We start from the raw sequence: 71,797 nt of genomic DNA, 5'->3' as shown, positions 1-71,797 counted from the left end.
AACAGTGAATAAGTGCTTCATACCACAAATGCATATTATCAATTATGTTGATAATATAATGGCAAAGCTGTTGAAAGGCTGATCTTGGATGATAGTTCATGTAGTATAACACCTGCTAGAGGTAAGCAGGGCTTATTTGTTTCACTTGATTTATAAAATGTCTGTTTGTAGCAACAAGCAGCTAAAATTACTGTAAAGTTCTGCTCCAATGGCTTAGCTTAAATAAATGTTGACAGGATTATTAAGTATTAATCTTATAACGCATGCCTTGCAGAGAGACCTGAATTATCATTTTAGTTGTGGTAAAGTTCTTTTTCTAAGTCTATTAAGACTGGTAGTGAAGTCTGTCTGACTATGTGAACTCTGGTTGTAAGATGGGAGTAACACCACAAATGGGACACACTCCTTTAGCCTGCTTTGCTTCTAGAATGAGAGCTAAGAAGTTATCCTGCTTATTCTCAAAGTATGGGGTTTTTGGATGGGAGGGAAAAGACCAGAGAGTCTGGATTACAAAATGATCTGACTCTGGTGCTCAGTGGTTTAAGGTAATTCCTAATTCATACAGATTTTACCTGGAATTGCATGCTATTTCAGGTGAAACAGAGGGATAGAGAAGAAAAACTAAGACTTGAATGTTTTGTGAAGTAAAAGATTTTAGTGTCCCACTCACTCTGCCTCCTGATTTCTTTAATCATTAAGTGGAAAAGTGGGTTGTAAATACTGACTTCCCCCCTCCCTGCCTTTTCAAGCCACTGTTTTTCAAACGTTGCATTTTCCTGTCGAGCTGCAGCAGCTGTTTCGGGCTGTGTAATTTAATCCTGCATGTAGAGGAGAAGCTGAGCTTTTCACATCATTTCCATATTAAACCTTTTCCCCAGTAGCTCTGTGTTAGTGAGGAAAGCCTTTCATTTACTGTCTTTACATACTCTGTGGATTTCAGAGTCACTTTAGAGTTGCAGTGAATCCATGAAAGGCCATGACAGAACTGATACGATTCAGGGATGGTTTAGTCTTCTAAACAAGTGTTTAGACTGGTTTATAAACTTGAGGTATTAATCCTGTCAGAGATGCAAGTTCTTACTTCATCTCATCTGTTCAGTGGTTCCAAAGCCTACTTTGGAAGAATGCTTTTATCACTTCTCTAAAGTCCACAGCACTGGTTATAATAATCATAATCCTCAGCTTGCCTAGAAAACCACTGCTGATACCAGGGTGAGGGGGACATCCTCCCTCCCCTCTTTCTTAAAGCCATTTCTTTTTAAAAACTATTTATAAATGTAAGTTTAAGTGACTTGATAACACTGATAGTTTTTTTGAATGCAGATAGTTACTACTTCCCAGCACAGCTTGTCTGTTTATCTAAAAGGGACTTATCTATCTCTAAATAGGCACGAGTGAATAATGAATGTATAGCTGGCATCTGATCTTGCATCCATTGTGTATTTTGGAAAGCTGACTGAATTCCAAGTTGATTTCTGCCTGCTGAAAAGCGTGTGGAGTTGAGGTACCCTTTGATGAACTGCTAGATAAATGTTTATAATTCGCTTTAAGAAGAGATCCTCTCCTCCTCTGGAGACTTTCCTTACTGATCCTGTGCACAGTGAGGAAAACTGAAAAAAGAGCAGGTGGAAATGCCATTACTTGGATACTTGCTGTTTCTAGACACAAAATAATATGACTGTTAAAAGGGATGTTACACCTCAGAGGCAGATAACTTATCATCAGGGCGGGATGATGATGGTGGGAGGGTGTCCCCTTCTGGGCAGTTCACTGTGGTTGTTATTTTGCTCCTTGGAATCAGGGCTTACTCCTCTTCTGTGTCCCGGGGAGTGAATTAATTCTTTGAGGACACAAGGGTGAGGATCCCTTGCTGAGCATGGGCAGGGCTCACACACGGGCTGTGGGCACTCTTGAGATTTTTCCTCCCACACGCCCGTGCATATGCCAGCTGCAGTCTGGCCCCATTAGCATTACCGTGTTTATTCTCTTCAATTCCCCATCACACAACTGGAAAGCTGAATAAACACAAATACATTGACTCCAATTTGCTTGGTATGGCCTTATAATTAGAAGCTGGAGCCAGCTTTCCCCGTTTGCCGTGCAACAGGGAGGCATTGTTCCTCCTCTTGGCTTTTGTTTTCCCAAGTACTGTCTCTTCGGGGCCATTCTTTCACAGACCACAGACTTATTTGGGTTTTTCTGTTAGTGTTTGACACATGTAAAGCTAATGGGCAGGTACACCAAGGCAGTGGAGATACTGTGCTGTTCTGGAGGGCTGGTTCAGTCTGTGTGCAGAGCAGAGCAGCTGCAGGCCGCCTGCAGATGTTGACCAGGCGGGCAGTTGCTCCTGAGTGATTCCATTATGTTTCCTCAGATCCTTCTTTGAGTCCTGTTGGGCAACTGCTCCTAACCTCTAATGGCTTCCTTATGTCCTTCCCCTGTCTTGTTGGGGCTGTGCAGCTGCTGGGCAGGCCAGCACGGTTTGCAGGCAGATGATGCCTGATGGGGTACAGACAGTGCAGGGGTTCTGCTTCCTCTGTAATAGGTGACAGCTGAGGGCTGGGTAACTGCTCTCCTACCCTCTCCAGAGTGGGTGGAGCAGACCTAAAGGACTTGGAGAAAAGGCTGTGCCTGCTGCTTTGGTGTGGGCAGCAGGTTAAAGCAAGTTACAACTGTTTCTGGATCCTGTTTAGTCCCAGGTTCCCTGTTGGTATCAACAAAGGCCCTTTTCTCATTGTGTTTGGGAGCTGTTTGATCACTCTCCTCTGGCCTTGCTCAAACAGCATTACAGCTGATTGTATAATAACTCAGTCTAGCATTCATGACATGCTTTGTAGGAGGCTCTGCCCAGAGGTTTTGATCAGCAGCTCCTAGTTCAGATGGAGTATGGAAGTGGAGACAGGATTTTGTAACTCTCTGGTCTTTACCAGAGCCTTGTGCTTCTTTATATCCAAGTGTGCAGGAATTGCTTCTGAGATCAGAGCTGTTTCTGAGCTCACATTGTGCCCTTGTGCATAGCTTGTGATGCTGTCACTCACCCTTCCAAAAGAGGTAAAGCTTGACAAAGCCACTACTTCTGTGCTGCACATAGTAGCTAAGTCTTTGTCATCATAATTAAATGAAACACCAAAATACCTCTGTCATTAAAAAAAAAAAAAATAAATCTTTGACAAGAGCTTTGAGGTGGGTCTGTCCAGACCTCTTCTCTCAAAGAGCTTTTAAACTCAACCCTCAGGTTTTCTTTGAACGAGGCCTACACCAGAGAAACTCTTGCAACAGAGACAAGAGAGAGGAAAGACAGACTAGACATGGGGAAGGGCTTATAAACAGATCCCCTGCTGCTTGCTTTGTCCTTGCTTCCAGCCTTGGTTTCAGTCAGCTCTGAGGCTTTTGGGGCTGAAGCAGCCAGCAAGTTCATTCTGGTCCCTAATGAACTTTTCCCATTGTCACTGGGGCTTGTTTTTGGTTTCTCCTGCTGCTCTTGGCCCTCTACTGAGCCTGATCTGTGTGCTTGTGTCTCCTTGCTCTTTGCTTCTCCCCACTTAAGCACACCCAGGAGCTCACAAATGAAGATACTTCATCTTTCCCCCTGCAGGGGGGCCCACTTGGCTCTGTCTCTCCCTTTAAAGGAAGATAATAAACTAAGAGAAACAAATAAATTGGATACTGTCTGTCCTAGCCCCTAACAGAGATATTTTTTTCTGGAAGAAGAAGGGTATGTTGTGGTAAATGTCAAATGTGCAGTATAAATATTTAGCTACTGTTAACTCATCTGTTAATGTTTCCTGGCTGTCTTTTGGAAGTCGTTTGTGTGCTTCTTTGTGTGATGTTTCCATCATACGATACTGTTCTCTTCCATCTCAAAATACAGCCGTTTTTTTGAGTTCCCATATAATGGAGAAAATGTGCAGTTACCCACAGCTCCAGTTTGTGCAAAGGTTAACTGGGTGATCTCTTTGACTGCCTTGTAGCTCAGCTGGAAGTTGTGTTTTCGAGTTGCTTTTCTTGTGGCCTAGGCCGCTTATTTCTGCTGGTTCAGGAGAAGTGCTCATAGTGAAGAGTGGAGGTTTGGTATTTGGTGTATTTTCTGCATGGCATGAATAATTTTGCTTACATTTTCCACTCTTGTCCACCTCCTGTGTGAATGCAAGTGCAGGTATCTGCTTGGCATAGGGGCTTCCCTTAAGAGGAAGGATCTGCTGGGTAGTGATTCAGTGATCCTGGGAACTGTAACAAACCTTCCTCTGCTAAAATAATGCAGCTCCCACACTGCTCTGCACAATGAACATGGTTCCTTTTTTCCTGCTCCAGCCTAAATCTTCCTAGTAAGTTCAGAGGAGTTGCTATGGTGGAAAAACCCATCCGTAAATTAACCAGCAGTGTAATGAAAAGTTATGCAAATCTATGACATCCAGCCAGTCCCCTGGCCCTCCAAGAGCAGGACACCCCACAATGCAGTGACAAACAATGATACTGAGGAGGAGGAACGGACGTGAAAGGAACAAACAATATTAACGAGAATAGAGGCACATTTTCATTAAATGAAAACATCTTAAACAATGACCTTTCTGACAAACCACAGAAATAGCAAACATGCAGCATTTTTAATAACTGTTCCATACTGGAGTTTTGCACACATACCCCCTGGAAGCTTAATGCAGTCCAAATGTCTATCCCTTGGACAAGGCCTGTGGGCATGTGCTCTTTGATGGCTGAAGGAACAGGTGACAGCTTGCAGGTTACTCAAACCTGCAGGAAATCCATGTTCCTGATTGTACCTCTCTCCATTTCAATGTGGATTTTTAACTATGAGGAAAACATCAAATGATTTTGTTGTTTTCATGGGCAGGAAGTGAGGGGAGAAAGGAAATGAAATTATTGGTAAATGATCTACCCTGAAAGGTATATTTAAGTCTACTAAAAACTACTTATCTTGAATTTAGTCCAAGCCAGCTCTAGTTCCTACTGATGTACACAACATCAATATCATATTGCATTTGAAATGGATAAATATCTTCATTTATGTGATCATGGGTTTTTTGGTTGCTGTGTCCCATTAGGCAGATGGTGTAAGCTGGACAGAGGGGACAAAATGCCGTGTGGAGTGATGCCAAAATTAATAGCTGTTATTTCCTGGACTTCTCAAAGCAGTAGATTGCTTATGAAGAAAGTATTTGATTTATTTTTAGATAATTGAAACCTTTTAAATTCTCATTTTTGACAGCTTTCATCAATGGGATGTATCAGGTGAAATAACTGTCTGGTTCTTAAATTAGGGGATATTATGTTAATTTAATCTTTTATTAAGAACAAATTTTTGAAAGCCAACTGAAGAGAATTAGAGAGTAATTGCATTCAACTAAATGTAGACTACTGAGTTAAAATACCTGTGATGGACAAATGCTTCACCTGTGTCTATTGTTTTGCTCCAAGCCTTTTATATTGTTCTTTATCCTCTGTCTTTTATCACAGTTCATTGTTAGTTCTTATGAATATTCTCCAGCCTTCAAAATTTCATTAGAAGTGATGGTTTTGCCTACAGCCTCCAAGTCTGTAAAGAGGTGAAACAAAGGAAAATAAACTACTGCCATTCTTCTTTGATGGTGTTTTATCAGAACTAAAGTACATGGTATGCAACGCAGTAACTCTCATTGCAGTTTGTAAACTAAATGGAAGTAATGCAGTGTCAAGAGCTATTGCACAAATGCTAAAATGCAGCAACTCGAAATAGCAAAAAGATGGTTTCTTTCTGAGAAATCACAGAGAAGAAGTGGAGACTCTCTGCTTCTGTTCTTTGCTGGGGGCTCTGTGTGTATGGATGTGCCTATGGGAGGAGCAGGTTGGTGGGTTCAGAGATCCCCTGGTTTGACAGGCAGGACAGTAACAGCAGCTGCATACTGAGTGCTCTGCATCCACTGTGCTTCCTTCCCTCCCAGTTTTCCCTAGGGCTCCCTTCATGCAGTGAGAATACCCTTACTTAGGCACAGGTCAGGCAAAACCACGTGAGTTGTGTTGTATCCTGTGACTGTGAGCAGGTTCTTGCGTTTCATGCCCGTTGACAGAGCAGTGAAGTGTGTGTGCTGTGCAGGGTGGTCACAGACATGCTGTACAAAGACTGATGTGGCTGCTCCTTGAGTGCAGACAGGGCTTCTCTCAGACTTTCTGGGGTGAGTTATTACAGTTCCGGCAGACTTTCCTATAGTTTCGAAAAGGGCATGTTAATGTCTTGTACCTCTTGGAAGACACACTTCTAAATAAGATGCAGCTGCACTGTGTTTTCGGGCCGTTCCCTTGGTGCTTTCTGAGAAGGGATGACTAACTCATTTATGGCAATCCTGGGCAGTCATAACTTTATGTGCCACCAGTGTCCAGATGCCTCGGGGCGCCTGGCAGGCTACGACTTAAAACCTAACTTAAAAAACACAATGGGACTGAGGGGGGGGGGGGAACACCAACCCTATTGTATGATAAATAGAACAGCTTCCCACAAACAGTCTCCAACCCAAACTCTGTGCAGCCTGACCCAGAGGGGTGCCACTGTGCCCTCTGAAATGGCAGAGCAGAGAGCAGCACGCGTGGAGGGAAGGCATTTCTGTAGGCAGGCTTTGCACAGGGCCAGAACCAGCTACAGCTTCAGGCTGAGCACAGGAGTTGCTAGTCTTGTTAACCTTCAGAAAGGAAGCAATGGCAGGCATCTTACAGATGTCTTTCTAGAGCTATTGCTTTTCTTCAAAAAGTGTGCTTTTCAGAGCCTCTTATAAACCTGTTCCATTGGTCCTTCCCTACTCATTTCAGGCAGCTACAGAACTCCTTGCTGACTTCAGTCTGCTCTCAAAATCAACTTCTGCCCTGGAATGTAGTTTTAACGGGCCTGTATCAAGAGTTTGTATCAGCTTCTGCTCCTAGTGAACAGTGAAAGTGGTTTGTGGGAGGGCACCAAGATTCCCTAGGTTCATGGTTTTCTGTGTTTTTATATAGGAGCATAACATGTGAGTGTACCAGAGGTCACCCCATGTCCAGTAGCAGTTTCCTTTAAAGTAGTTTTAATGTACTTGAAGACTGTTATTTCATATCCAGAGGTTTTCTGTTCTCTGGACTGAACACCTGAATGTCTTCAATAATTCTTCTGAGGCTGTATCTGTTAGACTTCTGTCTATGGTTGTCATCTGGACTTCACTTCTCCTTTATCTGTAAAGCCTGTAGCTCCTACAGATATACTCCTCATGATTTTTCTTAACAAAACCACATCATAACTCTGCTGTTGCAGTTTTTTTTTCTAGAAATGTGATGCCTCAAAATGAATCCAGTTCTCCAGCTGAGGCTGAGCCAACACTGAAGTTGATTTTTGTCTTGCAGTTTTTCATCCTGGGTGTATAAACAGGAGTACATGTTGTATTTTCACATCAAGAGAATAACTTTGACTCGGATTCAGCTTAAGACCCACTATTGCTTTGAGTAGTTTTTTCTCAAGAGTATTAGTCATGTAAAATTTTGTCTTTTTTTTCTTAAGCCTTAGTTTAGAACCTTCTCAATCAATAGGACTGAACACTTAATATGACATCAGCTTGGGAATGTAAATAAAAATGTATGTATTTTAGTATTTTCAAAGGGGAAGGAGAAAACTTTTAATTCTGAAATCCTGGCACCAACTTTAGGACTTCAAATCTGCGAAAGGAATTTTGACAGCAATTGCTCTGTACATGTAAGCAAAGAATGAGACATCAGTTTTATCTTAGAATTTACAGCTTTGCATGACCTTGAGTATCACAACACAAGAAGTCTGTATTAGTCTACAGAAAACCCAAAAAGCCAACTGTGCATAGATTAGAAGAGAGATTTGGTAGGGAAATAACTTTTTAGTTGCAATGTTTACTGAATTCAAAAAGCTTCAAAAGAATCAGTCTAGGAAAAAAAAAAAACAAGACACAAAAAACCCCAATCCACAAAAATAGCTCTGAAAGGAATTTTGCTCAGCACATCAAAGTGCATTAGGGAAAGAACAGCTTAAGTTTTTTAGATCACCAGAAAATACAGACAAAACAAACACTGTTAGAACTGGAAAAAAAACCCCACTGAGACACTGAGTAGATGGGACTTTTTGTCACATTTATTTCAGAAAGAAGATTGTTTTACACAAGAGATCGAGTTTTTAGCTGGTAATATGACATATGGTTTAAGGTGAGTCCATGTCAACACAGTTTGTTCCAGGTACTTAGTCCCTGAGCCTGGTGATGACTACTGGCAAGGGTGCCACTGTCCCCAGAGCAGGGCAGGCTTTAGAGGCCCACACAGCTCTTACTAAACTCTGGGAGTTCATTTGCTGCCTCTGTTTCCAAATCTTTCACTTGAGTGTGCTGCACTTCTTGGATTTGCCTTCAAAAACACTACAAGGGTCATCATGTCTGCATGTGCTGGCACTGTTGTGTGGGCTAAAGTTCCATAACCAGCTTGTCAAGGCAGGTTGGATGGAGCTCTGAGCGACCTGGTCTAGTGGAAGCTGTCCCTGCCCATGGCAGGGGATTGGAACTGGATGAGCTTTAAGTTCCCTTCCAATCCCCTCAGATTCTGCCATTAGACAAGCTGGAACCTTTGCTTCCTGAAAACTTCCAATGCAAAATGAGACAGTACAAAGCCCTGTTTCCATCCTGGTCCAGGTACTGCTCTGTAGAAGGTCTGGGGAGTCCTTCATGATGAAAACAGAACATTTGGGATCATTGAAGTTAAGGACTTTGTACCTCGTCAGAGAAATGGGCTTGGCAAATTCCAGGGAAATACCTGACTGAAACATTTGCAGAGCTAAACGTTATTTTCACACTAGAAATGTGCAGGCACACAGGAACTAAGGGGAAATAGTCTGGCAACACTGTACATGTCCTGCAAATAGGGTACGATCCAGATGAGATAAAGTTTGCTTTTAAAGGGCTGCTCCTGATCTTACCAGGTTATAGGGGCAAGTGGATAGGGTTGGAGAGGAGATTGGTAGATTCAGGAAGGAAGTTTTCAAAACACACTTGCAAACTTGATTAAACTGCAGTGCAGGAATTTTGTGTGGACCAGAGATGATACTACACCGTCTAAACAAGGGATTAGCTGTGAACAGCCATCCTTTCTTCTGCATAACACATTTTCCTTCTAAGCTGCTGGATGCTTCAGCAGCTGGCATGCTTATTTCTGGAATCTTGAAGACTATTTTGGTCTTATATCTTTTAATTTCCTAGAACGTGACATATTAAGTATGACACTTAATTAACTGTTCCTCAAGTGAAGGAGTAACATCCTGTGCTCCTGGTATGATGTTGCAATGAGTACTGTAACTCCAGACAAAACCCCTTCTAATTATTTTGTTTGTCACCACACGTGGATTCCTGCCATGGAATTTCATTTGGGCCATAGCAGCTTTCATGGCTACATAAGAGCTTCCTTCTGAAAATGCCTCTTTCTCTTTCCAAGGAAAGTTATGGAAATAATTCCTGACAGCATTAGGCTTCAAACCTGAAGGCTGCTGGATGTCCTTGTGTTTCTCCTTAGTGCTCTGTGTACTTCCAAACACGCAACCAGGGAGCGAAATGGAAACAGTGGGTCAACATGTTCAGCTTCTCTGTACTGGACTGCAAATGAGTTACAGCTTTAAGGTTAATGGCTGATTAATTTCAATTAAAAAGAAATAACAGGTGGACGAGCAGTTGTGAATATCTGATCCACGTCACAGCACCCTGTACACTATGGAAGGAGAGGCTGATGTCCCTTTTTTTCCAGTGCTACAGCATCTCTTCTAACTTTTTAAACTGAACAAGACACAGGTAACTGCTTTCCTTGTTGAGTAAATAATAGATGAAGTTTACAAAATAAAATAATTAGTCTTGTGTACCTAAAGAGCTTAAAACCAAGACTTACAAATGCATTGCAAGTTGTGCTGTATTATTACATTTAACTGCCTGTAAAAAGAAATCCTTTAAGGCTCAAAATGAAGGACCCCCAAGCTTTTGTCTTGTTTTGTTTTCATAAGAGAAAAATACTGAGGCCTTAATAAACTGTAAAATGATTTTAAAATATTCATAGTCTTTGGAAAAGGTCAAAGGGAAAATGATGCTAATGTTTTTATTTGATATTTATTAAGACAGACTGGAATCCACTCAAGAAAGTGTTCTGGTCTACAAAAATACTAACTATATTCAGTTATGCATATGGAAGCTTTGGAGCTGGATCTTAATTAAAAGAATAGTTAAATTTTGCTCTTACTCTTAAAACTGAAGCAGTTTCCTCAGGCAACCTATTTCTCCTCAGGTCAATTTATTTGTTTTTGAGATCTTAGAATTTTTACTTATGTAGATTTAGATGCCCCATTTTTATTCCTTTTTAATTACTAAATTAACAGTGAGTGTCCAGGCTCTCAATGAAGGTGTAAAACCTGTGTGTCTGGTTTTCATTCCCAAAATCGTTCTTTCAACCATGTTGTTGGAGTCTCTCTTCCTTTTGTTTTTCCTGTCAAAGTCTCTTCCTCACCTAATTTACCAGAGCATTTGCTCATATATTGAATACCATGCAGTACCACCTACATTTTTCTGTATATACCTGTGTGTTAGTGAGAATGTACGTTACCTTTGATAAAGATTTTTTTAATACGGCTTTATGATGCTAAACTATGACTCTGTGGATGCTAAATGCAAAATGGCATCATTTTGTGCAACATGTAAGGGAACAAAAAATAGGCAGTTTCATGTTCAGTTAGGCGTGCTTTTTTTATTTTATTTTTCCCTCAATATCTGCCTAAGGACTGGCAGAAATTCAACTGATCCAAAGCAATACATGCACTTTTGTGATGATCTGTTCGCTATCATGCGGTAAATAAAATTCTGGACATTTTTCATTCCTTCCTTCTTGGTGGAAACTAAGAGCTTTTAATACTCTCCTATTTATACATCTGTTGATGTCTCTGGAAGAATACTAAGAGGAAGAGGTTATTACGCTCCAGGGAGTGGCTTGATTATTATTATTATTAGCAGCACAATTTTAAAATATGTCTATAAATAGAGTTTTCCCCCCTTTTCCTTCTGCTTGCCTCAGGTGCCTTCGTACTTTGCAGTTTTGGCTGCATAATCAGATGTGACCTTTCCAGCTCCGGCACTACTTCAGTTTGGAGAGCAACACTATGTGTATGACGTGGACTGAAACCCCAATGCAAAATAATCAGCTTTCTATGGAAAAAGGTCAGTGTTGGATATTGCAGTTTTATTTCACAGAGGTGTTCATAGGGTGCTGGTGTGCGGCATCAGCAACCTGCTAGAGTGAAACTTTCCTCCCTGTTCAACTACACTGTGTGTGGTTTTAGCCAGAAACTGAGTCGCTGCAAGACAACCGCGCTGCGAGAATACATAGGGTGATAATTCTTAGAGGAAAAAAAACCGGTGATGCTTGCGTTCTTTTGAGGCCGCTCGGTTTCTGGCAGTCCCCTCAGAGACAGGCAATCCCCGAGAGTGAAGGATTAAGGAGTTTCGGAAAGCGAACCTTTAGATTTTATTTTAGATTTCTAAATTACAAAAAAAAAAAAAAAACAACAAAAAAACCCCACAAAAAACCAACAAAACAAAACAACAAAGCACCAAAACCCGAGGGTAAATCCGGGCCCGCCGCCCCGGCCCCTCGCGGCCCCTCGCGGCCCCTCGCGCCCCTCGCGGCCCCTCGCGGCCCCTCGCGCCCCCCCCGCGACCCCTCGCGCCCTCCCCGGGCGCGCGCGCCCCCTGCGGCCGCCCCGCCCCGCCCCGTCCCGCGCGCTGGCCCCTCCCCTCCCCTCAGGAGCCGGGTGAGCCCCGCATCCAGCCCCGTCTTCCTGCCGCCCGCTCGCTCTCTCTGTCTCGCGCGCGCTTCTCCCGGTGGGATGGAAGTCCCCCGGAGTCCTCCTCCTCCTCCTCCCCCGTAAGCAGGCGGCCGGGGCCCGAGTTCGGTGCAAAAATGCTGGGCATGTACGTGCCGGATAGGTTCGCCCTGAAGTCGTCCCGGGTGCAGGACGGGATGGGGCTCTACACGGCCCGCAGAGTGAAGAAGGTGGGTGATGGCGGGGGAACGGCCTGGCCCGGCCCGGCCCGGCGGGGAGCGGCTGCCACGTATCACCGGGGAGCGGGGCGGCTTCCCCCGCCCCTCTGCCCCGCTCCAAACTTCGCCTCAGCCGCGCCGTGCCCGCCCGGGCTCCGTCTCCTCACGGGAGGCACCGCCCGCCTTTTCCCCCTCCCCGGTACAAGGAGCCTCCCGGGGCGCTCCCCCCCTCAGGCGGGAAGGGGCGCGGGGGCCAACGGAGGCTTTGCTCTGAGGATTTTTGTTTCTTTATTTCTTTTCCTTCTTTTTTTTCTTTCTTTTTTTTTTTTTTTTTTTTTAGCTTGGTTGTGTTTCTGGCAGAGTTGTGAGGGCAGAGCTCCCCCGGGCGGCACCGCCTCCCTCACGGTCTGCGCTCTGAGGGGGTGCCCGCTTGCCTGCCCGCCCGTCCCGCCCCCCCCCCTCACGGCTCTTAGAGCTCGGTGGATGATTTAATTCCTCGTTTCGGGATAATTAACCCGGGCTTGTGAACGACGCGATGCAGCTGAGCCTCTGGTCTCTCGTGCCCCACCCAGGTGATGCCACTTCACACCTCGTTACGGAGGTGATCGTGATCACCTGAAATCTCAACCGTAAGGGTCCAAGGTGGCTCAGGGTCAGGACACATCAAGGCATACCCAAAGCTATAAGCCCTGCAGTAGCACACACTTTTATGTATTTTGCATGTTTTGCTTTCCATCTTTTGTTCTGGTTTTGGCTCTGGTTCCTTTGCCTGATTTTTCAGTGGTTTCATCAGCAAGCCTCAGACACCATGGGGTGGAGGTCTCTTATTTTTAAGGTGTCCCTGAGTGTTAAGGGGGAATGGAAGGGGAACATTTTTATGACATTTGGCTTAATTTTTTTTCCACTTAAATTCTGAACTTTCATTTGAAAGCTTTGGGGATTCACACGGGAAGGTCGTACACTACTAGCATCTGTTAATCCCTGGACTCTGGAACAGAGTGAAACTCGTGGAAATCAACATCCCTCCATGTACAGAATACATCTGTCAAGCATATACAAAATATCAATTGAAAATATCAGTTCAGAGGTCAAGGGCTAAGCCTCTTTACAGTGTTATTGAACCAATAAGAGGTGCATGCAGCGACAAGTAGAGCAATTTCTTATCTGAATTACTCCACATCACCTTAGAACTCTGTACAGGCAAAGTGTCTGTAGTCAGAGTTCTGCCTGCACAGCTCTGCCAGGCCATCCTGGAAATACTGCAGTGTTGCAAGTGTGACGTGTATGGCAGGTGGAATGCAGAAGGTAAAAGCAGGGGCAGTTGCAGGAAGGTCTGTTTGTATTAGGAGTGTCTGGTTTGTTACAGGCTTTGTCCTCTGGCAGTGAATCCGCTGTGCTGGGAGCACAGGCTGTTGGGATGTGCAAAGCCCTGATCAGGCAGACTTTGGGTTTTCATGAGCCGAGGAACCAGCTCTCGAGTTGTGAGGAGTGGTGAAAACAGATATTGCTAAAATTGGTTGGAGACCTAAGGCACGGCTGTTGGGAGAAGGGTGGGTGTGTGTTACTCTTTTCCGTGGAAAGAAAAATCACATCTGAAGCACTCTCAACACGTGATCCTGTCCAGTAATGAGGCACCAGTGCTACACTTGATGGCTGTGATACAGAGTGGCTTATAGCCATTAAATTCCCTGGAGGTTTGGGATTGGGAAGAGGTGTTGAATGTGACACTTAATTGTGAAGTAAAACCTGTGGTGCTGAGTGCACCGTTTTCTCTCTATTGCTGTCACACAACTGCGGTTGTCTGAACTGAAAGTAAAACACATTTCAGATGATCCTGTAACCAGTACCAGCTCTCTAAGTGCTAAGTAGGCCTCTGAAAATTCTGCTGTTAGCAAAGTTTTGGTAATAATGCATTCTGAACTGCTGTTGCCTGCCATCTGCTTGTGCACCTTCAGGTGTTATCCTGAGCTTTCAGGATTTTTGTTTGTAAGCATAAAAGGTGGAAGCTTTTTGTTTTGTTACCTTAACAAAGGTGTGATTCTTGTGTACCTTCTGTTTTCCAACTGCTGACCCTAAGATCCAGAGCCACCAGTTTCATGAGGCTCTTGGTCTATCCATCAGAGAGCCATTGCATTTCCCAGAGTTCTGCTGCCACTGGAACATTAGTCACTGCTGCTTTCTTGAAAGCAACTGTTGAGAATTGCTTTTTCAGCATTGGAATTATTTACCTTCATATATTCAATCATTTCTGTGACTGACTTGAGACTGTGTTGTGTGCCTTGCTTTTATTGATCAGAGAACAAGCTGAAGTCTTAAATATGTTTTTGGTTAATGTATATTGGCATATGACAACATGTTTGTTAACTAGGAATAATGTGTATATATATATATATATAAATATATATGAAGAAAATGGCCTAAAAGGCTAAATGAATAATTGCACTTTTCCCCATGGACCTTTGTGTTCCAAGACATCAGGTTTTGTTTTCCCTCTAAATTTGAGAAGCCATAAAAAGTGCTTAGGAATCTGAATCACCTACTGCTCATGTTACATTTACTCTGCATTCAGAGGTGGTCATGATGCCTTTTGCTATTGTTTTGAGCTTCTAGAAGGTCTTACACATACTGCAGTAGAGATTTCTTGTTTGGAGTGGCTGGGATGGGAATGATGTGTGGTGTTCCTTGTTCTTGAACTGCTGCTGTGCTTCATCCCGGGGGTGCTGTGGGCTTCAGGGATGGGTAAAATTAACATTTTAGGTGCTGTACACACAGACCTGTATTGACCTGTTTTCACCTTCCTTGCTGATGAGGTCAGAGAAGGAGGAAGTTTCAGTTTGAGTATTAAATCCCAGGATTTGAAAAGCTGGCCAAGGGAGGAACTCTGACATCATTTATTAGCAGAACAATGAAGGATGTTTTGGAAATCAGTGAGAAGGAAGGACAGGAAGCCCCATAGTACCAGTTCTTGCTGCCACTGCCCACGTCTGTGTCTGCTCTGGGCTCCAGCTGCTGGCTTGTGCTCTTCTTTTCACCTTCTGCTTTGCTGTTCCTTGCACTGAACTCTTTGTGCACATTTAAAAATACTGCCCTTCAGTTCTGTTGCCTTGTTCTTCTATGCCAATTTTATTTGCCTTTGTTATTACCTCTTCAGGTTTAATTTTAAATACAAGGTTTGTTGTTTTTTGGGGTTTTTTTTTAATTTGATTGGTTGTTTCCAAGAGGAATGAATCTGAAACTTTTCCATGCCCTTTTTTCTCTGTAGGCACTCTGTAAAAACTAAACAGGAGAGAAAACATGTAGCAGGCTGTTTCTGGGAACATGGAATGTGCCTGGGGGAAGGGATATGTGGACAAGATCAATACTTTTATTAACCAAATTTTTTTAAAAGAAACACCAAAGTTGCTTTTTAATATGTAGTTATAATCTCTAATGCTTAGAAGTATATAGAGCTTTTGGATCAGAATATGCCTAAGGGAACATGGCATCCTGGATTCCAGGTGGTAGGGCTTGTCACTGCAAATAAGGACAAGGCAGCATGTGTACTGTGATGTCTGTGAGGGACAGAACTCCAATACCAAATACTTTTGGGAGAACATATCAATGGATGCCTTCACAGCCAATGTTGTGACTACAGCAGGTGGTATAACATTTTAATTTTGTTTATGGAGGCTTGAATCAATTCATAGACACGTGCATACCCCCTAAATTTTTAAAGGAATCTCTCTGTATGATCAAACCTCAGTTCTTCAGTGTTTTGATTTGGGGCACTTCAAAAAGCAGCGTTGCAAATAATCTCAGGAATAAATCTAATGTAAACTTCGTGCTTGCCAAATACTGTGTTTTGGTTGGATGTCTGTTGCAAGGTGCTTCCTGAAAATCTTGTAAGAAATATAAGAAATTTGACTTGGAAATTTCAGCCTTCTTTAAGATAAAGCAAAATGCTGCTTCCCAGCGGGGAAATAAGCACGCAGAGGAAAGGTGTGGTTTTAGGAGACTCTCCAAGCTGTGAAAAGAATGGGAATGAGCTCGAAGTCGAACCCTCAAGGATGTGCACCTTCTTGGCATATAGTGGGACAATAAAGGAAAACTGTCCTCTTCTTCTGTTTGAAGCTAAAAATTATTCCTCTGCTGGAGTTTGGTAGTTCACCTGTTTGTTTTTGTCCCCTACTGATTCTTTTTGTTGTATAATTATTCCTCAGGGTGAAAAATTTGGCCCCTTTGCAGGGGAGAAGCGAATGCCGCAGGACCTGGATGAGAACACAGACTGCAGGCTCATGTGGGAAGTGAGTAGAGTGTCATCATCACACCTGGCAAAAAGTGTTCTCAGAATTAAGTTTTACTGTGACAAATACTCTTTTTTCTTTTTCTTTTTTATTTTTTCTCCTAGCTTAAAGATACTGTTGTGACATTTTGTACTTTTAAGTTATACTTTTTGGGCGGAGGGGGATTGACTTATTCAAAACTATAAAGAAATAGCAAATGATAGTTTCTAATCAATGAAGTGTGGAAAAATTATTTAAAAATATAAAAAGCAATACTAAAAAAAATAATTTCCACGGAGGATGCTGTAAATTACTGAGATGCTGATTTATGCTGATCAACAGGTGGCAGCTCATGGCTTCCTTCAACTGTTATAAAACATTTCCTGGTGTGACACTGGTGCTGGGTTTGGCACGTTGTATGAGTGAAGTTTTTAAATTGCAACAGCTTCTTATGCAGTGAGTAGTTGAGAGATCTTTAACAACATAAAAACCCGGTGCTGTGGGCAGATAGCTGAAGGCATAGTGAGTTTCAGGGCTCTTCTGTACTTTTTTATATGTATTAGTTGGGAACAGTAGTTTATACAGTAGTTCTTGTAGTTAGGTCCATAGCCCATCCCATAACAGTTCATGTTGTGCTCGTTTGCCTGAAGTCATAATCTGAGTTTACCACTGGAGGAGATTCCACTAACTGAGAAATACACAAAATAATGTTTCTAGCTTGTTATAAACACCTTTTTGGTGCTTCTGTTGTGTCTTTGTAATCTTTCTCTTTCTGCTGTAGTTCTTTGAGCAGAATTTCTTTTTTTTTTTTTTCTTCCCCAGCCAAGCGGTTTCCATCGAATACATATTCAGTCCCCTTTTACACTGAGGAGGGGACCCATTTCTTACTTTTTCACCTTTCTGTGGTTAGAGGTGGAAGAATGACTGTTATTTTTATGTTGTGTGGCACTGTACAGAAAAAGCTTATGTTTGACATCTGGCTTGAAGCACTCTCAGTGCATTTACCACAAAATACATATTTGTTTGAGAAATCTCTAGCATTAACATCTCTGAGCAGCTTATAAAGAGAGCACAGTACTGATACAGCCTTAGCAGATCTATAAACAGATTCTGTACACTGGAACCAGGAGCAGTGGGAGAATGCTAAAAGCCCATCTCATTAAACCCAAACTCAGTGTAAATACAGCAAGTGGCAAAATATTCCTGGATGAGTGTTAACTCCAGTCTGTGAATCCCTGTTTCCCCCCTTCCTTTTGTCTGTTTTAATGTAGGAGTCTGCCCCAAATACCCTTTTTGAGTAGAGGAAGAGAAGAGATGTGGACAATTTGTTCCCCTTTGGTCATGTACTCAGAGCAACTGTTTTCACCTTGTTTGTTCTCAGCTGAAAAAACCCAACACAATGTGGTTTTATCACAGACATTTGCTGAGGACAGAACGTGTTGATGTGTCCTGGCTCACTTGTCCCTTCCTGATGTTTCTGCATTTTATATTAAATCAGTAAAATACTGGAGCTAGAACAGGGTTTATAGAAGATGGTGGGTGGATTGTAGCAACGAGGAGTTTGTTGGAAAGCTGTATGATTTTCCAGCTTCCTCGTTGCTGATGCTTAAATGAGATTTATCTGTTTCTGTAAGACATAAAATAAAAGGCAAATACATGTATTTAGTGATGACACTAATATGACCCTATCGACAGCAAACCAGAAAATGAGCTTTTTATGAGCTGTTCTAAAATCATTTCATAATATCTTACTGTAACCTAGTTTTGAAAGCCTTGAAAAGATTCCTACATACCAAATTTTATGACTTCCTGAATAATGTTTTAACCCAAGTTGTTCATGTTTACTGAGGTTGGTCTGAACGTGAGCCTTATAATATAATTCAAATCATGCTGGGAGTAGTCTTAAGTTGAAAATTGAGACCAGGAATGCAGAAAGTAAGATGTTGAGCAGTCCAAGTAGATGGTTATTCCAGAGCCTGTGGGAGGCACGCACAGAAACTGGCCAAGTTTGTGTGTAGTCAGCTGTAGCAAAGATATTAAAAATAACTAATTTGAAGACTATTGGATGAAGGCACACTAAAGCCTGACTTCACAGTCTGTTGGCATTCAAAAAAATGTGTTTTCAGAAAGGACACCTTTAGAAAGAAGGCTGAGTAGGATAGGCTTTTTGTAAGCCAAGGAAAAAAATTCAGCGTTGGTGCGACGTTTCTTCTCTTGGGAGGTGATGCCTGGGATCTGGGCTTCAGTTTTGTGGAGTATTTGTCTATGAGGAAGTTCACCACATGCATTTCTAGTTGTGCAGAGTAGTGCTCTGTGATGTGGTCTGTTTTGATCAAGCTGTTCCTTTTTCTCTGGGACCAGCATTGTGAGTTGGCATCTTTAAGACATCACGTTGAGACAGAATTGCACACGCTGTGTTTTCTTTTGGGAAAACTTGGGACCCAAGACATTTATTGAGCCCAGTGATTTTTTTAAAATAAAGTTCTGAAGATGATGGAATTCCTCTTTAAATTAAATCTAGCAGGATGCCATTGATCTGCCTGTAACGTGTGTTGCTTTAAAGAAATCAAGGCTTTATATTTGCTCATTCGACAGATTCCAGAGGAGTGGGGTGGGCGGGAAGCATCCTTGATCTTACTGTTATCTTTGTGAAGAGTTACAGGCTGAAATACTGTATTTGTGTGAGATGTGAAAGGGAACCCCCCAAATTTATTATAACCATATAGTTAGGAGTGATAAAAGCCAAGAAAACGTCCAAATGGCTTTGTGCTTTTTGTTTCTTCCTGTTAAGAAAACGTCTGTGTGTTACCCCCCAGCTCCTGTGTCATCTCTCAGACTGTTGTGCTCCTGAAGGACACAGCCAGTTGCTGGGGATGAGCTGAGAGTTTTGGTCTTGGTCTTATCATCCTGCTAACACCTTGATTAAATACTGCTTCGTGTGTGTCTGTTAGTACACCTGGCAGAGCTGTTTTAAATTACGTGTGTTTGCTGGAAGAGCAAGTGCTTAAAGGCAAGAAGGAAATAATCTTCAGGTATTAAAAAGTTCGCAGGAGGTTTTGCTCTGGAGGCTCAGATGTCCCTTTGCAAAGGAAAGATTATTGTCCCTAAGCAGGAAAGTGGCATTCATTTCACTGCTGTTGGATTATGGCAGGCATATACTTCTGGGGATGACTTTGGCAAATGTTAAAACAGGGAGGGCTGGAAAGACTTAGTCCTTCTCCAAATACTCTGATATACCATGAAGAAATGTTGGTCAGGGTTGGATGGGACATAATATGCCATGTAATGCTGAATGTTACATATTTCAGGTTTGGTTTCTGTCTGTCTGCCAAGATCATGTTTTCTTCATTGTTGTACTGAGACCGAGGAGATCAGAAATCAGTCTTTCAATGGCAGTTAATGTTTGTGTTTGTATGAGAAAATGAAATGATCTAATGTTTCTAGTACTTAACTCTCATCACTTTTGCGGTGACAATTGGTTTTGGTTAAATAAGCCTGCCTGGAAACTGGTGAAGGCAACAGAAAATCTGCTCTTGGCAGTTTTACATCGGAGCTGTAATGTTTGGGGTTGAGGTATGAGAAAGTCAAACACTTTAAGCTTGGTGTGTTTTGGTAGAATTTTTCCTTTTTTTTTCTTTTTTCTTATTTCTTTGATATCTTGCCTGTAAAATGTGGTTGTGGTACACAAAGGCATTTGCACACAAGACGTGAAGTCAAATTATGTCCAGAGTTTCACGATAAAAAATTTTGATGAATTCCGTGTTTGCCCTGAAGATGAATGTAATATTATAAATCTAGCTCTTAGCAATGTAGTCTTTATTTTTTCTGTATGAAGACTGCCTTTCCAGTCGTTGTTCCTCAGATAGTATTTACATTTTAAAATTGTTGGCTTTTAACGTTTTTGGGTGAATCTTTAAAAATTTTTCAGAAATGCTTTTGTTTTTCTCATTTCTTAGGCAAATGATCTGGACTTTCACACAAGTCAGAGCTGCAAGTTTGCATCTGAGATTTTCAGTTTTCATGAATTAATCCCCACTGGCATAGATAGGTGTCCAAAGTAGTTTATTGTATTAAATTTGTTTATTTAGCTACATTTCCATTAAAACTTGTTTTAGTCATCTTTATCCATTCAAATGTATGATTTTGTATTAATTTTAGTAACTTTTGGAACAGCACCTTAATAGTCTTCTGGTTTTGGTGATGAGAAGAATCTATTTCCAAAAGTGACTGGGGCTTAGCCTCCCATCTTCAGTTATGGGATTTATAGGATGTTAGGAAGCACCTGTTGATAGGCTGTGCTGTTCCTGTTCTACTCTGAGCTTGTTCTGGAAGAGCACACACTATTTCCTCAAGGAGATTTGGGTGTCATTCCAGTGAATGTGAAGTTCATCCCTGCTGATGGAAACTCCACAGAATGTTAGCGAGAGCATAGGAGTGAGCCTTCTGTACCTTCTGTCTCTGACAAGGTCAGGTCATGTCTTGCACCAGAAGGGGCTTCATTAATGTGGAAAACTGTGTATTTTGGCTGAAGGAAAATGTCACATTTTGTCTATGTCTCAGGACTTCTTAGTGAGTAAGGAAATCACCAGTTGCTGCCTCAGGTTTCTTTTGCAAGTGTTGTTTTAATACTTTCTCCAGCAATGTTAAAATGTGAGTTTGTGCTCTGTGATGGGGGTCCAAAACTGAGGATGCAGAAGTATTGCATCTACCTGTTTTATTCTGTAACAATAAAAAACATGTTTGCAGCCCATCAAAAAAAATGCAATGCAGAACACAGTACCTTTCTTTACATGGTTGTTTGATGAACATAGGTTTTTCCATTTATAAATGTTTAGAAAATGGTTTCCAGAAAGCAGGCAGTGTGTTTACTGCCTTCAGCAAAGATAACCATCTGCTTGCTTGCAGTGAAGTTTTGTTTTCCCTTCTTGCCTTGCCAGGTGTGCGTGGCAGAGCGTTTGCAGTTGCACTCATGAGCATTTTGAAGTAGCACACGTGACAACTTGGGCTGTGTCCTGGAAATGCGGGGATAATTTCGTACATGGTGTTTGTTAATCGACTTAATTCATCTTGCTGTGAAGACATTTGACTGAGTTAGTTCAGTGACACCTTTGTGTTGATTCTCAGGATGATAATTCTTTGAGGTGCTCCTGTGTCTGGTGCATGCTTTGGATATCTGTGTGCATTTTAGGTGTTTTAAATATGAAGTTTGTGATTCGCTGCCATGGTATTCAAAGACCAGTTGTTCATTTAGGAAACTCACTCTCCATGCAACCACGAAAGGAGTGGCAAATGTCACCAGTGTAGTCCATGTTAAGTACGGAGCTTTTGCTGTTTTTCTTGACTTTTCATCCTCCCATCTGTGTATTTAATGCAGCATTATTTCTTTATGAGGTGAAAAAAGCAGTAGAAAATATAGAATGTTTTTAAGGGATTTACTGTATTCTTTTTTCAATAGTTTCCTTATGTGCTAAGGCTTTGCTTTATGTTTTACATCTCTTTATGGATTGGCAGGGACTGAGAAAGCATAACTGAGATCACTGTGTATCACTGAAGTGAATATAAATTATTCTTACGTAATTTAAGGATCAAGCAAATGAAGAACTGGTGAAAAGGTGGATAGTGTAACATAGGGTTTCTATAATGGGACCTGAATTGCTTCTCTTTCCAGCTCAAGATCTGATGGAAACCTTTATAGGGCCTACGTGGTGTGCTTCTGTAGCCCATACTTTGGTAGCCAAATCACAAAGCCATTGCCTTCACTTTAATTGCTCGACAGTGCTAATCAGCAGTGGCCACCGTTGCCATGGATTTCCTGTGTGGAACTGGATGATTATTACAGTGTTACAGAATTGTTTGGGTTGGAAGGGACCTTAAAGGTCATCTCGTTCCAACCCCTTTGCCACGGGCAGAGATGCCACTCACGAAATCAGGTTGCTCAGGGCCCCATCCAATCTGGACTTGAACAGTTCCAGGAATGGGGCATCCCTAAGTTCTCTGGAAAACCCATTGCAGTGCTTAGTGTTAGATAATATTGTTCCCAGGTGCACTACAGTATGTACATTTGACATTTTCCATGGTGGTTAATCTATGTGTTTGAAAGTCAAAGAGCTTTTAAAGTTTGAAATGCTGGAGCTTTTCCACGATCTGTCCTTTTTAAGGTGTGATGTTTTCCTTTGGAAGAAGAGTAATAAATTTGGATGACTTATTTGTTTGCAGAAACTACAGTAGGGTTTTTGGTTTTCTTTAAATCTGAGAACAACATGCTGTCAGCAGCTATTATTGTAAGGGAATACAGTTTTTCCTTCCTGATGATATCCTACATGTTTAGGTAATTGAAGCAGTCATACTGAAGGAATATGATATTGCATCTATTAGAAACAAATATAGAAAGAATGTGAGTCATCTCAAAACAAAGCCATGAGGACAATCTAATTTTGATCTTACATGGCCGAATTCCCTGGCTCTTAGGAAATACGTGCATTGGATACTTCTTGTTGACAGATGAAAAGGAAAATACGTTCATTATATAAATTAATCACGTGGAATAGTAGTGTGGCTATATGACCTTTTAGCACGGCTCTTTATCATCTGTATCAGTGCAGATTCAAGTGATTTATTATTTAAAATTAAACAAATTTTTTTGGCAGTGACAAATGTATTTTTTTCAGCAGTATGTCTTTGTGTTTCAAGGGTGAAGAATGACTTGGTTAGTATTAAGTTTTTATTTCTATTATCTTCATTTTTACAGTGTAAGCTGGAACTTTGTTACAATCATAGAAATTATATGGATCTGTAACTGTAGCCAAAAGCTCCGGATTCATCCATGTCTGTATCTTTTGTGCACAACTTTTTTTTAAGGTGGCTTTTTCACTTAGTGGGCAAAACCTGACACCTGAACATGTCCTCTAGTGAATAACTCACAGCCCTTCACCTACATAGGACACTAATTTGTTTGCTGAAATTAGTATCCTATTCTGACAAAATTTCAACCAAGCACAGTTTAAGACTGACTGCTGTTCATTGGGGCTGCATATTTAAAATTCTTTTAGTGATATATGTCTTTTAGACATATAAAAGATATTCAAGTGACCTGTAAAACAGAATATACGGAATGAATAAATATTGATCCTTGATCTGAAGGTAGATCTCTGTCCAAGAGCAAGATGGATTTTGCCCTTGCTAAAGGAACCTCTCAGGTTGAATTGGTTTCTGGCAAGATCCTAAAGAAAAGGAGGACTGGAAGGAACAAGGAGAGAGGAAAAAATAACCTAAGCACCAGTGATGAAGCTTTCAGACTGGGGAGGCTCAGGCAGAATACTCGTTTGCTAAAGGAAAGTGTAGGAAAAGAGAGGGGGAGCTCAATAAAGTTGCTAAATTTGAGTTGCCCCCCTATTCTGAGGGGAATAAATACGTTTACAGGAAAAGGTGAATGAGCACCACAGCTGTGCTACCTGTTGAGTGCAAGATTCACTTGCTGAGCACCAGCTTGCCTTGGTGCTTTATAATGGTGTGTGTTTGGTAAACAGTTTTAAATTTACTTCCTTTTTTTTTTGGTGTGTGATGTTGCAGGTTCGTGGTAGCAAAGGCGAGGTCCTTTATGTCCTGGATGCGAGCAATCCACGCCATTCCAACTGGCTGCGCTTTGTCCATGAGGCTCCATCCCAGGAACAGAAGAACCTGGCAGCCATCCAGGTAGGTTTGGTGGATTCCTGCCATTTGCCTCCTGTTCTTGATTTACTGATTTGATCTCCTCTTGGGTCTTTATGTCTTGCAATAAAATTGTAAGATCTGAGAGAAGCAGCAAACTGCTTTTCTGCCCTTCTTTTTAGAACTGAACTCTTGTGCTTAAGTATAATACCCTAAATAAGATTGATATGATGAAAGAATCTGATTGAATCTGATTAGAATCTTATATTATTTGAAAGGTTTATATTAATCCACTGTGATGAAATTGGACTGAATCACTTACATGAACTGTTTCTCCTGATTTGAAGTGAACAGTGTACATAAAAGTAATTTCCAGAGTAGTTAACTCACAATTAAACTGTAACAACAGTTTAATTTTCTCACTACTGTCAAGTTAAGCTTTTGCCTGAATGTGGTTGCTTTATTGGCATTGTGGAAGCTAAAAATATAACTATATACCTGGTTGAGTCAGGACTAATTATTTAGGTGCCTACTTGTGTTTTGGGCTAAACTCAGGTGTGGATTTAGGTGTATGAAAAGCAGAATCATGTATTTGGCTTATAGTTTAAAATTTAATATAAAAGTGAGAGAGGTTTGAAAGGGAGTATGGTGCTTAAAATATTTCAGTAGAAAACAGAGAATCGAAAGATTTGATTATCTGATAGGATGATCATGTAGTACTTGAGGATAAATTAACCAAAAAATGATTTTGTAGCCTTTGCCGTTGATCTGAACCTACCCACTTTATTTTTGCATTTTTATAGTTGTCATTTGCAGCACTGCTCTGTGGTAACAAGTTCCACTGTTGTAATTACAAATTGTGTTGAAGTATGTTTCTGTTTTTCTTCTAGAAACTTCTTAGTTTCACTTGATACCCTAGTCCTTGTATACCAGTGAATAGTTGCTTTACCTCTCGTCTGTGAGGGGTCTCAGGCCCTCTCAGTGATTAGCACATCATGAGTGCAGAGGCAGTGACAGCAAGGGCAAAGTCAGGTTCACAGGAGGGAGCAGCATGAACAATTCATGGTCACTATTGTATTGCCAATAAAACACTCAGTAAGATGACCTCAGCTTTGCAATAGTTATTTTAGTGGAATATCCAGTGTGTACCAGTGGGCTTCTTGGGAAGGAAAGGGACCCCAGCAGCACCTCTGCAAAGCCATCTTGCTTCACCAGCTCCCCCAGGGGCACCTGAGTGCTCTCCAGCTTGGAAAGGCATTTTTTATTCTGATCACATCTTTCCTAATACTGCATGCAGGACCTTTCCTGTGCTCGTGGGTTTGCCTTCTCCTGCCTTGGCCTCCAAGAACTCATCTCCACGCGTTTCCTGGATCGTGGTTTCTGCCCTCACAGACATTGCCAGTATTGGTTTTACTCTGGCAAACACGACAGCCTGGAGCTGCAGGCAAAGACCTGGAAAGGGAGTGGGCTTGTTTGAGGAGGTAGCAAAAGAGAACTGGCACAACAGGTGGGCTGAAGAGCTGGCTTGGTGCCAGGAAATTGGAGATAGAGAGAAGTCAGGTAACTTTTAAAGGAGTGGTTGTGGGCACAAGGAAACTGGATAAGGATTAAGAAGGCTGGGTTGGAGCCAGCTGGTCAAGCTCAGAAGGATATAAAAGCCCTGCACTCCCTCAGATGACAAAAGACTATGTGCTGCTTCCTCCTGCTCTGTTTTAAGCTTTCAGAAGTGATGACATATTGGTGGTGACACTTTTGGGTGATGGGCTGTCAGTGACCCCATGTTCCCTCTCAGCCTCCTCTCTTCCAAAGCACATGTGAAAGTGTGCAGCTGTATGGAACAGCCAAGAATCTGCATGGGAGAGGTGCCTGGAGTGGAGCAAAAGTGAGATAACCAGAACTGCATTTGCTGGGCAGGTGGGTGAGGCTTGCAGTGTAAAAGATGACAGTGAAGGCAGCAGGGGAGAGAAACAAAGCTGAACAAAAACCAGGAATTGCCTGAAGGGAGGTTGTGATGCCACCATGACCAGCACTTGGAGTTTTCCCCCAGGACCGTTGTTGCCTGCTGGGGGTGGACATTATTAGGAAAACAGCCTGAGTGATCTAAGCAGATGGGCAGGTGGAACAACTGCAGGTGTGTTCTTGGAAACGGGAGGATTATTAAAATTATTCCAGAGATTTCTTGCTATGTTTACTGTGCTTGCATGCATGTAGATTAATGTGCTTCATGCACGTGCTGCTGGATAAGAGGGAGAGACATAATTCTTCTGTGGTTTCTGGAGAACTTCCATTGGTTTCACTGGAAATGCTGCCTCGAGGAGCTACTACAGCAGTGGGTGTATCTTGATTAATTAGTGCTCTGAATACCTGGCTGTTAGCATTTGTTTGGATGGAGAAGCCAGACAAATTAACCCTGGAGGACAAATGAGTTTGGATTGGGCTGGCACCAAGGCCTTTCAAAGCAATTGCAACCAAGAGCACTCAGGCACTGACAGTCCGCAGTACATCTATCATTAATCTTTTTCCTAACCAAAAGTACACAAATAGGAAAGAACCAGGATGTTTTTAGACACAGAGCTGTGAAATAAGCCCCAGATGCATGCAGAGAAAGTGCAGAGATGGTGAGGATGCAGCAGTATTGATAAGAGATTGGTTGTTGGGGTTCATGCCCCTGCTCTGTGTTAATCTGAATAATTAGTTCTGGTTGCTGTTTTCCCTGATTTACTGTGTGGTGTAAGGTGTGTCCCGTGATCTAGGTGTGCTATTTGGTTCTTTAATGAGTTATTTCTGCCTGGGATACATGGCTTTTCCTTTGTTTCTTTCAATTCTCAAAACTTTTAATTTTTAAAGTTGCTTCTTGCAAGCCAGTAGTGGGTACGTGCTCCCCTTCATAAGGTTGTGTTGCTTTTAGAATAAGGTTATCCTAAACAGTGATGTATTGGAGGTTTACCCCAGTGATTTTATCCTCTGTAAGTGGAAACTGAGTGTAGAAAGACCTTTTACTTTTCCTCATGTCAGGAGTTTCAGTATGTGATTTGTTTTGAGTTTAGACTGCAGTAAATTAAGGGTCTCTGCAACTTGACAGAGACATATGAAAACCAACAACTTATAGCTGTGTGCAGAAGTTTGGTTGGGATGCTGATGGATATCTGGACTGCAGAACAGATCTAGAGAAAAAAATGCATCATTTTCTTTGTTTTCCAATGCTGCTGTTGAGATAAGGACAGAAAAGTGGTGCATCCTTGAAAGCAGCAGCTCTATCAGGTCTGCTGAATTAAGGAGGTTTCACTCTTGTGTGACAATATCTTGTATAATATATACCAGACCTTCTACAGCTCAAGGAATTCTACATCCCTGTTGGCAGTTTGAATTAATCTTAGTATATTACAAAAATTAAAAATCATTATCTTGTCCTTGTTCAGGGAAGCTCGATACAAAATATATGGCTGGGTGCAGTGGAAAGAAGCTTCAGTTAACTTGGCTGGATGTTAATCAGATAAGCTTTAAGATTTGTGGTAGAACTTGGGAGTCTTCGCTGCATAACAATGAGTCTCCTGCAGCATTTTGGGTCTGTACCTAAAGCAGTTGGTTGGCATATGGCAAAAAGAAAAGGCATCTAGGCACCTCTGAGTATCACTTTAGAAGACAGATGGTTTTGCTATAGATTTCCCCCCCTTTACCACCCACTGTGCCAACCTTGGGTATTTTAATTAAGCATTGTCAAAGACTGAAGTTGTCAGTTCATGTGTCTGTTTGGAAGCTTGTTTAGTCATTGTCGAGGTGTTGGAGCTTATTGTTATGTAGTTTGTCCTGTTGTGCAGAATGTGGGCTGGATCTCTTGGCCTTTTGTGGATCCACACTGATTTAAACCAGCAGAGGGTCTGCAGTGCGTTTTCCAGCTGTGCCTGCTTACTTGGTAGTGGAGTCAACTGAACTGAGCAGGGTTGAGAGCCTGCTGGAGAAGGCTGGGAATCTTGAGGAAGAGAGAAGATAACACCTTGTAAACGTGCTGCTGAAAGCTGTGTTGGAACTGATGCAGCCAACTGGGGACAGAGCTAAGCTGTGTTAATTATCTACATTTTGCCATTTTTCTAATGCTCGAATATTTCATTTTCAAACTCCGAAGTTCTTGTCAAACAGAGCGTGGCAGGAAGAGGACTTCAGCGCTATCTTCACTTTGGTCTAAACTACAGTGAGTAGTGGAAAAGCCTCCCAGGTGAGGCAGGGGAATATTTCCCAAATACTAGGATAGTCATGCATTTTATCCATGTAGCCACACTGGTAAAGAAGACTTAGAAAAGGCTGTTGTAGCACTGTGCTCCCTGAGGAACAGAGCCAATCCTTCCATAGTTGAGGGCTGATATTGGTTCAGAGTCCTGTACTTGTGTCTGGAGTTTTCTTTTCCTGAGGTAACGATTTATTGCTTGTTTGAAACAGGAAGGGGAAAATATTTTCTACCTGGCTGTGGAAGATATTGAAACAGACACAGAACTTCTGATTGGGTACTTGGACAGTGACATGGAAGAAGAGGAAGAGGAGGAGGAAGAGGTAACCCTTATCCAGGAAGTTGAAGACAGTGGCAACAATAAAGAAATGCAGTCAGCTGGTGAAAAAATTGCAGGTGAGCAAGATGTAGAAAATAGGGTGACTTGAGAGCTGAAAACAGTAACAAAGGAGAAAGAGAACTTTGACTGCATAGGTTTCTTGGGTTTTGTCTGAGTTCTTGTATGACTTATCTCTTTAGTTGGACTTGAGGTTCTTTTCTGTCTAATAAGAAGGGGTAATGAGTGAGCTTAGATGGACATGTAAGTAGTAACTATTAATTTTTGAACTAAAGACAGAGCTTGTTTCACCTGACACAGCCTTATGAAAGCTAAGTTTTTGCTCTGAGGGGGTTACTTTCCTTCTTGCTTTGATGGGAGAGAAATAAACCTTTTCATAAATCAGCCAATCCGAAAGGTGAGATGTCTAAGCAAAGGAAGGTGACCTGAGCTGTTGGGGGAATTCTCAGCATCTTTATCCCAGTAGACACAACTTGCATGACTAATTGGGGCCAACAGCCAAAGTCACACCCGGCTTAATACTTTGCCTCCATTTGCAGTAATGCTGATGGTAATCCCCTCAAGGTAGGCTGTTTATAATCCATTCAGAGACAGTGCCTGTTGGGAATTTCAGGATGCCATTTTGCATCATCTGTTTCTGGCAGAAAATCTCTCTTAGTGTAACCAAAATATTGCCTGAAAACAACTCTTTTTCACTGGTTTTGCCTCCAATCGTGCAGATCCCCTCACCTGTAAAGAGGACCATGCATGCCCACACTGTGAATCCAGTTTTGCCAACCAGGAGATTCTAGCTGAACATCTGCAGACTTTGCACCAAAAGCCCAGTGAGGAAAAGGAATTTAAGTGCCGAAATTGTGGAAAGAAATTCCCTGTTAAACAAGCTCTACAAAGACAGTGAGTAGAAAGAGGAGTGTTTTTTCAGGGATCATTTCGATTGATTTCATTCAATCATCTATTTCTTTGTTCTAATCACAATTTCAGCTTTAATTTTTATACTTCTGTATTTGTACCCTTACTCTACTTTAGCCTTTTAATATGTTAATTTCTCATATTTATGGGAGACTTCGATTTGAAAGGCAAAAATGTTGCTAAATTTTTATGTTTAAAAATCATACACTGTAGACCAGAGCTGCAGTTTGGTGCAAAACTCCTGATCTCCATCAGTGGACTATTTAGCAATTTAGGAGGTGTAATTTTTAAGCTGTGGATGTTGGTACAGAATTAAAGATGGATTTAAAAGAAAAAACCCCCAACTTTGGGTGATAGAAAAAACCCAAATAGAAACATGAAAGATGTGAGATTTAATAGCACCTCTTTATTCTCTTAGAGAGTGTAAGTATGTGGTTTTGTTACTAAAGTCCTTACAATTTTACTTCTGTACAGAAATGTAACTGGTTTTGTGTCTTGTTTATACATATATAATTTTTATTGTAATTAAATAGATATATTTTATTATACATTTAATTACAGATGGTGCATTAGATGTTTAAGTGATTATACATAGTATGATTAATCTAACTCTCTTGTATTGGAAAGAAACACATTGCATAGGATGCACTTAAGGCTGCTCTTGTAATACATTGATCTTTTTTACATCTGAATGATGTTTATGTTCCTAGAGCTGGCAGCATTATGTGAGATCTGTGTTCTTTCATGGAAATAAATAAAATTGCATAGCAGAGAAGTATTTGGTGGAGGCAATTAAATATTTTCATTTGAACTTAGCCATGTTCCCTCCAGTCTGTAGTAGAAGTTGGGTGTGTGCTGTGTATTTGCATCAAGCCAGGTAAGATTAATCCTCGTGAGGGAACAGCAGTGTGATCCTGACTCTTGCTGTTGATGCCTTTGATTAGTCCCACTAAATTCCAGGAGACTTCACATGGGATAGATTCCTCACCTACTTGAAAATTTGTAGAGGTGTATATGTATGTGTATATATGTTTTTAGCTACTGCAAGGCTGTGTAGAAAGTTGTAGAATGTCCCCCTTACTCTCTTTCTTCTTTTGTTTGTCTTTTAGTGTCCTGCAGTGCACAGAGAACATCAGCCCAGGAGACTCCTCCAGAAGCTTTCAGTGCTCTGTTTGCAATACTGCCTTCAGCTCAGAATCGAGGTTTTGTGTCCCAGTTGCTGGACTGCTGTCATAGCATTGCTGGGCTCCCTTTGCATGTTCTCTTTCCAGCTTGTTAGTGTGTGGGAATCCTAACAGGGACAGGAGTCAAATGCTTTCCTTCCTCTCTGCTGTAAGTAATGCATGAGCTGGCCTTGGAACTCTGCAGTGCAGCATGTGTTCAGCTCAGAGTACTCGCTGTGTGTCTGGTTTCTGGAGATACTGCTCCATGTGCTGGTTTTTTTTTTCCTTTATTTGTAATTCCATATAGCTATGAGCAGCACAAGGAGGCGTGCAGAGGGGATGCCAGGTTCATCTGCAAGGCAGAAAGCTGTGGGAAGAGGTTCAAGAGTAAGGATGCCCTGAAAAAGCACAAAGAAAATGTCCACAGTGGTAAGAAAGAGCTTAATGCTTCTGCAGAGAAAACCCCCTCTAACATGTCCCTGCCCTAAAATTTGCAAATCAGAGTAAACATTGTCTTTGGTTTCTTTTTTTAATGGATTGGTTTGTATCAAAATGAAAATTAAGAAGTAACTAATTGCAGGAGTAACTATTCCTCCTCCCCCAGGGAGAAATTACTGTAAAGCAGATGAATCATTAGTCTCCTGCAGAAAATGTAATAGGCATCTTGGGAAGCTTAAGCCAGGCAAAGGATAGATGGAGCAAAATGTTTCAGTGGTAAGGAAAATCAACCCCTTTTGGCACAGCACAAACTGCTCCAGGAAGTGGTGAGTTCTTGATTTTTTTTTTGTATTTTCAGGACACAATGGGATGTCTTTCTGGAAGACATGCTTCCCAGATGATTAGGCTTGATGAGGGTGTTGCATAAAATTCTATAGCCTCTGTCATGCAGGAAGCCAGACCAGACAATCCATTAGTCCTCTTAGGCCCTGGTGTTTTTATATCAGTGCACTGCAAATCAATAGTTTTCAAGCAAACTTGATTCTCTTTTTTTCTTCATGAAAGGGCAAAATACTGCTTTCAGGTCCACAATGCAGGTCTCAGTCCTGGCATTCTGTTCTCTGCATGTCCCATCTCCATGTCAGTGGGAGATCCCTGCTGTGGGGACAGCAGAATTCCAGAGTGCACAGAAAAGTTGTGTGTATTAGTTGATGATGGCACCACTGAGATGCATTTTAAGACTTTCATTACGTGAAATCGCTTTCTCCTGACAAACCATTGCATAATCATACAAAAAATACCTTCCATAATCATTCTTATAAAAGGTTATCTCCTTTTTTTGGTATCAGTAAGAATTTTTTCATCCATGAGCACTGTTACGTTTAGGCTTAGCTTTGGTCAGTTATGTAGTACTATATGAAATCCACAGTTCTCTTGAATCACTCCAGACATGACTGAGAGCAGATACCTGGAGGATATTTTTGCACTGCCCACACAATGAGCAGAGCTTTTATTTTACCCCTTGGCAGTTGTAGAAGTCACAAGTGGTGTTGGTGAAGGGAGGAAAAGAACCTGCTACTGCTGGGGGACACTTCTAGAATTCCTTCCTGCCTCGTGTTCCCTGGAGCCAAGGGAAAGTAGAAGGGATTGTTGTGTGTTCCCTGTTTTGCAAAGCTATGAACAGATACTCCCTGCTACCTTCCTTTCCTCTGAAAAGGTCTCATTAATGTCCTTGTGAGTTGAAGGACTAAGTGTATTCCTGTGTTATGTGTGTATTTGCATATGTAAATCCTTGTCATAAGTCCTTGGCATTTGTGAGATTTGATACTTCTTTTACACATTTAATTATCAAACCAATGGATGGGCAGGGTGCATTGTAGTAAGAAGAATCAACATAGTAGGAATTCTTCCTCCATTCTTTTTAGTGTTCAGCGTAGCATGAACATGTTTTACGTAAGCTAGGAACTATCCTGCATGGGCATGTAGTTATAAACAAAGAATTAGGTTTCTAGTGGCTTTTTATTGTAGTAAAATGGCTTTGTGGGTTACTAAAATGAATTGCTAAAGGTAAGTAATAGATAAAACCAATTAAGTGGTCTGTCACTTTTTAAAAGAGCTGTGAAAAGGGAAAGAAAGTGCATCTGGTATCTGACCTGTAGCTGGTTTGTAATTTACATTTTAGATGAGATTCGAGTTCGTGATCTGATGCCAATAGGATTTCCCTGTTTTGTTCATTTAAAGACCATTAATGAGATATTATTTTATATAGTAGGATGCTTAATGCTTTCTAAATAAACAAGGATGGGAAATGGTGGCTTTGACTTCAGTTTGGGATATTTTTTTGTCATTACTGCACTATTGACTTTGGAAAAAATTAGCTGTTCAGTTATGCAGTGAGTTGTTCCTAGATGTGAATTGTGCTCTTCATATGGGATTGGTGAGGTATGATAACATCTATTTGAAGGTTTTTTTTCTTTATTGTTCTAGTTTTCTTGATTTACATTCCATCAGTAACTGGTTTGTTGGACACCCACAGAGAACTCCTGACATGGAACACTTTGAAGATGGGCTACAAATGTGAAAAATCTTATGTCAGTCAAATGACCTGTGAAAAGTCACAGGCTCAGTGGAAATATTTAGGTTCTTTCTTAGCACTTCCTTTTTAAGATGTTGGTGGTATTTTGTTTCTGTTTCAGGAAATTCTAGGAAGAAGCTGATGTGTTCAGTGTGCAATAAGAAATGTTCCTCAGCAGCAAATCTCCAAGAGCATCGAAAGGTCAGTGAGATGAAGGCTGACTCACAGCAGGCACTGACTTCCCTGAGCTGCGAGGCTGTGCTGCTCAGGTCACTTGAAAGCTGCTGTAATGCAAGCCTTTGGGTAATCTGCCATGCTTACAAACCCAGCAGATTACACTGGGGGGGCTTGTTTTTGTAATTGCACTTGGTTAAAGCAAAGATCTTCCTAAAGTTTTAGTGCATCTTTTACCCAATGCAAGTATGTTTGTGTTTGTATCATTTGTGCATCCCAGCATTAAGTCAGAGCTGCCCACTGTTCTTCAGCACTCTTAAACACTAAGCTTAATCTAAAGTGTGTTATGTAATGACAGCATACAGAGACCATAAAGTAGATTCATAAGCCTTCAGTTTTTGTGTAGAATACGGTCACTGCTTTCTGACATACCACTAAGGTGTTATTTGTATTGGAGTTACAGAGGAGTAAAAAAACCAGCTTCCTCAACTCCAAATTTTTAATGTCTTTTTGTTTAGGCACATAATCTTTTATAACCAGAACAGGAGGGGTTAACAGTTCGAAAACCATTTATTGGAAGTAAGGGTGTTCATACAGAAATACAGATGGACTGTGAATATGAGATTCTGAAGCCATTATACCCAAAGGAAGTCCCTGCAAGATTAATTTGATAAATCACTAAAACCCAGGAGATTCTGTTTTTGCAAAAAACTGCATTGTACTGTTTATCAGATTAACTGTAAGTCTTTAATAATGCCCTGGTTATAGCCTGAATCCATTGAGGATATAGATGATATCAATTAAAATATGTTGTTGCAAAGGAAATGATGAGGCCCCTCCTTTTAAATTTGTTTTTCTCCTTGCCTGTGTTACTTGTCCTTTCTAGTCTAACTTTGTTACTCCTCAGGTCAAATCATGATGTGCCTTGCCACACATGTAATTAAAAGCTTTATGCATTGGTGCACCTTTCACACATCAGGCCCTGAAAATGCAGAATATCCTGGTTAGTGTGTCCATTTTATTAAAATGTTTGTTCTGTTTCAGTAGTTGTAATTCTGTGCAGACACTGTCACACACACTAACAAGCTTCTCAAATAGCATTGGACATGTCAGCTGAGCACTTACTCATCTTGAGAATCACCATGAAGATTTTGTGCATCAAACTTTTTCTCTTTTTAAATATCCAGAAAATAGATATTCCAGGTTCACTCACATCAGGTAGTGAAGGAGATTGCACATAGTAGGGCTCATGCTTGTCTGTCTGCTTGAATTACTTTGCTTTTGTGGGAAGTGGGGCAGGATCATCATTGCCAGAAATATTTATACAGACAATAAAACCAGTAAGAAACCAATAGGTGAAACTGGGAGAAAGATGATTTTTTTTTTCCCCCACACATTTCCTGTCAATGTAAAGAACTAAAAGCAGAGAATAGAAAGGTAGAGTGTAACAAAAAATCATCCCAAACAACAGAAAGAGATAAATGTGATCAACACAGAGAAGGGAGGTGAATAGGGTGGCTGTAAGGGATTGACATATGTTTCCTTTCTGAAGACATGATCTGTAGCTTTCATGCCATCTTTTATTTCAACTCATTTTTAACTTTGTGTGTCTTGTGCCTTGCTTGTGTCTTAAATGTCTAAAGATCTTCCTTAGCCATGCACAATTAAACTTTGCTGTCATCACCTTCTATCCCTTAATCTTACCTTCTTGTTTTCCAGACTGTGGAAACAGTAACATGTTAATTTTTGGTGTAATGCCTTTTTTTTTTTTTTTTTTTAAATTCAAGGAAATGTAGGACTGTGTATATCCACTGGTTCTCTTTTGTCTTATCCTCCAGCTGTACATTACTGTCTTCTATCTGATATTTACAGTAGTCCATGATTTGGGCTGTTAAGTGATATGATAGTATAAACAAAATTAAATTCCCAGCAACACAACTGAGGAAATGCTGCACAGGAGCTTGCAGAAGACTGGGTAATAGAATGAACGAGTTTGTTGTAAGATTTCCTTTCTGTAAGTTTGTGGTAGAACAAATAAACCACCATCTGAACTGTATTCTGAGACTTAAGTTCTGAAGTTCAAGTAAAATGTAAAGTTCAGTCGCTCAACAAAGATAATAATGAGCAAGGAAGCAAGGGGACTTTTAATCTTCACTGGTGCAGATTCTTGCTAAAGGATTCCTTTTAATATAAGGGTCTCCTGTTTTGGAATTTGAATTGCTCACAGAACTTAAACTTAGAAGTGAGCACATATACAGGAGTAGCCCAGCATTTTGTCCTTGATGACCTTATGTGCTCCAGTATTGAAAATACTGCATTTACAGTTTGAGACACTGCTGCCCCTCCACTGTCTTGTATCTAAAAGCTTTTAAGAGAAACAAGCCTGCAAGAGTTTGATAGTTCTTGTGTTTTAAAATTCATACAGAAGCTATGAAGTTGTTTCTGTGTTGTTTTTGCCGATAAGACTAGAAGGAAGAGTTCTGAGAAGTTATTCTGCATCTTTTTTGGTGCTTTCCTAATAATGGTATTTTAAAAGGATCTGATAGTTAGAAACACAGGTTATGAAAATTTGCAGCATTGTTATAGTGGTAATTTTTTGTTTGCAATTATGAATTTTTATTTTTTTGGGAGATGATGTTTTTCACCAAGGGACCAGCAAAGGGGAAATCACAGAATATTTATGAGAATTAATATGGCAACTGGCTAATAAATGGTTACAGCTTGTTAGGGACTTTCTGTATATGTAAGATGCATGATCTTGTTTGAGGCATGCATTTAATTGTTGTTAAACACTCATTTTGCAGGTCCACGAGATCTTTGAGTGTCAGGAATGTGACAAGAAATTTATTTCAGCAAACCAACTAAAACGCCACATGATAACTCACTCAGGTAATGTACAAAAGTAACTCAAACCCATGGATATGTACTTAATGGATATTGAATTTTACCTGAACTAGTTTCTTATAGAAGGCTTGATGAAATCTACGTTGTGCTGAGCTGGTCAAGCAAATCTCAGGTTCCAAGGAAACCATCTAAGCTATCCTATCAAAGCCTTTTAAAAATCCAGATGTAATGCTGTAGTCTTCTCCCTACTGCTGCTCTGTCAAGCTGTTTTGTTGTGCCAGCTGGGGAAGATGAGGTCAGTGAGCTGGGATGGGGCAAAAGATGGTTAGGTGGCATAGAGAGGAGGGGAAAAAGCAGTGAGTGAAGAGAAGAGGACGGGAGCTGGGGCGTGCTGTCAGTGATCTGTGCTCAACAGGGAAGCATTGGTGTATGTACTGGTGGGGCCGTGTGCACGTAGTTTCTGGTCAGAGGAGAGCAGCTCATGCTCCAGGCCGTTCCATAGACCACCCAAATATTTCCTTGTGCCCGTGCTCAGCCGGCACAGGTCACTGTGGGCAGGGAGTGGCTGGTCCCTGGGTTTGGCAGTGTGACACAGGTCTGCTCTGCCAGGTTTTTCTGTGTCCTTCACCGCTGATTAGAAACATCAACCAACACAATGGGAACACAAACATCCTTCTGTCAAAGGCATTAGCATTGAAACAAATGCAGGTTTTTACAGCTGCACAGCTGCTTACAATTGAACTATTTTCTTGGTATCAGTCCACACCAAAAGCTCTTTTCTCACAACATAATCTGTATCTCAGAGGCTCGTGGCTTTCTTCTGACACTTTTGGATGAGCATTAGTGTAGTTAAGTTGCAGTCACCAGTTGAAGCACAAAGGCTTTTTGCATAGGAACTCTTGGTTTTGGAAGCTAATATGTATATTGTTAATTAAGATTTAAAACATTTAAACTGTCATGCCCTCTTTCACATTTGTAATCTGGAAACAGAGTTTTCCTCTTTGAAGTCATTCTCTTTTGATTTAAGCTAATTAATCAGAATTTAGTTTTAGCAATGAGTATTGCAAAGAATGTGCCAATTTCTTGAGATACACCATGGCTCATCTTTTGTGAAGTGACTTAACTGTCTAACATAAAGGGCATTAGATGTCTTTCTAATTGGTTTAATCTTAATTGGGTTGACTTAATTGCAAAAATCTCTCTGAGGAGATGACTGTCTCTGCCTTTCATCTTCTCCCCCTGTATAAACAGGAGATTAAATGTCCCCCACTCATTTTCTGCAGAAAAACGCCCCTACACCTGCGAGGTTTGCAATAAGTCCTTCAAACGACTTGATCAAGTGACTGCACACAAAATAATACACAGTGAAGATAAACCTTATAAATGCAAGCTTTGTGGAAAGGGATTTGCCCACAGAAATGTTTACAAGAATCACAAGAAGGTAAAGCACTCTGCTGTTGTTGTTTACAGGTCTGCCAGCCTCAGATTTGCAGATTTTTTTTTTTCTTCTTTTAAGTGGTTCATCATTAAGCTCTGCCATGCTTATAAACATGGGATTAAAGTATTGGAGAATGTAGTGCTAGTGTTCTTTGTTATATCCAAAGTCTCAAAATACTAAATCAGTTCTAGTAAACAAAAAAGTTAAATAGGCAGAAGTAAATCACAGTTGCTTGGTTAAAAGCATCAAATAAATCCCATTTTGAATTTTCTGGTATTTTTTTTTATCGTTTTGTTTTGGTGGGGGTTTTTGGTTTTGTTTTTTTTTTTTTTTTTAAAATACTAGGTTACCAAGTTAAAAGTGTAACTGATTTAAAATGTCTTCAAATTTATTTTTTTTTAAAATACCACAATTGAATAAAACTGAGTGTAGTCCTCCTGAAGTCATTGTTGGACTTAGCAGCAGATGCTTTCAAACTGCACTAGATTCAAACTTGGTAGTGTTCACATAGTAAAACAACACCAGAAGAAAGGTTACCTGAAAAATAGGCTCACAAAGGGATGTTCTGCTTGTGTTGATTTAAGCTCAAATCTGCTTGGCCTAATTTCTATAACAGAAATATAGTTTTAACCTGGGTTAAAACTATATAGTTTTAACCTGGGTTTAAATTTTTCATGGCAAGTCTGTATCCATGACTGCTGTTTCGGAATTACAAGGCTGTAAAAAAAAATACAAACTCCACCCCAATATCCCCATACTTACAAGTCCTTCACAGTTTGGCTCGTGTTCTCTGCCATCTGGGAATTTGGCACAGGATCTTTGCACCATCTCTTGCCCTGGGAGCCATAAATCCTGTCAGAGCAGTACTAATGCCCCTTGCAGGATGGAGTGGTGATGACTGTCTCCCAGGGAAAGCACACAGCAGCCTGCTGAAGGACAAGATTAGCTCCCAAACGTGCTGTCATTGCATTTTATGGCTTAGGCTTCAAGAAAACAGGACAGAATCTCACAAAGTGGATGTATTCTAGGGAAAATGCATAAAATATCACCTAGAAAGATACTTCTTTATCTTAAATTAATATTTTTTTACGTGTTTCCTTGTGTTAATTTGCCATTGGTGACTGGTAGGGAGTTTGGGTTGAAAATGGACTTGAGGATTAAGTATGAATGAGTAAACACTTTGACCCAATTCTGTGTTTAAAGCAGCAGCACCACTAGCACAAGAAAGGATTAGAGGCTCCACTTAATGGGGAAAATATTAAAATTCAGACAGATTTAGAGAGTACCTAATTTTGACAGAATTCCTTAAAGCATGTTGGAATGCTTGTTTCCTGAACCTGTTTGCACGTAGTACTGGCTGTAAATCACCTCTGTCCTGTAGCGAAAGAAACTTATTCCTGTGTTTACATAAAGATTCCCCAAACAGCTGTAATATTCCCCCATCCACCTGTAGGCCTCTACAGTCACTTGTTCCATGAAGAGATGAACAGGAGAGGCAGGAGACTGACAAAGATGGCCTGAATTAGTTTTTTTTTTAGGCATGCCTCTCTCCATGGAGTAAACAATGTGAGGAGAGGTAGGAGACAAGAGGAGAGTATGGATATGTATGCACAAAAACCAGTTGTCACATAGATAACTCAAGGATGTGGGGGGTTGGGATGCTAAAATAGATTTAAGTGCCATGATTTTGGGAAGGCTTCCTAGGGGAAGAGGACAATAGTTGTTTTGCTTGTTTGCAGGAATGTGGAAACAAACCTTTTATTATCTATCATACTTCTATATATTTTTTCAGCTTGGGTTTTTAATGATTTTTTAGCTGTGTATTCCTTTAAGAGGTCCTCCTAAGTTTAATTTTCTTTTTGAAGGAGAAAAGTTGAACTCTGAATAATTTCAGCATACTTTTTTGATTCTAATTACTAGTTAGTAGCAGGAAGCTTTGAATGATGGGTTTAGTAGTTAAAAATATTTAAATCAACAGCATTTCGCAGCAGACAGGCCTTAAAGTTTGATAGCAACATGTTTAAAAAAACACTTGGGGTTTTGCAGCAGGCCTCCATCCTTTTTATATGTTACAAGTAACAGAATAGAGCTACATTTTGTGCCTTTGAATTCCTGATTAGTGTGGAAACTTGGTGTTGTTTCTCTGGTTGCTTTATGGGGGTTATTTAACCTGATTTTGTGTTGGAAGTATCAGAATAAAGGTGGCTCCCACAGCATGTGCTTTTAAACATCTTTTAGATGTGTGTGTATGTTGGGTCATTTCAAAGGTGCCTGTGACAAGGCAAGGCAATAATATCTGAACTGAGGAGGCAAATGGAGTGTGGGATTGTGCTGCAGATAAAAACAGTCACCTCTCATGCAGGTTGGATTGGATGAGGGTGCATATTCTGAGCCATATAATGCAGATTACCTCCTTCCAGGAGATGTTTTTGTTCCATCTGCTCCTTTGTTGCCGTGTGTAGAGGATGAGTTCAGAGAATAAACTATGAGGATATGACAGTGAGCAGAAATAGGTCATCAGACGCAGGATTTTAAAGGGTTTACGGTTAATCCAGGGTTGTTTGGTCCTGGGGAGTGTAATGATTTGAAACAACTGTATTCCATCAGTTTATCTGTTGGGAATAAGTAGCCTTGGGCTGGGCTTAAGCCTCCACAGATGCTGTGGTAGGAAAGGCTGCCATGAAATACTCCCTAAGAGCCCGTGCTCAGTTGCTGCAGATCATCTGTGCCCCCTTGCATGAGGTTATGCCTAGGTAGGTGGTTTTCTTTGTAGTGAAGTTAAGACGTGCACATGAATACATATATTGTGATAAGAAGACCAGGAGAACTCTAAAGGAGATGCTAAGGGGGAGCTCTGTACCAATCAGTGTGCTCTTCAGAACTATCACTCAGGTGGGGAGTGCTCTAAAGCAGGGCATTTTTTCAATAACCAGCATGAACTTTGCGCTCGTGGAAAGTGCCAGATTGACAGCTCTGGAGACTGAACCCTTCTATTTATCCACAGAACAGGTACAGCACAGACAGCAGCACTGCCAGCTTCCCCCCAGTGTCTCCTCACTATGTCTCAGCCCTGTTCTGGAGGAACCCCCTGTTGAGGTGAGAAGGTAGTTCAGTCTCTTCGTGTCCTGTCAATCCTTGGCCTGACTGCCCAGGCTGTGAGCAGGGTGGCAGCTCATGCAAACTGGGATGGAAACCTGTAGGACCTGGGCTGAAACATTCAGCAGATTTCATGTAGCAGGAGTTACATGAAATATTCCACACATTTGATGGTTCTCCAGTTGCCTTTTTGCTTTAAGGGACATAGACTGAGGTCAAGGAACTGACTTTGAATCCAAAGCCTCTCTGTACCATTGCAGTACTCGTGTTTTGGTACTATGTGTGTCTAAGAGGACATTGGGGTTAAAATCCCCACAGTCCCCTTTTTCTCCACAGCTGAAGGGATAGCTATAATGGTTGTAGGTTATTTTGAATAGCAAAAATAGATTATATAAATATGTGCTATGCTAATATTTGCCCTTAGTCTAATTAACTCGTTTACCTAATTTCCTGCATATTATAGAACACTGACTGTCCGTCCCCTTTTCCTCCTGGCACTGCAGCTTCTAATAAGGTCCTTGTGAACTAATACAATACTGAGACACTGGTGCTTTAAAAACCTGCTTTCCTTTGCAAAAACAGTAGGAAATTGGGTAGATAATAAGTTGTACAGATTAATTTACTATCTACAGTGGGATAGTAGTTAATAACTCTATGAAACAGGGAAAGTGCTTTGAAATGTATAAAAGTAGAATAAAGCTGGATGTTTACCAAGCTCCAGAAAAGAAATTTGCTTCAGCAACCCTGTAGTTTGGGAGATTCCTCCCAGCCTGGTCTTTTATTTTATTCATGGCTTTGAGGCTGTTTTTCAGCTACAGCAAATTCTTCTACAGCCAACAAAAATCTCAGTATTGATGATTCCATGGCTTTGGGGGTTTTTTTGAGGTTTTGTGGGTTTTGTGTGTTGTGGGGATTTTTTTTTTTTTTTTTTTTTAATAGAAGAGACTGAAACGAGGCTATGTAAAGCTATTGTCATGATTTGAGAAATTTTCTTTGCCAAATGTTAGGTACTCTCTTGAGCATCAGATCAATGGTAACTTCAAAAAAGGGGTTTGTGTGCATGTTTTAAAGCATTTATTGGTATTAATAAGTACTCCAGGCCAGTGTTAGTACAGATAAAGCAATTCAACTGAGCTTGTAGGTTTTTTCCCTGGTTATTCTGTATTTTTATCTCTGTTTACATGCACACCTCATGTGACAGTTCTGAGGACTGGGAAGGCACAGTTATTCAGTGGCTACTGTGCTGACTTCCAGGATTCTGGATCATGGCAGAACAATTGTTTTAAATCTTCATCCCCTCCTGAATCCAGTCCAGAAAATTAGCTCTAATTACTATAATGACAACTAATTGATTTCCGTGAGCCTGTCCCCTGACATGTTGTCTTTCATCTGCAGACCCATTCTGAGGAGAGACCGTTCCAGTGTGAGGAGTGCAAGGCTTTGTTCCGGACCCCGTTCTCCCTCCAAAGGCATCTGTTAATCCATAACAGTAAGTGCTAAGTCAGAGAGGAAAAAGGGCTTCCTCAGTTCTCACCTTCCATGGAGAAAAACAGACATGTGGCACCTTGCTCCAGTATGCAACTTGCTGTGTTAAATTGGTATTAAGTTTCAACTCTAACCCCGGGCAGTTAGAAAATTCAGAACCAAATTCAAACCTTCTCTTTCAATGCACTTAAATGCAAATCCAAATATGCTGTAGAAAATCTAGCAATGATTTGAGGTCTGACGACAAGAGGTTTATTTCTGCATTCAGTGAACTGGTGTTACCTCCATTTTAAGAAAGAAGAAGTGGAAACAGAGATAACTTGGTGACTTACTCAGCTTTTGTGGGTAATCCAGTTTAGAGCTGGACGCTGAGATTGTCTCTTCTGTGCCAGCCCAGGCTCATGTTTCCAGCCCTGGCAGAGAACTAACAGCTCAGAGAAATGCTGTGCCCATTTTACCTCATGAGTAACTTGTTCTTGGCACTCTGTCCTATTTTTAACTGACTGTATGAAAGTTCATTTTTGGTGGAATTTTCTCCTTCTTTAATATTTGCAGAGCCCAAACTACCATTCAACCCTGTGAACATCAGCAGTTTATGTTTTAGAAAATACTCATCTAAAATCCTTGTAGCTTAGAAGGCAGTACTTAGATTTGGGAAATTTTCACATTGGTATAACTAAGAAACCAACAAAACTTTTTTTTTTTTAATCTCATATAACAGTGTTTCTGTTAGATGAATTATTGGACTTCATGTTCAGTTTGTTCTTTTATTGTCTTTTAAACCTTCTGCAATTTTATAAGGCTGTGGATTTTGTAAATTTTTTTCCAATGATTAATGTTAAAAATGGTGAGGGAAAAGTTAAAAGCGTCTTCAGTAATGTATATTCTAATAAAAAGCATTTACAGACTATCCAAAAGCTGTAATTCACAGTGGGTAGAATTGTAGGCCTTGGCGAAGGTCTCACTAAAAACATCTCTTTGACTTTTTTTTAAGAGGATGGGAGCTCAGGAAATTTGAGATTCTAAGTTAGGACTGTGATTTGTGGCAGATCTAGCTGTTCCTGAAACACCACTATAAAGAAAGAAGAGGAACAGGCCAGAATTTCTAAATGGATTTAGCTGCCTTTACCTATCTATGCTGCAGGAAAAAGAAATGGTTTGTGAAACTCAAAACTTCTAGGAAAAATCAAACTTCAACCTACAACACATATTTTTTAATTTAATATCCCCGTGTTGTTTTAGAGGCAAACACACTGCAGATTGATGTAGAATTGCTTAAATTTTACCTCACAAACAACTTAGTGGAAAAAATTATATTTCATAAACTCCCTTTTCAGGTGTTTCTGTCTTGCAGTTCAAAAAGGAGTCAAGGATGTAACTTTCGAAGTTCAAGATCAGCCATGTCCATTTGTTGAGAAGGACATCATCCTTTCTATATATTTGCTTTCCTTTCTCTCAAAAGATGTACACAGGTGTTCAGAACATGTCTCTTCCTCTCTTTTAATTAATTTAATTGGATTTTAAAACTTTCAGCCATGTTAACCTGGCCTCTGCCACCACCTCCAGAGACATCACCCCAGTTAGAACAGTAATGCTGCTGCAACCCTTCAGTAATTCCATGTTTGTCACGTCACCTTGCCTCTGCTGATGGGAATGAGATGGCATTTCTTGTGTTGAGAATTCTTTTAAATTCAGGAAAATGCCTCTTACCATTTATTTTCAAAAGATGCAGCCTGTTTTTTTCTGAATTTCCCCGTAACATTTTTACCCAATGTGATGCTCCTTTTCTTTCTGTTCCCAGCACCTAACTTCTCATTGGTCTTTGCTGCTTTTATTCGGTTTTCTGAAACAATAAGCATAAGTATATTTCCACAAAAATCTGGTAGCTCTAGACCTGTTTTTTTCTCTTTATAAGGTGAGAGGACCTTCAAGTGTGATCACTGTGATGCTACTTTCAAAAGAAAGGACACATTAAATGTTCATATTCAAGTTGTACATGATGGACATAAGAAATACAAGTGTGATCTCTGTGACAAAGCTTTTGTGACACCCTCAGTCCTGAAGAGCCATAAGAAAGTGAGTAGAATCAACTGATCATATTCATTCCTGGAGCCCTAGCCTGTAATACATTGACTTCAGTTTAACTTTTGGTCAAGGATCTTGCCAAGATGGATCATAAGGTTTGAAAATATTTCCATTGATGAGCTCTGCATAGATTTTTGAAGTTTTCCTCGTACTCCTTTCTAAAAAATTCAGTATGACTTGCTATTTCACATTAATAATGTTCATATACATATATGTGTTTTTATTTTAATGGAAAGCAGCCAGCATTTATTGTTTATCCCTATACTAACTTCAGCATTTCTTCTTAATTGTAATTGCTTTTTCTTTGTGCTGCTGTCAGACTAGGACTAGCTGTATGCCTTGTAGTTGTAATGTATTGATCCCAGACATCCCTTTTGTATTTGGATCTTTGGAATTAATTAATAGCTGTCTGTCTGGTATTCCCCAATGTTGCTGTTAGAGTTACAAGTGATTTCTAAATAACTATATCCTAATCAAGAGGGATTTAATTCATATCCTAAAGTCAGAGAAGGAAAACCGTGCAAGTCCATCTAGTATTGAAATGAGATCTCATTTACTCTTCCTTCAGCTGCAGCACAGTATGTAGTGGGTGATGGATGGTTTTTATGATGTAATGAAGGACTTTGTCACTTCAGAGTCTTTCCTAAAAGGAAGAATTAATTTTTCCCTACCTGAAGAGTGCAAAGCTTGAAACCCAAATAGTCAGCTGTACATGTAATTGAATGTGTTATCTTTCCTATCCCATTTAAATTAACACTTTTAAATGAAGTAATACAAAGTTCTCCACTGAAAGAACAGCTGGAGTTATAAGGCAAAGTTATCCAATAGGCTGAGAAAAATCTTCAGTTCAGAATGGGATGTGGAAAGTGCATTGTGAAAAATGCTGAGGTCCTTGTATGTAATTTATTTCAAGGTGTTCTTGCTGTTGACCACACGGGTCGGATGGGAGAGTTTGTGATTATTTTTTTTCCATTTTGAAACAATTCTTCTTATATCAGCAAGGCCCTCTACCCCTAAAAGCTTGATTTCAAAAGACAAGCTCAGTGTAGTGAGAGACCTTTGAAAGCTCCAGTTTGAGTTTGCCACAGGAAAAGTTATATTAGGTTGGGGAAACTATTTTCACTACATTTCATAACGTAATAAAATTCTGTGAAATTATAAGCTTTTAAAAATAGACCCATTTATGCATATTAAATTTGTCTGGTAACCAAGCCATTGTTTGCTGGTTTAGAAACCACTGTCACAGATATCTTGCTGAAAAACAGGTGTCTTACTCTTGCAACATGAAAATATGCATTTTTAGTAGTAATAGTAGTAACTATTTAGGAAGTAGTAAACTTAGGAACTGAAAGGGCAGTTTATTTTGCCATTAATAATAAAATTTGTTTAGAAATTTTAGAAAAAAATGGAAAGAACACCTATAGCTAATTCCTTAGAATCTCTGCCTGATGTGGTGGTATAAAATATATAGCGGAGATAATGTCAATACAGTTAAAATATTCCATATTTCACATCTTTTCAATCTATGCTGAATAGTCATTCTTGTCTCTCCCCACCCCATGCAGACTCACACAGGAGAAAAAGAGAAGATTTGCCCATATTGTGGACAGAAGTTTGCAAGCAATGGAACACTGCGAGTTCATATTCGAAGCCATACAGGTATTTATTCATTAGAGTGAGCAGAGAATGCTTTCTGAATCTGTAATAAAGTACCTATCTGCAAACAGAAATGCAAGTTTGCAGGTAGCCCTAACACAGCATCTTTTTCAGACATTTCACCTGCTTAATGTGTAAAGCCTGTTGTCAGGTTTCATTTTGTGAGCTTTCATCTGAATAAGTGGCATCAGGCAACCGAAAGAGGTTTCTTTGGGACAATTTGTCTCCAGTGGTGCAGATTCGCCCTTGGCAGTCAGAGCATCAGTTAACAAACAGCCTTCCTGTGACATTGCAGTCCCTCTGCATGAGCAGATTTGCTTTGCTGTGTTTTCTGTGTACTGTCAGTGCTGCACATCAGTTTGCACAGAGCAGAGGGGCCTTAGTTTTTCAAGTTGACAGTACAGAGAGCTCTTGGGAAGATGCTTTATAGCTGCCTGAGTAAAGATGCTTTTCACACATGTGCTGCTGCCAGTTCCATTTAGGCTCTCTCAAGCAGGCTTTCCTAAATTTAGGGTTTAGGCTGAGGTGAATTTCATGAAACCACACACCAGAGATCTCTAACCTTGCCTACAGAGCTGTGCAAAATTTGTAACCACTATTATAGGAGAAACAGTAAACTATGGTATTTTGTACTCTGATCCTTTCTGCTTCCAGTCTAGCTGCTATTATGATGTCAATCCCGTTTTTGGTGGAGAATTTTGTGGTTCCCATCCTTCACTGGGAGAATTAACTGAAACAGATTTTCATGGTTGTTTTTGATGTCATTCTGTTAATGGTTCCTGACCATGTCTTGGTTATCCTGGGGAAAGATGGGGGGGAGTTGCTGCTAAGTTGAGACTTTTGGCTTAAAACAATTATTTTCAAGTTACATGGCAAAATAAATGCCTTATGTAAAGTTGAGTGAGAAAATGCCACGGTTGGGTTCACGTAGCTCTGGAGAGATGGTTTTGCTTTGTGCTGTACCTGAAGACTTCAACCATGTTGTTCATGGTCATAATATATGCAGGGTAATCATAAGAGGGAATTGTTGTCCAGTGTTCAGTCAGCCTGAGGAAACATAGCTTTGAGGTGCATCATTTCCAAGGGAAGTAAGGGTAGCTGAAGGAAATCATTGTCATCTGCAAACAGGGCAAAACAAAAAAAAAAAAGTTGAGCACTCATTTGGTGGCCCTTAGCAATAAAGTTCCCTGCATTGTGAAAACCCTTGACAATTTTTCAGGCAAGTTCTGAGCAGTAAGAAATTTTCAGTTCATCACAAACTTTATTCAGAGGTGGACGTTTGGTTTCTAGACGTTGCAGTGATGAATACTTCATGTTCTTGGTATCTGTTAAATTCTGTGGGTTTAAATTCATCCTTTCAAAACTGTGCCCTCTTTTTTTATTTTAGTCAGACTTCAAAGTATCATTTTTCATTCTGGGCTAGAAGTGAAACAACCAGCCACTGTCTGTTTTCAAGGGATGATTCATCTTTGTGAACTAAGCCTTGAGCTGGGGCTGGGCTTTTGGTGCAACTAAGCAGTACAGCATCAGTGTAAAATACTGCCCAGACCTTCTGGTCTTAGTCATTACACGTGAGGAGTTTTGAGGTCCAGGTCCAGACCTTTGCATTATCCCGTTTTCTGGGCATGTGGTCAGCTAGGCTTGGTTTTATTAGCTACTTTGAGGCTTTGTTCTGTATTTACAAAATAAAGCCAGGTAGAGTTGTTTTAAAGAGAGTTGTCCATCAATTGTTGTCCTTTTTGTATTATAAAGTTGTTCTTTACAGAAGCTGAGGTTCTTCAGTGCCCTCCTGGTTCTGCTTTGGAATTGTATTTTTGATGTGCTTAATAATCCATATACAAAAAAAGAAGCTCAGTGGGGTTTTGTCTTTTATTTAATACACAACGTGCGTTCTTAACTACTGTTCCTCACAACCCTGGGCATGCTTCCTCCCTGAGCAGTTTTCATCCCTCTTTTATTTTAGAGAAAGGCTCTGTAAATGAGCCCTAGCAGCACTTGGCCTTTTGCAGCGGCTGAGCTGGGGGTGAGTGCTCACGTGTGCGTGGGCAGAGGGAAGGGGCTGAGGTTTGCCTCGGAGCCTGGTGCAATCCATCATCCGCCTTCCAGCCCTGGCACGGCGGAGCCAGCTGAAACACTAGAGCACATTCTCCCTCTCCTCCATCCTGTTGCTTTATGACTTCTTAGGGTCAGAGGGAACTGGGGTTAATTCAGCAAAAGAATCCTTTGACTGTGATATAAATTCCTTGGCTTGTTCGTAAATTGTAAAAGAAATTCTGTGCTCTGCTCCTGGGGCTTGAAAACCGGGGGCCAGGAGGTTAATTGCTTCCCTAAAGTTTTGAGCAACTTTCAGTGTTAACAGTGACTGGCTGGGGTTTGTGCAGCTTCCCAGTTGCCTTACAGGTACCTTTTTGAATCTGTTAACTGCTGTCCTGCACGTGTGTATTTGTGTGTGCCTGGGTAATCTGTGTATACACATTTTATCTGCCTGATGAAAACATTGTTGCTTTCCTAATTAGTTGTGTTCTAATCCCTTTCCTCCTTGCAGTATAGCACATCAAGCTGTGCAACAGTGACAGTTGTCATGAAGTACTTTAGATTTGCAGCTAAATTTATTTTAGAGTTAAAACCATTATGGGTTCTGACTAATTCCATCCTTTCCATGCTGTCTTTTGCCTGCTGTTACATAGACACTGAAGAGGGACAACTAATGACCATAAATGTCTTCCAGAAAATGCTTATACATGCAAGTATAGGTTAACACATAACCTTCTTTTGCTTTTGCTGTCGCAGTTCAAGTCATTAAAACAAAAACCAAAATATTAGTTGCAGAGCCATAATAAAAATCTTTGATTATTTACATAGTTCAATCATCTCTAACCACAGTAGACTTCAAAGTAGTTGAAGGAAGCAATGAGTTCAAGTACAGTATAAATTTCATTTATTACAGTGTAAAATGTGTCACCAAAAGTTTAATAGCCACACAAGCAACTGTTGTTCAGGTACATAATAATGTACAGGCAGAATCCTCATTCCAGCAGATCTTCTGGCAAATTACCTTATCAACAATTTATATTTTCTTTAATGGAAAAAAAGATAAAAGGGAAGCTTGAAGGAACTTCCTCTCATATCATAGTGAAGTATGTGAAAGAATGTATCTGTATCTAGTCAGTGAACAGCTTGCAAATGTCTGCAGATAGGTTGTTGCTATTCAATAACTTATAAATGGTCTCTCTTTTATCTACCCAATTTAAAAAGGAGCTTGCAGAAGGCCTCAAAGGTAAGGATTCTGCATTTCTAAACCTTTCAGTTTATACATCATTGTCCTGTTTATCTCTAGACAACAGTTAAATCTTTCAAAATACCTGTAAAGTTTCATGCAGCTGTCAGCTGCTTGTTGTCTGTAGGCATGAATGAAGAAATGCTCCTTTAAGGGGTAGATTGTTTGAATATTAGTGACATCTTTAGATCAGATGAATTACTGATTGATTAATGCACAGGATTTTAAAGACTTCCTTGACCATTGGGTTCACTGAAACCATAGATGTTAGTTCTCCATCTATAGGGAAACCAAATTGCTTAATTCCACTGATAAATGCAAAGAATGAAACTGGTTTATTATTTAAGTGTGTGGGGTTTCTATTTGTTACAAAAATCTTAATATCACTGTAGAACTGATGAGAGTCTGTAAATAAGTAATAACGGTAGTTCATGCTTTACTGCAGGGAATCAGTCTTCTTATTTTGTAAGAATTTTTTACTTAGACTCCCTGATTTATTTAGTTACAAATATCTCAGTTATATCACGATAATTTTGATGAACCAGATATGACAAACATTTTATCTATTGGTCTTAACTAGAGGTAATCTGAATGCTTTGAATAAATCCAAAACTTCGCAGAAACCTTCTCAGCTGTGAAAATACCACTTCCATACCTCAAGGATTAAAGCACAGCTAATCTGCCAAATTTGACTGTTGGCTAAAATGAAGTAAGAAATGTCTGTAACTGACCCCTGCCTGAGCTCTGTTTCTCAGAGAACAGGATGTGGAGCAGTTAATGACTTTCTCTGGCTCACTATTAGGATAAAATTACCTGTGCCTTTGGTGTTTCTGGGTCTTGTCTCAGCTGATGTCCTCAAGTATTTCATCTTTCAAATCACAAACTTGTGATGCTCTTGGCTAATCCTGTGTAGGCACTTCTGTACCTTCTAAAGGGCTAAATTTTGGGTGTTTAGTGGTTGTACAACACCAAAGTGGTGAGATTTACTGAATATATGCTTGAAGTGTGAATATTTACTCTGCATTCAGTATTGGTTTTCTGGCATTTTCTAATTTTAAGTTCTCTTGAAATCACTTGGTTCCTCGAGTTCCTGTTTAACCTAATTTTGATTCCTAATGAAGTTCTTTTCAGCAGAAAAAGCTGCCCTGGCAGCTGAGGGCAAATGTGTGAAGCTGTCAGGTGCTCTGTAGGAGCAGCCAGAGCTCCCAGGCATATGTCCCACATTAGTTTTGTTACATCTGTTCACCTTTTGCCCATCCTCCCGTGCTGTTGAATGCTGTCATCGCCCCAGCTTATCTCTGACCAAAAGAGCCCTCTTGCAATTCCCGTTCTGGGCTGCCCTGTGGATCATCTGGCCTGGAGTGTTGTGTGTGTGATCCAGATGGCCCCTTTGCCTCCCAGTTCCTCCCCAGGGGAACCACTGCCTTCTCTTCACAGTTGGGAGATGGTGGAATCTCCCTTCCCCCCTCCCCTGCCCTAGTCTGAAGTTGGGGCTTTATAAATTGGACTTCACCGTAACTCCAACTTTACAGTTCTGAAAGTTGACATTTTGAAATAATATATTCATATATATACATACCAAATAATCTTCTAATCCTTGTAATAAGTAGTTCAGCATCTAAAAAGGAGCTATATTGAGAAGGTGGAAAAGGAACTGTATTTAGTAAATATAAATAGTAAATGGTCTGTGGTAGAGTTGGAAGGACCACATTGTTCTAATTGTGTTTGTTTATTTCTTTAAGAAAACCAAAGAAAACAGGTCCTTTGAAGTTGCATTCACTGCACAGTATCTGATGTTCAGGGCAGTCTGTCATAACGGCTTTTTGTGATTTTCATGAGTGTTGACTTAGACCAGTGGTGCTGAATACCCCAAATGACATATTAAAAAGCATATAAAAAGTCCCCACCCTGACAATTTTGCTGCATAATTCAAATTCTTCATTCCTTACTACAGCAGTTCAGTTCTAATAAAGACATCTGACTTTGTAATCAGTTTGTTTTATTTTTTTTTTGTGGCTCAACTGACTACAGGGAATGCCAAACACAGTGTGCAAATAGCTACACGTGTGACTGACTTGAATTATTGTGTCTCAGAATCTTTATTAAATGTCAAGCTGTAGCCACTGAAATCTTGAAATCTTAAAAAACTAATGTGTATTTAGCTTTGTTTCTTAATTGTTTTGCTCCTGGGATATCTCAGTTTGGGAGAACAAACAGCACCTTTGGTTGCAAATGTCTCATGGGAAATTGTCCATCCTGATTTCAAACTGGAATGGAGGAATCTGGTGTTTAACTTCTGCTACATTAAGGTCCAGTAGGTATTGTGATCTCAAGCCAGAGATGTACACACTTGAGGGGAAAAAAGGTATGACATGGTTTCAGATCCAAATCCCATATGTTTTTCAATCATGGAATTGTTTTTCATAATCCTTGTATTAAGGTTAAATGTATTTTTATTACATTAAAAGCTGTGGTTTTTTGTTCATATGAAATCTGGCAGTAGAATGTCTAGACTTTGAATTATGTTAAATCCGCTGCAATTTATCCCAGGATTATTTTTTTGAGGCTGTTTGTACAGAAGTGCCATCAATGTGTTGAACAGTTTGTTCTGGGACAGCAGGGCCGTGCCAGTCAGCTGTAACTCCGGGGGAAACATGACATTTGTTACATTTGACTTGCTTGGGTGCTTTGCTGTTTTATTGATAGCAATTGTTCTTAGTTAGTGTTGCACCCACGTTACATCTGGGCTTGATGAGTGGCCAGGCTGGCAGCTGGAGATGTGTTCCTGTGCCTACTGGATTCTTGCACTGGACTGAAGGGAAAAGTCTGGTGGGATGGGTTATGAAAAGTGCAAATTGTAGTCTTGGATATGGGTTAATGGCAGAGTTGCAAACAACACAAAGGAGGGCAGAGCTTTTTTTCAGATAATTTCCAAATGCGAAGTTAGGATTAAGGCTGGGTAGTGTACTTAGAAATTAAAAGATTTCCCCACCATATTATTCATATCTTGGTGTAGAAGTCAGATTTTAAAAATCCTCCAAAGATTAAAAATATTCTATATATATATATTTATATCTTAAAATACATTTATATAAAAATGCAGAATGCAAATGGCATGATTATTAATTGGCATCAACTTTACTTAAGGCACATCCCCTCTTAGTGTGGTGTTCCCACACATTGACCCCATATCTCATAAACATGCTTCTGATGGTAAATCCGAGGAGAAATTGTAGTTCATCATAGGGGAAATCACTTTCTTTGGTTCTTGTGAGGGCAAGAGAAATAGAGATACATGACTTGAAAGAATATTTCCTTTGCTCATCTTAGTTATTCTCACTTTCAATCTCCTCATTAGAGATCCATTCCTTTCCTGGTCAGAGAAGTTTTGCGTCTGGAAATCTCCCAAGTACTTATTGTGCATGAGTTGACTTGAAGTTTAATATTCCTGCACTTATAATTGGGTTTTGCTGGCCTTTGCCTGGTTGTAGAGGAGTGTGAAAGCACTGATGGATAATGTCACCTCCCCAGGGGCTTTTAGCACATCACACTTGTCCTCCAGTTCTTCTTAGTGACAATTCTAAGCTCTGTTGAAGTTCCACATTTCAGAGTTGCTTGTGGAAGCACAAGGACACTTGTATACATTTGAAGCATTCAGGCTACAAAGATGAGAGAAAGAAAATAACAAAAAAAGAAGAGCCACAGTAAAATTACTTGGGGTCATCTTTTAGGTAGTTTTACTGGTAATTATTAATGACAGAAGTGCATGAGAAATTGTGTATATAATTTAGAAAAAACAAGATGTCACCAAGTATCAGTATCAAGTCAGGGCTGGGGTTACATAATAAGCTTGATTTTTTTTTTGGAGCAGAAGATGTTTGAAAATGGGCAGTACCTATCAGCTGCTCAAAGCCTGACTTTTTCAGGTGTGACATGCTGATGTGGAGTCTTATTGTGGCCCTTTGCTGGCATCTCCTCCAAGCTCTTAATGCCTTCTCACCCAGTACCGTGGTCTCCGTGGTTGGTGTCAGAAGGACACTGTTAATGCAAACCAGACAAACTCAAACCCATCCTTTGAAAGCAAAAGTTTTTCTCTTTAAAGAAACTCCAGGGGTGGGGGAGAGAGGGAGGAGGGTACAACTCCTACCTGTCAGCGCTCATCTGCTTACAAACTGCTGAAAGCTTGAACTCGTGCATTCAAAAGCCCTAAAACATAAAAACGTCAGCTGAATTAATTAAATATTTGAGTACTGACAACTGTTGGAGTGTTTGAATTTTGGAGGCATGGATTAAAGGCACTGAGGGTCAGGAGAGAGAGTATCATATATCAAACTGCTCAATGAGAACACAGCTATAGCACAGTGATTGTTGTCATCATCCTGAAAAAAAACCCAACCAAGTTCGCAGAGCTGTGCTTTCTGAGAGATGGCAGAACCCAAGAGAGGAAAATATTTGTGTTTCACAAGTGGTTTGCTGCACGATGTTGTGCTACTGTCATTCACAGGCATACCTGCACAGTAATAAAAGACAGAAAAGAAGCTTTTTTAACTGTAAAATGTAGTTAATTGTGGTTGCCTGTTTTCCAGGACTGAGTATGAGTGTTAGTAAGTGTTTGACATTTGGGACTATGTTAAATCTTCCTATAGATGTAGAAATTCCTCTGTGAATGGAAAACAATGCATTCACTTAGCAGAATAGGCTTTGCTTAACTTACATTTTCCAATAAAGGTTTGTTACACCTTCAGAATTGTGGTTGTGTAGAACAAATTCATTTTGCTAACAGAAAACTAGCTATTGTCTTAATTTTTTGAACTTTGTTTTGTAATGGTAACAACCTGGTCTTTACTTTTAAAGTTTTGTATACAAGAAGAGGAGGCAATAGACTCAGATTCCAGAATGTTGCCTGAAGAGTTAAAAGTTCAAATGCATTTCTTCCAAATTATGCAGCTCGGAAACTCTTTACTGTTCGTTTCTGAACAGCTCAGTATCCACATTACACTAATGTGAGTTTGGGATAATCAATGCCAAATGACACCAGTTTAATGGAGCATTAAACAGATATCTTTAAGATACATCAGGCTGCAAGGGAGATGCTGAGATTGTTCTGCTTCCATTGCAGTCATAAATTGCCACACAAAAATTGCAGAAACTTTTGATTAACTAGCTTCTAACACAGCTCAGAAGCAGCATTTAAAAAGAGTAGATTTTCTATTTCATTGGGATTCTGACACCAGAGGCCTTTAATAACGACCAGATGTGAAATAGAAGAAATATTTGGGAGCAGTTAATGCCTAACCATAAAAGTGACCATGTGTAAACCACTGGAGAATGTGGTTTGAGCAAGGGCATTAGGTGTTTTCTTTTTTGTTTTCTTCTTTTCCCCAAGGCTGGCTGTGTGTATTCATATCTTGCCAGTACAAAATCAACCAGCAGAGAGGAATATTTTTGACCCAGCACTGCGTCCTGCTCAGGTGGACCTTTATTTGTAACTTTTCTAACGCTCAGATCTGTAGTTGTTTGAACAGAGTATGAAGATAAGGCCAGCAAAAAGCACTTTATTTGACAAAGAGCTGTGCTGCAAGGCCTTCCTGTACTGAGGCCATATTTATGGGCTCTGCTGCTTCTCCCATCCCCAGGTGAGCGTCCCTACCAGTGTCCTTACTGTGACAAAGCCTTCAGCAAGAACGACGGCCTGAAGATGCACATCCGCACCCACACAAGGGTAAGGCCCACACGAGGGCAAGTGCAGCTTGCTTTTTATGGTTCCTGGAGGGTTGTCTGTGAATCATGGCTGGTGAAAAGCAATTAATGACTGTTTGTGTAGGGATTAGCCCATGCCAGCCAAGATATTTTATACTTATCAAAATAAGAGGCAAAGACTCAAGTCATTAACTTATAAATTCTAATTATGACTCCCTTACTGACCTTCTGGTTTTCTCTGTGTTTGATTTCTTTCATGGTGAAATAATAGCAGTACTAACCTCTTCCTTTAAGCTGTGGTTATTTATAGACATAAATTAATTTTGTTGACTGAGTAAACAGTCCTGTAAATGCTTCACTGTTATTGAAACTTCAGCATCCAGTGCTTTGATTCTTACTGTCTCTGTAAAATAGGACTAGAGGTCCTAGATACAGTTTTAACTGGTTCACCCCTACCTATAGAAGTATTCAGTAGTTTGTGCAGTGCTTCCTGCTGGGTCATTGTTAGTTGTTTCTCCTTTTTTCCAGCTGTTAAATCACTTTAAGAAGTGCTATAAATTCTTTTCTGTTGCTGCTGTCCCCTATTACTGTGTTTGCACCAGAAGTTTCATGACCATCTCAGTTCTACATGGCTGTGTGTGGGAGGAGTGGTAAACAAGCTCTGAAACAGTGCCAAATTTCATTTTTCCCTGATTTGTCACACAGTTTGAGTAAAAACAACAATCCCCCAAACCAAATGTGATATGTTGCCATATACTTGCCGTGTCTCGATCATCTGGAGCTGAAAGGCCACATTTCAGTTTTTCTATGTGTGTGTACGTGTGTGCTGAGCAGACTCCTGGTCATCTTCACAGTTTATGCTCTAGGATTAAAATATGCAGGCACAGCTTTGGTTTGAGGTTTGGATTCTTTGTGGTCATGCTGCTCCTGTTCCGAAACGTCACAGTGAGGATCATTCATTCGTTTATCCCCATGTAAATATTTTTGTACTTTGAGGTAACAAGAATCAATGTCAACAACATGAACATTACTAGTAATTTTTAAAATTGAAGCCTGTTGCTATAATCCTGCATGTTCCAACTTTCCCTCTTCTTCACACTACAACACCTTATTTAATATTTAGGTAGAGCTGGACAGATAAATCCAGAAGGCATTTTTGTATCAGCTGAGCCTACAATGTAGAAATAAACACAATCATAGCACTCTTCTCATAAATATCTTTAAAAGCATGTCTGGTCTTTTGGCCAGAAAAACTGAAGTAGCTTAAAAGTAATACTGTGACATTGAACAAGGAAAATGTCGTTGTAGAGATTAAATCTAGATGTGTTTTACCAGTGGGATTAAATGCCAAACCTGATGGTGTGGATCAGGGAAGGCTGCTGGAAAAATCATTGTAGAAAGTTGATTAAGGTCTGGCAGCTGCTAAACTGAGCACAACCTGGGTGGCCACAGGTGTCAGCTCCAACTCCGGAGTCAACAGAGAAGGAAAGCCAAAACCCCACTGAGCATGGAAGGGGAGGAAACACCAACCCCTAATATTAAAATGTCACCTGAGTGCTGATTTGTTTCTATGAAAGTAGATGTGTTTGGTTTATGGTTTGATGGTTGGGTTTGGTTTTTTTTTTCCTTAAGGAGAAATATAACAGCCTAGGAAAAGGTAAATGAGGAACTCATTGAAGTTGTTGGTGAAATGAATTTACAGACCATAGCAGCTTGGAGGAAGCACATGCAGACTCCAGCCTTCCCAGGGCAGTGCAGTCCAGCTCCTTCCAAAGGCTTTAGTCAGTGCCTGACATCACATTACAGAGCTTGAGCTTAAACATGTGCAGAAATTACCGAATGTGGCTGCAGTAGAATTGCTGATGTCTGGAAATGTGGTCATTGATAAGTGCCCAGGGTTATTGTCACGTCAGGTTGGTGTTTTAGTTACTTCTGGAAGTGGTGGGTTCGTTACAGTTGGTTTCAGTGATGGAAAACAGCAAGAGTGGAAGCAACCTGCAAATGGCTTTTCATCACTTGATTTGCATATTCCATATTTCCACCTAACAGATATATGTAACTTTTATGGCTTGTTTAAAAATCTGACTTTGGTGGGTGGAAGGCTGCCTGTAATGCTCAAATTGCACATTTTTGAGGTAATTTGAAAACTACAGACATTTCAGTATATTTGTAGGTGACTTTCTTTTTTTTCATGCATAAGTGTCTATTTTAAAACACATAATTAAGTTTTTAAAAAGCACCTAATGTTCAGAGATTATACTGCAAGGCATCAAAAATTAAGTGATAAGCATATTTTTGTAACTCTGCAACTAACTTTACTTGATGCTTGGCCAGTGTATATATTTACATATGCACGTACATGTGTACATACATATATAGGGAACTTAACAGTGCTCCCTCTTTTCTTCTTTAACCCAGAAGAACATTAAAATAATACTAAATACAAAATAATACCAGAACAATATTGACAATCGTGACATAATTTCACTTGTTCTGTGTTTCCCAGGAAATATTTGGGCTTAAAGTTTGCAAAAGGGTCATGTGTTCTAGAAGCAGCATACAATGCTATTGTCAAAAAAAAAAAAAAAAAAAGCCTTTGGGTACTAAATACAGTCTTCTGTGCACATGACAGTGTGTAATGAAATAATATGAAGCGTTGATTGAATTTTGAATTTTTTTTTCCATATTGGATTTTATCTGTATTTCCCCATTGGTGAGATATGAGCGAGTTCCCAAACATCTGTCTGAGGATGATGACTTTGCCAGGGCTGTGGTTTCCTTGCCTGTGGAATCTGTGTCTGTACACATAGTGTAGAAGGTTCGAATCCCACTGCACCTATATTTTCACACTTTCTTATGGAATGGTGACTGATGATCATCCCTTCCTCGTAGAGTGAAAATGTACTTTTTCTATATTGATACTGTTCTTTTTCCAGGAGCAAACGAACATGTATTGAATTTTCATCGGGGCTGATTAATAAACCCTCCTTCACTACATCTTTAGAAGCAGAAATGACCTTGGAAGTTTAAAAAAACCCAAAGAAACAAAAACTTTTCAGCTTATAGGTAGCAAGTAGGCAGAACTACTATGGAAAATGGGAAGTTAAGGATTTGGTAAAGTCCAACTAATTGCATATACTGGAACTTTTTAAGAAACATACTTTTTTTCTGTCAGGAATTTCAGTGAAGATGCAAGTTTTTGTTTTCATAATAAATTTTATTGCAAAAAAGGGTATTTTTATCAATAACCCTAATACTGAATTAATTGAGACCTGTTCTAACAAAAACATTAGTCGCTTCTAATAAAAGTCACTTTTTTATTTAAATCTGCCAAAATTCTTTCACAGTTGTTTCAACAGGGAAGTTGAAATTGGAATTGGATTTATTAGAAATGTTTTTTTTAAAGGATTTTACTTCTCAACTGAGGAAATGCGTAGTTGTAATGGGATTTGTTTTTTTTAATTGAGTTCTAACCATTATAAGATTGAAATCCCTACCATTTCTGTAGAGTTGTAAATTCTCATCAACCTTTGTCTTCCTGTGCTAGTGTGACTTTAGGAATTCAGTGCAAGTCTGATGGTTTAAGAAGGTCTCTGTCTCTGCTGTAACTCCTCAAACCTTCCAATTACTGAGAGAGCCTCTTGTTCTTTCTTGCACATTTTTCACACCCAGATACAAAACTGGCCTCCATTAACTTGCACCATCTGTGATCTTAAGTGACTTTTCCTCTCGTCTCACCAGGGAACGTGTTGCTAGTGGTGATGACCTCACAGAAAGCACCAGTGGTGGCTTTTTCCTGATGTTAATCACCTCAGGTCTGGGGTTTTTTTAGGGCTGAAATGTAACTAAACATCAGCTCTGTAAACCATCGGTGTTTCTGTGGCACTTTCCCGTCTTGCTGCATTATACCTCCATTCCCAGCCCTTCAGCTGAGATGGGAGCTGCTACTTTATGCATCATCAGCCCCATGTTAGGCTGCCTTGTGTTTCCAAACCCCTTAGACGTTGCTTTTCAGGCTGGTGTAGCCCTTAAATCGTTCCTTCAGTTTGCCTTCAGGTGGTTTTTTTGGCAGGATGGAACCTGCTCTGGCCACCCTCTTTTGATACATTTCGTGTACCAGTGGCCAAAGGGGTCCTGAGGGACACATCGACATTAATAATTAGCAATAATTAAAGCAAAGTGTTACTGGGATTAGGAGAAATTTTAAAACACACAAAGCAAAGGGTTTATGTGAAATAAACAGCTGACTTAAACTTAGCATTGCTCCCTGATGGCAGTGTCCTGTGTTCTCAGTGCCTGAGGCACCCTTTAGGGAACGCTTTTGGAAGGAGTTTGTCACTGTCCTCCCCATTTGTAAAGCAGATTTCCTGCATTTTCAGATTGGCAAAGCTCTAGGAATTCCAGGTTTCTACTAGAGAAATTAGCTTTTAGTAGCTGCAGACATGACTAGTTTATTTTACTGTTATCTGTCTGGTCATGTTTGTTCATTCAAGGCCACATTTTTCCATTTTTGCTGATTTTTTTTTTTTTTTGGAACAATTTTATTAACCCTCTGTTCAAGTCATAATGCAAGTACATGTAGCAGCAAATGATGTTCATTAAGAGTAATACAGATATTTTCAAAGTCCACATAAAAAGCAGTTTGAAAGCAGGACAGTATTACTGTATCTACATCTCATGAGCAGGCATTAGAAGGCTTTCTGGGAGCAAAGGAAAGCTTTGTTTTAGAATAATGAGAAGAAAATATTATTTTAATTTTTTTTTTGTGTGTGTGTCCTGTAACGTCATCATTATTCATGTCTGGCAATGTGTTCTCACATTCATGTCACAACTGTAAATGTTTACAAATAATATAAGATCTGATAGGCTTTTCCTTTTTTTCTGCTGAATTCAGTAGAATATAAAAATACTAGCTTGAAAGAAATTAGATCCAAGATAACTCTGGGATTTTCAGTGTATTTTGCATGTCAGTTAAAAGGGATTATTGAGTAACATTTTGGTAGTCAAGTTCACTTTCTGAGTGGTATAAATCTGAAATCACTGTAATAAATTAGCTTAACCAAAAAGTGAAGAATAAGGTTTCTTGAGCGTGACTTCAGCTCGGTTTTAAATTGCTCTTTGAAAGAGTTGCTAGAACTGTTTTTAACTCTCATTTATTTGAAACTTGAGCCAAGATTTATTTGGATATAATAGTGTTCAGGTCATATATGTCTCACCGCTGCTGTTGAGCTCATGTAACAGTTCTAAATTCAGATTGGAAAAGTAAGTTGGAGACACTCCTCCCAAAGTCATTCATGTTTTACCTGCCTGAGGCATTTTAACAGGTTTCCAGGAACAACCACATGCACCAGTGCTAGGCTGATACACATAATGTACTTACATTTCTTAAGGGAGATACAGTCAACTACAGAGCAGTTCAGATATTCTGCATTTAAATGTTTCCGTGTGCTGTGGTTGCAGGATGCTCTGGACACGTGCTTTGTGGAGCCATTGAGGGTGGTGCAAGTGGCAAATCAAGGTGTGGTTTGTGATGCAGCCACACACAGACAGATGAGTTTGTATTGCAGGCACTGTTTGATTTGTCAGAGCTGTTAAAATGTTGGTTTCCTCTCCGTTTTAACATAGTGAAGTGAAAATCATCAGAGATGGGAGCTTTTAAGGTACATACCAGTATTACTGCAAAGCACCTTCCAGAATGCCATTTGGGCTCTGCTTGGCCTTTCCTCGTTTAGAGGCAGGAAGGTTGTAAATCCTGACTTACCTACTTCTATTTATACCTGACATGCTTAAAACTGTGATATTAAATCACTACAGTATCAGCTCCATCCTGCCTCTCGCTCTCCCCGCTCCCTTCCTCGTTTGTATCATCAATAAAAGAAAACACATGTAATCCTTTGGCTTTGCTGCCACCACAGTCATGGCCTGGCAGATGCTTTTTCAGCAGAGGGCAGATTTATAGTTCTAGCAGTTGCTGACTCCTCTAAAGTCAGACTTGGATGATCTTTGCAATGAGCTCCTGTTTTGTTGACAGTTAGCAGGTTTTTCCCTTTGCTTCGTGTTTTAAATGTGTCCAGCTTCCTTCTAATCTCATCTCTGGTCCCTGCTGTCCTTCTGAGGTGGCATTAACTTTTTCAGACCTGTTGGTGTGGTTTTTATCTCTTTTGTGTTTTCTGTTCACGTTTAGAGCAGTGGTGGTTATGCCAAGCAAACATCATCTTTTCCATGTTACACATGTTGCTTTCTCCAAGTATTGTGCAATGGGAATTTGATACCAAGGGGGGAGAAGGAGGAGAGAGAAAAGGAAAAGGCACAGAATGTTTTGGTTTTAGTCTGTGACAGTGATGTCTTCTTTGAAACCAATAACAAAAAAAGACTTTTTCTCTGGAGATACACACAGGGCCAAGTTTTGCTCTGGGCAGCACTGCTGATATTACTGAGACAGGCACAGATGTGAGTGGAGGGCAGCTTTGCTTTGGGGAGAGGAGGCTGCTGGGAATCGCAGTCATGTCTGCTGAACTCACTGGAATATACAGATGTAAGGGATCTAAAATTAGATCAAAGCTCTGGATGTGCTTCGTGCACTACATATGGGAGTTGGAATACGAATACCAAGGGGATGGTTGGATACACCCTTTTTTGCCACAGAGCATAATACAAATACCCAAACGTGGGGGAATTTAGCCAGCCCAGGTTTGTGGCTTCAGCTCCCCAGAGTGTGTAATGGCTCCTTCTCCAGAATGGAATCCTGCAGTCCCTTTCCCTCTGGCATGGACGAGCCACTCCTAATCCAGTCAACTCCTGAGGCACCTGAAGAAGCAGGTGATAGAAGGGAGCGAGTCCACCCGCTGCAGCTTGCAGGAGTCAGTGTTTCCAGAGGTGTTTAAGATGTACACGTTGTATACTCCGCTTTGCACTTTCTGTGCAACAACCTACCCAGAGAAAGGCTGGTTTTGGAGAACTCACAGAAATGTGGTTCGTGTTAACCACAATGCAGAACCAATTAAGGGGTTGTTGCACAAACCTGCTTTTCATATGACTTACTCATACAATTCCTTTGGAAATGCAGTCCTGCTCCATGAAACCTTCAGTCAGTCTATCAAAGGTCCCTGTGACATGAAGTTTTCGGTCTAGATGATGGGGTTTTTTTCAGGGAATTTGTTATGTTTTCCTTTATACTGAGGAATCATGGAAATGACGCTGCCTCTTCTAGGAGAGCTCATGGGAGGGGACTCCAAAATGAAGAACCCCGTGTTCACCCCTGCTGGGGTCTCTGAACCTGCAAAGAGTGGCCCTAAAGAGAGACTGGGATATCCCCAGAACAGCCCTAATTTACAGTCCACTGTGTTGGGTGTGTGGCTCGTGCTGGTGAATCCTGGCAGGATTCAGCAATATACCGAGACCTGGTTGTTCCCAACATTCTGAGAATAGGGATTCAATAACCAGAGAACTTTTTCTCTTTGTTGCTTTAACACCTGGGCTGAGTTGTTCTGTCTCACTTAATCCTTGAGTCCCACATTATCTCCCGAAAGGACTTTGACTTCACCACCTGTTATTTCTTAATTCATAGATTTAACATTTTCATTGCCTACTGATTTTTTCAGTCATTGCTTTCAATTTAATGCAGTAAAAACTGTTTACTTTGCCTAAAATACCCTTCTTCAGAACTTCAGCAATACAGAATTAGAGTCCACAGGAAAAAGTAGGATGAAAGAAGTATAGTTGATTTAAAACTAAAGGTGCCTCTAGAGCATTAAAATTGTAATGAGACCATGTGCAGTGCCATAATGATAACTTTTATGTTTGATTTATTTTGGTGTTGGTTTCCATACGGTTCTTTGGTAACTTTTGTGGAATCAAGGTGGAATTACACCTTATGTAAATTTCTATATTCAGGAAGAACTTTAAAGAAAAAAATCTTTACCTAAGTGGTTTTCCTTACATATTTCTGATTCTTTGAGGTCAGTGAGACTGCAACTTTTATAACATCATGTGCTACAGTAGCTGCTAACCAATAGTTCTAATAAAAATACAGATGGCTTGGTTGCTATCTGCACTTCTTTTGAGATTCTGCAATGAATATGTGATTAACCTTCTGTCACCACTTCTCAAAAGAAGTTTTTACTCTGCCACAAGCTTTCCTTGTACCTTCTCTTCCTCTCTTCACCTCTTTCTCTGCTTGGAAACCTGCTAACAAACCTGAAGTTTCATGGATAATTTTAAGCATTTGTGGAGGATAAAGGAAAGGAGACTGGAATTTTACGTTTCTGTACCTTTCAGGTGACAAAAAGCAGACTCCCAAAATGGCTGCGTTTGAAGGACTGGAACAGATAATTAATTCCTAAGTGGGTGTTGAAGTGGAAACTGTCAGGCCCCAGCTTTCCCAGCTTTCACTTCATCATTTGAAAGTCGTTTTCTGTTGTTTTCACTGACTGTAATCCCTTAGAGAGAATATAAAACTTGCACCATCCAGCATGGAATTCCACCCCTTTAATGACTCGGGCTCTGTGTTGACTCACTTTCACTCCCTGTTGTCATTCCATGCAGGAAAAGCCGTACCAGTGCTCGGAGTGTAACAAGGCTTTCAGTCAGAAGCGGGGCCTGGACGAGCACATGAGGACCCACACCGGGGAGAAGCCGTTCCAGTGTGATGTGAGTCCAGCTGTCCCTTTGTGTCTGCCTGGCTCCAGTGCAGCAGAGGGACCTAATTCCAGGGAGACCACGGCCTTGCACCTCTTGGCTGTGGCATAAAGTTACACTTCATCTGGCCTTTGTTTAGCCAGACATTGAAAGGCCATTCAGGGAATTTTATGTACCCTCTCCGGTTGCCAAGAGCATTGCACACCCTCTTATTTTATGGGTTTGGATCCCACAAGAGTTATTTTCACCATTATTAATGCAATTTGGATGTTACAAGTTACAAATTCACACTGGTTGGGTTCCCATATAAATTTGTACAACAGGTTAATAGTTGGAGATTAGCTTATGTAGGAAAAGGGATCTAATTTATTACATGGAGTCTGAATGATTCTGATGGTGAATGACACAAATATTTCCAGTTTCTACTGAAACCTGGTCTGATATTTTCAACATCTGCTCATTTTTCTGTCATTCAGTGGAGCAATCTGGGGTGCTGTGCACACTTGCAGTGCTGAAATGGAGCCTATCATGTTACAGTCCATAGATCACTGTCAGGTACCTTTCCTTCACACACCCCATTTGTACACGACATCTCAGCTTTTGGGAGGTAGTGGGGAGGCTGAATGTGCAGAAAATGGTGGGAAATTATGTCTTGCAGAACTATTAAATGCCAAAATGTAAGCTGTTGCTCAAGGATTTAGGGGAAGGCATCAGAACAGGGTATAGAATTAGTATAGGAACTTTGTGTTGTGATACTGGCTCTTAATGAATCTGTCACAGGGCTGCCAGGTTTCAGTTATGTCCTAGATGGCTCAGCCTGAGCAGCTGTAAATTTGCTCAGAAACTTCTGAAATTAGATGCAAAATTAGAATAACAGCTTGGCAGGAAGAGTTGCAAGGGTCTGTTAACTGTTCTGGTTTTTAGTGAATAATCTGATGTCATTTCGTTGAGAATAAAATATATTAATTTCATGGAAAAGTTCAGCTAAAATATTTTGCTGATGTCTACAAGTGAGGAGATTTGCTGTATTCTTTTGGGATAATCTCAGTCTGGCTCTAGATAGTACCTGGAGGATTTCTCTAACTCCACATCATTGTCAATAACTTCTTCAGATTGCTGTACTGTTTATCAGCTGCTGGCCAGCTTGCAGTGTAAATGCAGTTTTTCCCACACTGTGGATCCAAGATTCACTGATCTTGGATTCAGTGTGGTTTTTTCAGACTGACTTGATACGGTGGTTCTATATTATTCCTTTTTCCTTTCTTTAATTTAAAGTAGGAGTTGCATGAAAACATACTTTCCTGCTTCAACTTTTCCTTCCGTTTTCCTCGTTAATCAAATAGAATTTAACTTCTCAGATCACAGTATTTCTAGAAACAGCTGGAATCTGTGTCTAGTCCTAGTCCTTCTCTTACACAGTGCATGTTACCAGATGTTTCAGTAGAAGTTACAGGAAAACCAGTAGTGGACAATTACAGAAAAATGTACCTATGGGAGACATTTATTGTGGGCTACCTGATACTGAATTTTCTTTTTACACTCAGCTATTCTCACCTACAATTTTTTTATCCTGCTCAAGAAAGCTGTAGATGTTATTTTTCTTATAATGACTTGAGTGGTAATTTATGGCAACAGCCTCCCCAGACTCTTGACTGTGGAATACCACATCCCAATTTTTTTTAGGCTGTGTTTTTGCTTTAAAAAATTTGTTTCTAGAATCAGAAATAAAACCAGTGTTTTCCTGTCTCACTCTCTCAGGCACATGGAACAAGTATTACCATTCAGGACTGAGTTACATGTGAGACTAATCCTTGTACCCTGTTTGATGAAGGTGCTACAGTGTATTTATGTGCCTATTGCTGTGTCCTACCAGTCAAGAGAATTCGGTGTGTCAGAGCTCTTGCACCCCACAGATAACAGTGGGAATTGAATATTCTCATTTTAAAATGAAAGTTCTGATACATGTCACGTAGGAAAGTGAGAATAACTGAAATATGAAGGTACAAAATGCAGTTTTTCCTGATGTATTACATTTCTGTCCTCTCAAGACCAGTCTGGTTTTTTTACTGGAAGGCCAATTGAGCTTCAGTTGCCTCAGAGACAACAGATGATTTTCTGGGGGCAGCAAGGTCAAGTGCTGCCTGTCCTGGTTTCTGTCCAGTACAGTATTTCCCTGCACTCTGCCTCCAGCTGACCCTGCACTTACTTTCAAATGTCAGTCTTTTCCATCCTCCCTACTGGACCAAAACTTTGATCGTTTTGAAGAGACTGATTGGAGTTCGAGTGCACATTAGCAAGAGTGGTTGTAAATCTACAAAATACCAGTCTTGCTTAAAAAATTGATATATGGAGCAAGCTCTAAAAAAAATCCCCAAAACTTTTATGCATAAGCACAGCACAGGATGTGCCATGTCTTTAATAATCCTGTGCATTCCATGCTCTCTTCGAAGAAGGAAGGTAGCACAACATGCCAGAGCCTTGAAGGGACAGAAGGACACATAACAAAAGGGTGGCTGTTGCTTGGGTCTGAAAGAGGTGATTATACAGTGCGGGGAAAAAGTTGGACAGTTAAAGTTGCTGTGTAAAAGTCCTCGTTATTATGTCATGTCATAAAGCCAAAAATGTTCCATTGCAACAGCACATACAGTGCCCTTGTCTGGGGAAACATTTTGGGGACAAAAACTTGCCTCTGGCAATTGCCCTTTTTATGGTCATTGTATGATTTTGCCTTAATTGGCATAAAATACATGTACTGGAGGTCAAAATTATCCACTCGGCTCTAGTGGTCTGTCTCGGTTTCCGAAGGAATCAGGAATCACTCAGCATTTTCATTAATTTGACACCAATATGAATTTAAAACTTTGTTTTTCTGAAGAGGGATTGTCCTGGGTTCCCTGAGAGGTTGTTTTTTTTTTTTTCTGCATGAAAGAGATTTCTGTCTGGAATTAACCTGGAGTTTTAAGTTTGCAAGCCTATGAGTGTTCATTCTTGTTTAATTATATGAGTCTTGCCTGTTCCATTTGTCAAATCAGCAGCATACTTCCTTGGTTTTTTTTCCTTTTCCTCAGAAATTCATGCATGCAAATATATCCTTGCATGAAAGGTGAATATGACAATAACAGCATGGTTTTAGTTGAATTGATGCCTTAACTTTTAATGCTAACTTTTCTTGGCTGAGCTTCTTCTTAACCTTTCATGTTTTTTATTTTAACTTCAGCACTGGGATTTTTATAAGAAGTGATGGCTTTAGCATGGCAGAGTCCTTCTTCCCTCTATCCATTTATTCAAATGGAGAATGAACTGGACAGCTTGGAGTACAGTGGAGGAAGGGAAGCAGCACACCAGACAACAAACAAAAGAGATTCACCTTCATTTGCTAGATGTCTTCCATTTTCTTGGCCAGGCAGAGAGACACTGGAACAGTGATGTTTCCTTCATAATAATTATTAACCTTTTTTGCAGTCTTCAGAGCCTCTTTATTCTCACTCCTCACTCCTTGTAACTGAGCGAGCTCAAAAGTCCTTCTGGAGGTCAGGAAGGAAATATTTCATTTAAGTCCAACTAGCAGAGGCCTGTGATGTTTTGTCATAATTTTTCTCCATCCCAGATAGAAAAATAGGTTTAAAAAAAAAAACAACCCAGCAAACAAGAATAATGATCTTTAAGGTGCTCTCTGAAGGAGTTGTCCTTCCAAAGACCAGCTCATTTACTAAGCACTGCAGGTATGTGTGGCTGTGCCTTCAGTGATGTCACGTGAGGTGCATTTTCTGTGCTCCAAGTTGTAACGCTTCGTTTGGCTTTGCCTTGCCTTCCCTGCCCCAGGTCTGTGACCTGTCCTTCAGCCTGAAGAAGATGCTGATCCGCCACAAGCTGACCCACAACCCCAACCGGCCCATGGCAGAGTGCCAGCTGTGCCACAAGAAGTTCACAAGGAACGACTACCTCAAAGTGCACATGGAAAACGTCCATGGGGAGACCGACAGCTGATTGACCGGCCTCGGGGAGAGGAATGGATCCAGAGCGCTGCATTTGGACGTGTGCAGACTCCAGGCTTTTCACCTGGCTTGGAGGAACAGTCAGGAGAAACAACTGGAATGTGATTTCCCTCCCCCCCTCCCTATTTTTTAAAAAATATGCTAGTAGAAAAAAAAAAAAACCAAAGAAAGGCGTTCACCTGATTTATAACATAACTTGAAAAGAAAAAGTTGAAGATAAAAGAACTCGGGGAAAATTTTTTATCTTCATTTGAAAAAAGAAAAAAGGCAAAAAAAAAGCTTTAAGCAAACTTGTCTTTGTTAATTACATCCCTAGAAATGTAGATATTAATAGCATTACCTGGAAATCCTGGACACTTGCAACTGAACCCTTGGCTGTCTGCAATTGTATTTCTGTATCTAAGCTACAAGGCTCCATTAAAATTATTTAATGTGAAACCACACAGAATGTGTCATTCCAATTGATTGCTGATTACATCCAGACTCGTTTTATCCATGTCATAATTCTGCACTTTGTTGTAACGTGATTTTGTCTCATTTTATTTACAGCTTTCTCATTGCTATATGAAAGTCATTAACTTGAATTGACTCTCAAGGTGCCAAAATGTATGAGTACAGAAGCTGTGGAATTCTGTCAACATAAAGTGTGAGATAGAGGAGGATTTGTTTCTTCTGGTTACATGAAACAGGAACTAAAGTGAAAGCTTTGAGCAATTCAGTTTGAGTGCTGTATTCATACTCCTCATTGTGGCTGGCAAGGCAAGTGGAAAGACATCTTACCAGAGTGGCTTGAGCTGCTACAGTTGCTGAGTTAACATGTGCTTGATTTCCTGGTGAACAGCTGGTTCTTCCTGCTGAATCAGATGCCCTGGATTTCTTCATCCCACATAGCCACCTTTTTCTTGCCCCCTTATTTATCTTCATGAGCGCTGGGAAAAATACTGCTTTACTACTAAGTAAAAATCAAATTCTTGTTATCAGTGAGTTGTTTACTGCAGAAAACTCTTCAGAAGAGTTCCCACAGGCCTTCTCATACCAGCCTGATAACCAAGAAATCTTTATCTACAAGGACAGTAAAACTGTAACTTCAGAGGGTTCCAGTGAAATTCCTGAGTTATCAGCAGTTAATATTAAGGCTCTGGCATTAGCAAACTGTTTGTGCTCATTTTGGACCTGTCAGTGTTTTGTAAAATGTACTTGCAGTGGGACATTTTGCTTCTAGATTTCGTGGGAAAAGAATTCAGCTTCTTTCTGAACTGCAGCAGGGGCGTTTATGTGAAATGAACAGCACAGTTCTTTATCTCAGGGTAGATTCTACTCAAATCTTTTTATCACATGGGACATTTGCTACTCAGAAGAGCAAAAAAAGTGTTATACAGTAACAGTTGAATATTTTATTGCATTTAATTTGCCTGTTGAAATGCACATGCTTAATTGCTTTAAAATTGTATAGGATTACTGCAGATTTTGGGAGGAAAGTGGGATTGTAAGTAATTCTCTTGTTTGAGAGCCACCTATGTGTAGAAGCATGCTAAGTCTTCATGGGACTTTTTGCTTCCTGAGAGGTACATGAAACCTGGAGACTTTGCCAGTTCCATACAAATAATTTGTTCCTATAAATCCAGTGTATTGTATGTGTGAAAGACAAATATAAGCATTATGAAGTGGAGTAGAGAATACTTCCTCTCCTTGTTTGTGGAGATTTTGTTAGAAATACACTGTTCTGATAAATTCTAAGTCCAGAAGACTTTAATTTATTGCTACAGTTATTATAAAAGTTAATTTAAGTGTTGAGGTAGCAAAAGCAACCAGTACCAGATATTGAGATGTGAGGTGGTGTTTTAGCTTTATTTTTGTAATTATCTGTCAGGAGAATTAGGTTGGTGACTTTTTTGACACATCCGGGTGACTTTTTTTTTTTTTTGTTGTTTGTCTTTTTGACATCAATGAAATCAAGATTTCAGTCCTGGAAAAACCAAGATTACAGTTCTTTATATTTTTCTGTCTGTGTATTTTTACTTCTTCCATTTGATTGATACAAACTAAGGCATGGAGGACAGCAGAAGGGAAAAAACCACTAAAAAAAGAAAAGAATTCATAAGGGAAGGTTTCCTAAGCAGTTTTTGAAGGACAATGCTGTTAAAAAACAAAGAAGACTTTTTTTTTTCTGGAAAGAAAAAGGATCATGTAATATATTTAAATATTTTGTGTGGGGGTTTTGCCAGAGATTTTTGCTTCAAAGTTATTACATGTTTAGGGTTAATAACTGCTTTTGAGAAAAATAACTAATTGCTGAAAGTCAACAACTAAAGAGGAGAATGTACCTTTGTTTTAATTATTTCTGGATAAGTGACTGTATATATATATTAAGATTAATCATGCTGTGTGTAATCAACAGCAGCAGTGAAATAATTGAAGCTTTGATCTTGTTAATGGCTTCAGTGGAAGACAGGACAGACAGGATCCGTGTGGGAGTGCCAGAGCTCCGTGGGACACCAGGAGGAGGTGCAGGAGGCTGCAGCCCCGCTCCAGGTGAGTGTCTCTTCCATCGTGTCCTCCAGGAACTTTCCCTTTGGGCTAAAGCAGCTCCTGCAGAGCCAGCCCCTGGCTCAGCACCTGCAGGTGTTGCCATGGCAAGAACTACCCTGTTCTTTCCACGAGGGCCTGGAGTTTCTTGCAGTCAGAGGTAATATGTTTCAGATTACTGAATTCATGGGCTGTGTAATTGATTTTACATGCAATGCAGACTTCCCATTAGGCAATATATTTCTATTTGATCATAGCCTTCTTTAAGAAAAAAAAAAAGGCACAAACCAAAGAAACAAAGAAAAAATACAAACTGTCAAACCCTTCTTCTTTGAGTGAAAATTTCCACTGGCAGCCTCCCACTTGGTATTGTTTTTGGGTAAAATAGAGGATGTTCCCTTCACCTGATTTTGAGAAATGATAAACTGAAACCTGTTGGTTTAAAGGTAACTGTTAATTTTTTTAGTGTTGTAGGTTGGGTTGTTAATCATCACTTATTAAAATACTGACTTTTCCATAGTAAGTTGTACCTTACTTAATAACATGAAAAACCAGAGAGAGAGGTGTTCCTGAGGTAAAGTGTAGTCACTGCCATTTTAGAAGGCTGTGATTCTTTTCCATACTTTGTATAATTTTCTGCAGCTCATAACATTCCTATTGTTCTCTTTATTTTTCCATTACAGTTGGCCCCTCTTGGAGAGAACTCGATCTCTGGTGTTGGGAACAGCGGCAGTCTCACTAGTTCCTTTTGCTTTTCATTCTGATCAGATGTATGCCAAAAGGTGATACAATTTATTAATGTGATAAATATCCTTTCATTTGCTAACATCATTCTGATTTGTCTGTATGACTCTGAAGGACTTGATGCATCCTTTATTTTAAACTATCAAGTCCTAATTAGAAATCAGATAAAGGAGGAAATGGCGTAAGTTAACGTGTGCCAGGCATTTTATGTTGTTTTAAACTGCACCCTTTATTGCTCTGCTTATGTGTAAGTACCAGTGCTGTTATTCTTCAAAGATCTCTGATTATATTTTAATATTTTAGTTTAAAAGATAGAGCATAACAGTACCTCCAAAGTATCACTTTGAGTGGAGGAGCTCAGTGTGCTGCTGTCAGTGTGTGAACAGGGAACAGGAAAATGTTTTCAGTTCAATCACATGCTCATGGCACTGAAGTGTTGGGGTTCTCTTCCCAGTAAGAGTTGAAATGTGCTTATTTAGTTTTTTAGGCAAGTGTGAGCTCAGAATATAGCAGCACTTACAGCTGTAAAGCTGTGTTCTTGAACGCACTTGAATTCTGACAGCTGACTTTTGTCTCTTGTACGATCTGTGGCACATCAAGAAGATGGAGTAATTGAAGGATGTGCAGCAACAGCTGAAAAGTTCTCACTGATAAACAGTTTCCTTGACCTGGGAAATTATTCATTGAATGTTTCAATCTGAGACTGCCAGTCTTAATTTTATTTAATTTAGTTATTGTCTATTTTATGAGTCTCTTTTATCCCCTGTCCCCTTTCCTTTGTAATCTGTTGCTGAACCTGTAGTACGCTGTGAGCAAAGGCAGAGTGAACTGGCAAGCTCAGTGTTTGCAAAGTGTTTGCTGCTCCCTGACCCCAGCCCTCTTTGTTGTGCTCAGGTCCACGCCTGTGGCTTTGCTGACATCAGCTCCCTCTCATGTTACACCAGGAGTGGCATCAGAGGCTGTGCGTGGTACACGAGCTGTCACCACCCTCCAGTGACAAGGAAGCGAGGGGGAAACACCCATCCATGTCACTTGGTGGTCCAGTTGTCTCCATGGGC

General features: G+C 40.2%; 1 protein-coding gene across 2 annotated transcripts; it reads left to right on the top strand.

Moving 5' to 3' along the window:
• Positions 1 to 11,804: 11,804 nt before the first annotated feature.
• On the top strand, positions 11,805 to 69,516 carry PRDM5 (PR/SET domain 5). 2 transcript variants are annotated; one of them, XM_051805013.1, is made up of 16 exons: positions 11,805 to 12,042; positions 16,230 to 16,313; positions 23,862 to 23,984; positions 28,374 to 28,557; positions 29,218 to 29,392; positions 30,517 to 30,609; positions 30,878 to 30,999; positions 33,204 to 33,283; positions 36,061 to 36,145; positions 37,384 to 37,541; positions 42,030 to 42,123; positions 44,035 to 44,195; positions 45,770 to 45,863; positions 54,774 to 54,859; positions 63,382 to 63,486; positions 68,019 to 69,516. In XM_051805013.1, the coding sequence occupies exons 1-16, from the start codon at positions 11,950 to 11,952 to the stop codon at positions 68,055 to 68,057; spliced, it is 1,776 nt and encodes a 591-aa protein (XP_051660973.1). In that variant the 5' UTR covers positions 11,805 to 11,949; the 3' UTR covers positions 68,058 to 69,516. The 2 variants fall into 2 exon arrangements, with proteins under 2 accessions (XP_051660973.1, XP_051660972.1); XM_051805012.1 differs by lacking the exon at positions 68,019 to 69,516 and adding an exon at positions 67,297 to 67,907.
• Positions 69,517 to 71,797: the final 2,281 nt, after the last annotated feature.

The sequence above is a fragment of the Manacus candei genome, unplaced genomic scaffold (assembly GCF_025592945.1).
Source record: "Manacus candei isolate 608988 ecotype Guabito, Panama unplaced genomic scaffold, ASM2559294v1 h1tg000062l, whole genome shotgun sequence".
In the NCBI taxonomy this organism is placed as follows: Eukaryota; Metazoa; Chordata; class Aves; order Passeriformes; family Pipridae; genus Manacus; species Manacus candei.
The sequence above is the reverse complement of the archived record's forward strand: the minus strand, read 5'-3'. Positions and strand labels throughout refer to the sequence as shown.

Bases quoted from the DNA above. Each gene is read 5' to 3' on its own strand.
- PRDM5 (XM_051805012.1), top strand. From the start codon at position 11,950: ATGCTGGGCATGTACGTGCCGGATAGGTTCGCCCTGAAGTCGTCCCGG. The intron at 16,314-23,861 runs GTGAGTAGAGTG...GTGATGTTGCAG, and splicing joins ACTGCAGGCTCATGTGGGAA to GTTCGTGGTAGCAAAGGCGA. The intron at 44,196-45,769 runs GTGAGTAGAATC...CACCCCATGCAG, and splicing joins TCCTGAAGAGCCATAAGAAA to ACTCACACAGGAGAAAAAGA.